Raw genomic sequence first — 72,089 nt, forward strand, 5'->3', positions numbered from 1 at the left:
TCTAACCTAAAAAATTAAAAAAAAAAATAAAAAAAATCTGTTGCCTCCGCCACTTTCACCCTAACTTAACCTACTTTTTTATTTATTTTTTCATTATTTTTTTTTAAATAATATATAAAGGAACTGAATAAATCTTCTTGCCGTGACAATCTGTCCAATACCCGTGAAACAGAAGAACACAAAATCAATCAAGCACTTCTGATTTGTTTTATGTTACGGCTTCTGGCAAAATTAGTTTTCCTGAGGCACTTTCACCTGCTGTACTATAAAAATTAATAAATAAATAAATGTCAACTTAATTATAATGAAGCACAAGTAGTATCAACTCGCTGTAGTGTTGTGCACCAACTCAAAAAAAAAATACTGCTTCATTACGGCAAAGTGTGAAGTAAGAAATTTTGAAACAAAGCTTTGTATTTCCGACTCGTTTTAAGGTAGTGGTGCTCCTCCATTATATACTGTATGTACTCGTCTATACTCGCATGTGTATTCGTAACTGCAAAATATGCAAACTGGCCGATAATCCAAGCATTGAATTGTGGTTTGTTGCAGGAAAGTAGTGCCAGTCTGGTTGAAGTACATCTTTAAGTGTTATAGCAGAGTCTGTGGTTCTAGTAATTATTGCGAGTTTTTTTCTAGACCAGTTCCATATGTGGTATTGGTCGCGGCAGATGAGAATGTGTGCCAAGGTATCTACAGTATGGCAACGATCGCAGTACGGACTCTGCTTCATTTTGATATTGTGCAACTTTTCACCTGTGGGGACCTTCTCGTTCACAATGTCATACCACGTGGACACTACTTTGGAGTGGAGGATGGGATTGTTAATGTTTTTCCAGACGTTACTCCAGTTGACCGCTGGATATTTCGCTTCAATTGGGTTTTGACCATTACACCACTGCACCATAACATTCACATGTAATACATCACTTCCCCATTATGTCCAATGCTGGGGTACTAGTCCAATGTCAGAGACCCCTGTTAATAAGGGGAGATGTGAATTGGAGTTTGTGTTGGGGAGGATATTTGACTTCGGTAGTTCATGCACATTCCATTAGAACTACGGATGGCCTTGGGAGAGCCAGTCATGACAAAACTCTACCATCTGGTGAGCAAGATGTATGAGACAAACGAAATACCCTCAGACTTCAAGAAGAATATAATAATTCCAATCCCAAAGAAAGCAGGTGTTGACAGATGTGAAAATTACCGAACTATCAGTTTAATAAGTCACAGCTGCAAAATATTAACGCGAATTCTTTACAGACGAATGGAAAAACTGGTAGAAGCGGACCTCGGGGAAGATCAGTTTGGATTCCGTAGAAATGTTGGAACACGTGAGGCAATACTGACCTTACGGCTTATCTTAGAAGAAAGATTAAGAAAAGGCAAATCTACGTTTCTAGCATTTGTAGACTTAGAGAAAGCTTTTGACAATGTTAACTGGAATACTCTCTTTCAAATTCTGAAGGTGGCAGGGGTAAAATACAGGGAGCGACAAGCTATTTACAATTTGTACAGAAATCAGATGGCAGTTATAAGAGTCGAGGGGCATGAAAGGGAAGCAGTGGTTGGGAAAGGAGTGAGACAGGGTTGTAGCCTGTCCCCGATGTTATTCAATCTGTATATTCAGCAAGCAGTAAAGGAAACAAAAGAAAAATTCGGAGTAGGTATTAAAATTCATGGAGAAGAAGTAAAAACTTTGAGGTTCGCCGATGACATTGTAATTCTGTCAGAGACAGCAAAGGACTTGGAAGAGCAGTTGAATGGAATGGACAGTGTCTTGAAAGGAGGATATAAGATGAACATCAACAAAAGCAAAACAAGGATAATGGAATGTAGTCAAATTAAATCGGGTGATGCTGAGTATTGATTTAAGTGTCAGGAAGTCGTTTCTGAAAGTATTTGTATGGAGTGTGGCCTTGTATGGAAGTGAAACATGGACGATAACTAGTTTGGACAAGAAGAGAATAGAAGCTTTCGAAATGTGGTGCTACAGAAGAATGCTGAAGATAAGGTGGGTAGATCACGTAACTAATGAGGAGGTATTGAATAGGATTGGGGAGAAGTTTGTGGCACAACTTGACTAGAAGAAGGGATCGGTTGGTAGGACATGTTTTGAGGCATCAAGGGATCACAAATTTAGCATTGGAGGGCAGCGTGGAGGGTAAAAATTGTAGAGGGTGACCAAGAGATGACTACACTAAGCAGATTCAGAAGGATGTAGGTTGCAGTAGGTACTGGGAGATGAAGAAGCTTGCACAGGATAGAGTAGCATGAAGAGCTGCATCAAACCAGTCTCAGGACTGAAGACCACAACAACAACAACAGTTCATGCAGCTCTCTTGACCATAATGCTGCGGTAGTGTAATGGTCAGCATGATTGCCCAGTAAGCAAGAAGACCTGGGTTCGAGTCCCAACTGCAGTACAAATTTTAATTTTCTATAGCTTCCAGCCTTATCGTGATCTGATTATGTCCAATAAACGTTCGGGGATTCATGTTGGGCGATTCGGGTGGCCAGATAATTCCCTCGAAAAGTCCAGAATGTTCTTCAAACCAATCACGAACGATTGTGGCGCAGTTAGATGGCGCATCGCCATCCATAATAAGTCTTTCGTTGTTTGGGAACATCAAGTCCATGAACAGCTGCTAATGGCCTGCAAGTAGCTGAACGTAGCAGTTTCCAGTCAATGATCGGTTCACTTGGACCAGAGAACTCAGTCAGCATGTAAAAACAGCCCACACTTCAAGCTGGAATCCAAAATTTTCGGGACTGGTGCTGCCATCTGGAAAGTAGGAGTAGTATATCTTTGCACCGCTAAGTGGCGAGAGCTGCATATCTGATGAGTCAGTGTGCGGAGTGGCATTCAGTTGGGAGGACGTGTTGCGTGTCCACAGTGATTTCCACAATGCTCTGTGTTTGGTGCATAGCGATTTTACGACGGATCCGCGAACATAACAGCGCATGTGTATCAAATTCTGTGCGAATCTCGGAAAAAGTGCTACGGAGATCCTTGCAATGATTCAACAAGTGTTTGGGGGACAGTGTATGCGTGTGTTTGAGTGGCATGCTCGGTTCAGGGCCGGCTGTACAGAGGTATAAGATGATGCTCACACCCGAAGGCCCGTGAGCTGCACAAAGCCAGACATTGTTGCCAAACTTCAACAATTGGTTCGTGCGGATTGATGTCGAATCATTCAAGACCGTGTGGATGAAGTGGGTATTGGTTATGGGACATGTCAACAAATGTTGTCTGATGAATTGGGCATGCATCTTGTCCATGAAAAATTTGTGCCAAGGATCCTGACTGCTGATCAAAAGGCACAGTGTATTGAAGTGTGCACGGGCCTTCGTCAGACTGCATCTGATGATCCAACCTTCTTGTCACGGTTTATCACCGGCGATGAGAGCTGGTTTATAGTTATGACCCTGAGAGAAAGCAACAATCGTCCCAGTGGAAGAGCCCAGGCTCTCCAAGACCCAAAAAAGCGAGACAGGTGGAGAGCGAAGTGAAGAGCATGATCATCGTTTTCCTTGATACCAAGGGAATTGTGCACAAAGAATTTGTCCCACCCAACCAGACAGTGAATTCCGCGTACTACTGTGACGTTTTGCGACGGCTCTGTGAAAACGTGCGGCGACGACAGCTGGAACGTTGGTGTCAAGGAAACTAGCTGCTGCATCACGACAACGCACAGTGTCACACGTCCTTGCTCACCAGGACCTTTTTGGAAAAAAACAACATGGCGGTTGTACCCCACCCAGCCGGCCGGAGTGGCCGACCGGTTCTAGGAGCTACACTCTGGAACCGCGCGACCGCTACGGTCGCAGTATCGAATCCTGCTTCGTGCATGTATGTGTGTGAAGTCCTTAGGTTACTTAGGTTTAAGTAGTTCTTAGTTCTAGGGGACTGATGACCTCAGATGTTAAGTCCCATAGTGCTCAGAGCCATTTTTGAATACATCCAGCAAATAATTGAGGACTTAGGTTGCAAGTGCTACTCTGAGATGAAGAGGCTGCCACAGGAGAGGAATTCGTGGCGATGAAACCAGTCAGAAGACTGTTGACAAAAAAAAAAAATAAAGCGATATTACTCCTATATGTAAATATGAACATATCGCTAATCCACGATTTATGTCAGCTCAGTGTATCTTCAAGAACGAAGTCCGCGTCGATATCCGCATCCAGTGACTTCCATCAGCTAAGGATGACACGGCGGTCGGTCGGTGCCTTTTGGCTTTCCGGGAGGATGACACGGCGGTCGGTGGGAACCTTTTGGCTTTCCGGGACACAGAGGGAGAGTGTTTCTTCACGAACGCATTTCTCTAAGTGTTTCCATATTTCTGTGCAACTACTGTGGCTACATGTATGATGTACGCGGCTCGGGGTTAGTCCAACCTCGCAGGCCAGAGAACTGGAAGCAGATGTTCGGCCGATTACCGCAGGGCGGTCAGTCGTGTACACAGCGCAGCTCGCGGTCGATGGCTGGAGCTGTTTGCCCTCAAAGTCTGCCGGGAGATGCAGACGCGGCGGGCCGGAACATTTGTTTGGCCTGCGGTCCGCCGCGAGTGAAAGTCAACATTATCATCAGTCTCCGGTCCTGCGGGGCGATTCGCGAACCGGCCAGCCCTCACCCGCGCACCGGCCGCGATTAACTTCCCCCGGGAAAAACGGCAGGAGCACCGAAACAAGAACAACACAAAGCCGATGCGACCTCACATCTCTGCATCGCGCTGTTACGTTAAAATTGCTACACCACGAAGGTGACGTACTACAGACGCGAAATTTAACCGCCAGGAAGAAGGTGCTGTGATATACAAATGATTAGCTTTCCAGAGCATTAACACAAGGTTGGCGCCGGTGGCGACACTTACAACGTGCTCACATGAGGAAAGTTTCCAACCGATTTCTCAAACACAAACAGCAGTTGACCGGCGTTGCCTGGTGAACGTTGTTGTGATGTCTCGTGTAAGGAGGAGAAATGCGTACCGTCACGTTTCCGGCTTTGATAAAGGTCGGATTGTAGCCTATCGCAATTGCGGTTTATCGTATCGCGACATTGCTACTCGCGTTGGTCGATTTCCAATGACTGTTAGCAGAATATGGAGTTGGTGGGTTCAGGAGGGTAATACGGAACGCCGTGCTGGATCCCAACGGCCTCGTAACACTAGCAGTCGAGACGACAGCCATCTTATCTACTCGGCTGTAACGGATCGCGCAGCCACGTCTCGATCCCTGAGTCAACAAATGGGGACATTTGCAAGACGACAACCATCTGCACGAACACTTCGACGACGTTTGCAGCAGCACGGACTATCAGCTTGGAGACCGTGGCTGCGGTTACCCTTGACGCTGCATCACAGAGACGAGCGCCTGCGATGGTGTACTCGACGACGAACCTGGGTGCACGAATGGCAAAACGTCATTTTTTCGGCTGAATCCAGGTTCTGTTTACATCAACGTCATGGTCGCATCCATGTTTGGCGACATTGTGGTGAACACACATTGGATGCGTGTATTCGTCATCATCATACTGGCGTATCACCCGGCGTGATCGTATTGGGTGCCACTGGCTACACGTCTCGATCACCTCTTCTTCGCATTGACGGCACTTTGAACAGTGGACGTTACATTTGAGATGTGTTACGACCCGTGGCTCTACCCTTCATTCGATCCCTGCGATACCCTACATTTCAACATGATGATGCACGACCGCATGTTGTAGGTCCTGTTCGGGCCTTTCTGGATACAGAAAATGTTCGACTGCTGCCCTGGCCAGCATATTCTCCAGATCTCTCACCAATTGAAAACCTCTGGTGAATGGTGGCCGAGCAACTGGCTCGTCACAATACCCCAGTCGCTACTCTTGATGAACTGTGGTATCGTGTTGAAGCTGCATGGGCAGCTGTTCCTGTACACGCGATCCAAGCTCTCTTTGACTCAATGCCTAGGCGTATGAAGGCCGTTATTATGTCCAGAGGTGGTTGTTCTGGGTACTCATTTCTCAGGATCTATGCACCCAAACTGCGTGAAAATGTAATCACATCTCAGTTCTAGTATATAATATATTTGTCCTATGAATACCCGTTTATCATCTGCATTTCTTCTTGGTGTAGTAATTTTAATGACCAGTAGTGTGTACTGTTGACTACACTGATGTCCAAAACTAAAGTGGGTGTTAAGCCCCTGTTACACGATGCGCGTAAACCGTATATTTATGCACCAGCGCCCCAAGCGTGAGTATCTGTAACCAGAGGCTGGTCCTCGTAGATCTATTACACCAACCACGCGGCATATACCAGGGTGAGTCAAATGGAAACCTTAAATATTTTTTTAAGTATTATTTATTGTGCAGAAGTGGTACAAAGCCGTATCACTTTTCAACATCATTCCCCCACGCTCAATACAAGTCCTCCAGCGCTTACAAAGTTCATAAATTCGTCTAGAAAAGAATTCTTTTGGTAGTCCGCGCAACCACTGATGCACTGCGTGGCGTACCTCTTCATCAGAAAGGAATTTCTTTCCTCCCATTGCGTCTTTGTGTGGTCCAAACATATGGAAATCACTTGGGCCAAGGTCTGGTGAGTATGGTGGATGAGGAAGACACTCAAAATGCAGATCTGTGTTGCAACTGTTGTACGGGCAGTGTGGGGCCTTGCATTGTCATGTTGCAAAAGGACACCTGCTGACAGCAATCCACGTCGCTTTGATTTGATTGCAGGCCGCAGATGATTTTTTAGGAGATCTGTGTATGATGCACTGGTGACAGTGGTCCCTCTAGGCATGTAATGCTCCAAAATGACGCCTTTTTCGCCCCAAAAAGAGATTCAGCACAACCTTCCCTGCTGATGGTTCTGTTCGAAACTTCTTTGGTTTTGGTGATGAGGAATGGCGCCATTCCTTGCTCGCTCTCTTCGTTTCCCGTTGTTGGAAGTGAACCCAGGTTTCGTCCCCAGTAACGATTCTTGCAAGGAAGCCATCACCTTCTCGTTCAAAGCGCCGAAGAAGTTCTTCACAAGCATCAACACGTCGTTCTCTCATTTCAGGAGTCAGCTGCCGTGGCACCCATCTTGCAGACAGTGTGTGTCAATGGAGCACATCATGCACAGTGTGCTGTGCTGACCCATGGCTAATCTGTAAACATGCTGCAATGTCATTCAGTGTCACTCGGCGGTTTTCCTTCACTATGGCTTCAACTGCTGCAATGTTCTGTGGAGTCACAACTCGTTGTGCCTGATCTGGACGAGGAGCATCTTCCACTGAAGTCACACCATTTGCGAACTTCCTACTCCATTCGTAGACTTGCTGCTGTGACAAACATGCATCACCGTACTGAACCATCATTCGTCGATGAGTTTCAATAGGTTTCACACCTAAACTACGCAAAAACCGAACAACAGAACGCTGTTCTTCCCTGGTGCAAGTCGCAAGTGGGGCGGCCATCTTTATACTGATACTGCGACGGTATGTGTGCATCTGCACTATGCTGCCACCTACAGGCCATTCTGCACGCTGTTTTCAGCACGCTTACCAACATACAGGATAATGGCGCGAAATTTCGTTTTGTTATTACAAATTTAAGGTTTTCATTTGACTCACCCTCGTACCTGGCGCACATGCGCAGTAAACGGAAACGACTGGCGGAGCGCAAATAGAACCATCTGATATTTTGTAAAGTCGCTCGTTCTACCGCGCGAAACACAAGGGGGAACGTGTGACGTACTCGAACGTCATTCGTTAAAATTATTTTTGCGAGCTCGAGGTTCCTATATAATAACTAATTGTTGTTTATCAATATTTATTCGTTGTTATTCCGCTGTGTAGATTACTATTGTTCTGAATTACAGAGTCAACAGTTAGTTTTAAATTACGACACTTGATCATGCAGGTATATGTATATCTAAATTCAAATTTGCACACCATTTTGCACATGAAGGATCAACTTGTTTTTGGAGCAGTGACAGAACGACGATGAAAACAAAAAGCCAGACGTTGTTTGAGTTCCAATCTGGCTGAAAAGAAGGGACAAAGGCAGCGGACTATATTCATTGCTTATGAAAGAACTAAGCCTCGAAGATCCGCTAGAATTTCAGAGTTTCGTGAGGACAGACATGGCCTGTTTCTTGACTTCCGCAAGGCGTTTGATACAGTTTCCCACAGTCGTTTAATGAAGAAAGTAAGAGAATATGGGTTATCTCACCAATTGTGTGATTGGATTGAAGAGTTTCTAGATAACAGAACGCAACATGTCATTCTCAATGGAGAGAAGTCTTCCGAAGTAAAAGTGATTTCATTCAGGTGTGCCGCAGGGGAGTGTCGTACGACCGTTGCCATTCACAATATATATAAAGTACCTTGTGGATAGCATCGGAAGTTCATTGAGGCTTCTTGCAGATGATGCTGTAGTATATCGAGAGGTTGTAACAATGGAAAATTGTACTGAAATGCAGGAGGGTCTGCAACGAATTGACGCATGGTGCAGGGAATGGCAATTGAATCTCAATGTAGACAAGTGTAATGTGCTGCGAGTACATAGAAAGAAAGATCCTTTATAATTTAGCTACAATATAGCAGGTCAGCAACTGGAAGCAGTTAATTCCATAGAATATCTGGGAGTACGCATTAGGAGTGATTTGAAATGTAATGATCATATAAAGTTGATCGTCGGTAAAGCAGATGCCAGACTGAGATTCATTGGAAGAATCCTAAGGAAATGCAATCCGAAAACAAAGGAAGTAGGTTTCATTATACTTGTTCGCCCACTGCTTGAATATTGCTCACTGGTGTGGGATCCGTACCAGATAGGGTTGATAGAAGAGATAGAGAAGATCCGACGGAGAGCAGCGCGCTTCGTTACAGGATCATTTAGTAATCGCGATAACGTTACGGAGATGATAGATAAACTCCAGTGGAAGACTCTGCAAGAGAGACGCTCAGTAGCTCGGTACGGGCTTTTGTTGACGTTTCGAGAACATACCTTCACCGAGGAGTCAAGCAGTATATTGCTGCCACCTACGTATATCTCGCGAAGAAACCATAAGGATAAAATCAGAGAGATTAGAGCCCACACAAAGACATACCGACAATCTTTATTTCTACGAACAATACGAGACTGTAATAGAAAGGAGAACCAATAGGGGTACTCAAAGTACCCTCCTCCACACACCCTCAGGTGGCTTGGGGAGTATGGATGTAGATGTAGATGCAGAAGGTGCTATCTAAGGTAGAAGATGGAATTAACAAGTGTGACACAGTCATGAGGGAGGCCGTATCACATTCTCGAAAGTAACAACTAAGTATACAGGGTGAGTCACCTAACGTTACCGCTGGATATATTTCGTAAACCACATCAAATACTGACGAACCGATTCCACAGACCGAACGTGAGGAGAGGGGCTAGTATAATTGGTTAATACAAACCATAAAAAAATGCACGGAAGTATGTTTTTTAACACCAACCTACGTTTTTTTAAATGGAACCCCGTTAGTTTTGTTAGCACGTCTGAACATATAAACAAATACGTAATCAGTGCCGTTTGTTGCATTGCAAAATGTTAATTACATCCGGAGATGTTGTAACCTAAAGTTGACGCTTGAGTACCACTCCTCCGCTGTTCGATCGTGTGTATCGGAGAGCACCGAATTACGTAGGGATCCAAATGGAACGGTGATGGACCTTAGGTACAGAAGAGACTGGAACAGCACACTACGTCCACAAGCTAACACCTTCTTATTGGTCTTTTTCACTGACGCACATGTACATTACCATGAGGGGTGAGGTACACGTACACACGTGGTTTCCGTTTTCAATTACGTTCGACGTACTGAAAAAATGCGAAAAATCACCAACACGTAAATATGATCATCGGAACTGGGCGTATGCCACGTGACTGTGAGAGCTGATCCCTTTGCTGCGAGTTACCAGTAGGATACGAGTCGTGATATGCATAAGGCATACGTCCACATGCCCATACAGGGCCTCTCAATTACGGGGCAATCTTGTGTCACACAGCTGGTACGAGGAGGTTTCATAAAGTAAATTACACGTTATTATGGAAGGCTAAGTAATGTTTATTGAATACTGCACTACACTTCGAAGTGAGACGGGTGCTCGACACTATTTTTCAACATGCAGGGTGTTTTGTTTTAACCTGAGTCAACTAAGTATCTCGAAATCGACGTATCTTTCGAAAAAATGTTCCAGGTGGAAAGTTAAGATTAGTGAAGGCGACATCTGCCTTTGCTACTACCGGCCACCTCGTAACAATCCCTCCCGCATGGACGGGGTCAACTTTGTATTTGTGTCTACTGCATCCTCTAAACGACAAATATCAAGTGGGCCTGTTTTTGTAATTAAAAACTGACACATTTGATTCTGCACTTCATTTACGATGTAAACCTTCGTGTTCTGACATCCATGTTCAAAATTTACTTTACTGTTTAGAGTAAACAGATTTGTTCCCGCATGATAAGACCAGTATTGTGCGAAATATGTAATGCGTCACTATCACAAGGCATATTTAAAGACAGACTACAATATGCCGTTGTTAAACCCCGCTTTCAGAAATGTGATAAGTGAGACGTCAGTAAATACTGACCTATTTCACTGGTGACATCATTTTCCAAAATTTTTAGAAGGTGATGTATTCTAGAAGAGTATCTCACCTAGGCAACAAAAACATCCACAGCAAATCACAGTTTGGGTTTCAGAAGCGTTGCTCTACTGAGAATGCCGTTTACATGTTCACACACCAAGCATTAAATAACAAAATAGCACTGGTAGGTATTTTCTCTGACCTATCCAAGGTATTTGATTGTGTGAATCATAGTATACTCCTACATACATTGAAGTTTTATGGGATTGATGGCATATCTAACCAAAAGAATGCAGAAAGTTGTACATAGTAGTAATTCAACGAGGAGATTCCAGAGATATAATTCTGACTAGGGAGAAACCACGCATGGGGTTCCCCAAGGCTCAATCTTAGGTCCACTACTGTTTCTCATATATGTAAAGATCTACCGTTTAATGTACAACAAGCAGAATTAGTTGTTTTTGCAGATGACGCTAGTATTGCAATCACCTTCAGCATACATACAGAAATGGGAGAAATTGTGAACAAAATTCTCAGAAGTATCATTGACTGGCTTTCTGCGAATAGTCTCACCCTGAATTTCACAAAGACACATCATATTCAATTCTGCACCTCTAGGGGCACTGCACCAGTGATAGGTGATGAAATAATTCAAAATTCTTAGGTGTCCATATTGATGAGAATTCAAACCGGAAAGAATACATTTTGGAACTCCTAAAACAATTTAGTTCAACCACATTTGCACTTAGAATCATAGCAAATTTTGTGGAGAGAGAAATCAGTAATAGTTTGTTTATTTTCATTCAGTAATGTCATAAGGAATAATGACCTGGGGTAACTCATTCTTAAGAAAGAAGGTGTTCATTGCCCAAAAACGTGCTGTAAGAATATGTGGTGCTCATTGCCCTTGCGCCTCCGATCTCTGCACAAACCATGCCATCCTAACGCAATACTACTAGAGAACATGGCGCCACCTATATAACGCGCAACGGTTCACGAAACTTTCCGATTCATAATCAGGGGTTTTTGTCTTTTTGCCTCGAGGAAATTTACTTTATTTGAACTCGGAATAAGTTCAAGCATTCCGCAGGAAACCGCTGTTAGGGATATTGGTCTGAAGTCTCGCGGGTGCATTCTTTTACCCTTATTATACACAAAAGTCGCTTTCGCTTTTTTCCAGTCGCTTGGGATTTTGCGCCGGCCGAGAGATAAAAGCGAGCTAAGTAAGGGCCCGGGATTCCATATGGACCTGGCCGCTTATATCTTTTCAACTCCTCCAGTTGCTTCTCTACACCAGGGTTGGCTATTGCTACACTGATCAGCCAGGACATCACAACCACCTACCTAATAGACTGCATGTTCACCCTAGGCTCGGGTAACAACTGTGACGCGTCATGGCATAGAAACAATGATGCCTCGGTAGATCTCTGGAGGGATTTGGCCCCACATCTACACACACACACACACACACACACACACACACACACACATTACCTAACTGACGTAATTTCTGTGAGGGGGCAAAGAGCTCTAATGCCACGTTCAGTCGCATCCCAGATGCATTCGGTTCGGTTCAGATCTGGCGAGTTTGAGGGCTACGACATCGGCTGGCACACAGCACTATGTTCCTCAAACCACTCCATCAAACTCCTGGCCTTATGACATGGCGCAGCGTGGTGCCTCGCACGAGCTACACTGGACCTATAGATTCCCACATGAATGTTCTGCAGAGCATCCTGGAACTGCTGCCAGCTTGTCTCTGCCCCACAGTACACGTGTCAAGGAGCTGCTAAAGGAAGATCGATTCGCGCCCTCGCATCGGCATGATGAAGAAGGTACCGGGATTCGTCAGGTCATGCAACACTCTTCCACTGCACCAACATCGAGTGCCGATGGTCACATGCCTGTTTTAGTCATAGTAGCCGATGTCGTGGTGTTGAACATTGGCACATGCATGGGTCGTCGGCTGCGGAGGCCCGTCGTTACGCTACGGTCGCAGGTTCGAATCCTGCCTCGGGCATTGATGTGTGTGATGTCCTTAGGTTAGTTAGGTTTAAGTAGTTCTAAGTTCTAGAGGACTGATGACCTCAGAAGTTAAGTCCCATAGTGCTCAGAGCCATTTCAACCACTTTTTTGAGCCCGTCGTTAGGGAGGTTTGGTGCACTGTGTGTTGTGACCTCCCCTTCTCTCTTTGCTCCGTTCCTTTCACTGATCTTTCCTCTTCTTTCTTCCATCTTCGTACCGCGGATATATCTCAGGGTTTTCAACGCAGAAATGTAGTGAGAAGGGATCACATGTGTGTGTGGTGGTTCAGGATGTCGTAGTGCTGTGAGGGAGCGGCACTCGTGCCTCTGGTTTGAGAAGACTGATGACTGAAGTACGAACATTTCTCAAAAGAAAAACAGGTATGTGCTGTCTTTTCTTTTAAAACTATCAATAGTAGCGTGGCTAGAACTATCTATCGTTCTACTAAACTGAATGACCGTGACACCATTGATGAAGTTTCAACCTCGAAAGAAGTTTATTAATACCTGTTGTGACTTGGCAAGGCAGCCAAGCCACTAGGAGAGGAAGCCGAAAGGCACGCGTTTAAGCTCACGCAGGCTGGCGTGAGATCTGGAACAGTTTAGGGAATTTATAGTAGCAAAGAACGTAAGTAACGACTGGAATACTTAACTTTAATCCATAATTGGTGAACATCGGTCTGACGGTACATGCATCACAAGATAAATAGCAAATGATAATGGCGCCTTGCTAGGTCGTAGCAAATGACGTAGGCTATGCTAACTATCGCCTCGGCAAATGAGAGCGTAATTTGTCAGTGAACCATCGCTAGCAAAGTCGGCTGTACAACTGGGCGAGTGCTAGGAAGTCTCTCTAGACCTGCCGTGTGGCGGCGCTCGGTCTGCAATCACTGACAGTGGCGACACGCGGGTCCGTTGTATACTAGCGGACCGCGGCCGATTTAAAGGCTACCACCTAGCAAAGTGTGGTGTCTGGCGGTGACACCACAATACTAATTAGCTGAAATAAAAAAAACCCCACCAATCCAAAAGTCACTCACAGAGTAATTAGTTTCTGATGTGTGTGTAGTGGTCATTGATACTTAAAAGATCGTTCCAGTAATTCTATCGTCCGTTTATAAGGAACGTATCAACAAGCTGACTATGCAGGGACTAATATTTATCGTATCCCGACAGTAAATCGCTTCTCGTTTGCTTTAAGCATCAAGATGATTACTATGCCGCTCATATAAGTCTTTGATAGTTATTATCAAGTTAATGCCCGTAAATTGGGTTCAAAATGGCTCTGAGCACTATGGGACTTAACATCTGTGGTCATCAGTCCCCTAGAACTTAGAACTACTTAAACCTAACTAACCTAAGGACATCACACACATCCATGCCCGAGGCAGGATTCGAACCTGCGACCGTAGCTGTCACGCGGTTCCAGACTGAAGCACCTAGAATCGCACGGCCACACCGGCCGGCGTAAATTGCGAAAATGTTACTGAATCTCGCACGCGACGATAACGACCGATATCCAGCCGCGTATCTTAAACTGCGCGCCGATATTTGAGAATTGGAGCGCGATTTGTTTCCAACAAAGTCGTGCCGTGGTTCCCTAGAGTAATTTTTAAGTCAACTGCGGGTTGTAAATTAACAATTCTATGCATATTCATGAAAGCTACAGCAGATCCGCACTCGACGGACTCTTGATCGCGCACTCGAGCAACACGGAAGTTTTTTACTTACAAAGAGAAAACATATCATGCACAATGCAACAAGGTTATGTGCTATGGTTCAAATGGCTCTGAGCACTATGGGACTTAAATCTGTGGTCATCAGTCCCCTAGAACTTAGAACTGCTTAAACCTAACTAACCTAAGGACATCACACACATCCATGCCCGAGGCAGGATTCGAACCTGCGATCTAGCAGTCGCACGGTTCCGGACTGCGCGCCTAGAACCGCTAGACCACCGCGGCCGGTGGTTATGTGTTATGTCAAGACATATTTATATCTATCTCATTAAAATTCATCGCCTATTAAATGTTGTACATAATAAAATTTTTTACTCTGCAAATAATCAATGAAATTTAGAAATGAATTACATGTATAAAAAAAATCCCAAGTTAATATGACGTCATGGGCCACTACCTGTTTCGACTCCCCTACACTCACGTGACGCAAAGTAGATCCGGCTATGTTGGACATATCTATTGTTACAGTGTTCAGACACACTTGTACTCTGCCCGGTATTAAAGTCTGATGTTAGTTCTGCCACAGTTCACCGCCTGCACTGTTTTCTCTGTCGGCCGAGCCTACGACGTCCGATATCTGTAATGAGGGGGTGGCCACCCAACCTCATGTCGTCTGGATGTGGTTCCAACTCGGCTTCATCACCTGTTATGACATTCACATCAGCAATCCTCGAACACCCGACAAGCCGCTTAGTTTCTGGGCCGTCACAATCTGCCGGCGGTCAAATTCATATAGATGGCGTTCCTTCCCCATTCCACACGTGGACAGCACACTCATTGATACTACATTGTAACGTTGTTGCTTTAATTTGCTATGAAAGCGGTACTGATAGACAATAAAAGCGGTTTAAAAGCTGTGAGCTATCTGAGGAAGTTAACCTTGCACTACTGCGCAACTGTTTCATTAGGCATCCAGTCTAGCTTACCAAATTCCCAACCAGACTGACATTAATTATAATCTTTTAAGAGTCATACGATAACCGGTGATATATATATATATATATATATATATATATATATATATATAAAAGAGAATTTAAATAAAAAGAAATAAATCAGTTTATATTTGGAAATTTATTTTAACATTGATCATTGAAATTTCAGCATATTAAATTTGATTCATAACTACCTGGTCCCTTATTTAGGATTGTGAAAATGTGAGATTGTAAACTTACGGAACACATCAAATATGGAGCCAAGATTGGGAGACTGCATACAACACTGCATTCATAAAACAACACACAAAGAACGTTGAAACATATGCAAGAGGAAATTAACCACAACCAACCGATTGAATTTTCACCCAAAGAAGTTACGTTCGTAGCGCAATCCTGTCCGTCATGTAATTACCACACACTGGTATACTAAATACATACTAACTCTCTGTGAAATCTTCCCGAAAAGAATAGCTGAGGGCTACTTTGATGATTACACCACATGCTTCACGTGGTCAACTTGGTTTACACAAAGAGTGTAACTCCACAATAATTTTGATAATTAAAATAAATTAGATCGAAAAGCAATTTACAAAAGAAAAACCTCGAACTGGTTACTATCGTCTTACTGTTAACCTGATGGGACAAACAATTGTATAAGCACGTGGTACTGGTCTCACAAAGTACACCCCACGTGGGTTGAACATAAAGAAAAGTTGCTATATTGAAAAATATTGTCAAGACGAGACGTTATAATCCCACGCACACTCGCACTGAAGATTGATGATCTTAGTTAGAGTTACTGATCAACACGTGGTTCCACTTTACTGACAAAGTAGTGACAAAGCAACTACCGGAAGATATTCTGAACTTCACACGCGAATTACACTGCGTTGCAATTTAAGATAACATTAGATATTTTAGAGCTAAACCTGAAATAAAGGTGATTAAATTTTCAGTTAGGCTGAACTTAAGAAATCCATTGTCCTACGGACTTAGCAGACACGCGGTTAGCCGGAGATCTTACCACTTCAGACGCTCACTGCGGACAGACTGACCTGGTCCCTTCGTGAGGGTGGCTCACAAATACAAACGGTAGTGGCCAGAGGGACAGCTTCCTATACCAACATGACAAGGGACAGACAGGACCATACTAAGGATAGAAACCTCTTTGCTTTTAGAAAGCGTAGCTACCTGTTCCGACGTTGGTCCTACTGTTCTCTAGCAGACAGGCTTGTCTGCTACCCTCAAGCATGCAACTAGAAATACATTTGCTCATTCATCCTCTCACACAGAAGGGAAGGGGGATGACGTTATCTTATCGTATACAGTATATAAAAGAAAGCGGATGTAGGTTCCGTATAAGACTGTGTGACATGAATTACATATAAACTGTGTTTTAAAGTGTAGTGGTGTGACAGATCGTTCTTGTTTATGTGTAAAAGTAACACGTTCCACTACTCAGTCTCCTCCCAGATAGTCAGAAACGCCACAGTAAATTTAGACAAGGAATTTATGCCGTAAATGACAACAGATTTAAGAAATTAACATGAAAGGAATCCAACAGAGACCTTTCAACATGCGCCGTGCGTGTGTCTGACTAGCAACTCATTCCTCGCCAGATGACGCTGCTATCGCGTGGACGAGCTACCGAGCGAGGTGGCGCAGTGGTTAGACACTGGACACGCATTCGGGAGGACGACGGTTCAATCCCGCGTCCGGCCATCCTGATTTAGGTTTTCCGTGATTTCCCTAAATCACTCCAGGCAAATGCCGCGATGGTTCCTGTGAAAGGGCACAGCCGACTTCCTTCCCCGTCCTTCCGTAATCCGATGAGACCGATGACCTCGCTGTTTGGTCTCTTCCCCCAAAAAACCCAACCCTGGACGAGCTTATATGGATAGTGTAGGTTGGTTGTCATAACTGATCAGTGTATGTTCTCCATATAGTAGTCTGTGCGACAGAGTACGATCCTACTGCTAGAATGATTTCCTAACATCTCTTATCGTGTTTGAGATAGTTTAGTATTTAAGACAGTTTAGATGTTTACTTTTAGGGGTGTCTGATTATATACACTTTGTTTTCAGATTTACCACGTTGTATAGCTTTCTAGCACACGTACTGATTGTACAACGGTGGCTTACATCATACTTGACACGGGTTGTAGTTATGGAGATGTGGCTCACTGCTTTATGCATACCATGAGTGGTACTTTACTCGTGCCTAGCAGTACAGCAACCGTAAGTCACTCGTCATGTTACATATAGGTTCTCTTGTTCGGGTCGTCACATTTTTTGTATTTTTTCATACTTATTAATGTTTTTACGGTGTGTTGTGATGCTCTTGTCATCTTTACGTGTGACAACTCTCTTTGTGTCTTAACGCTAACTTTTTAGTATGTACAGGGTGTTTCAAAAATGACCGGTATATTTGAAACGGCAATAAAAACTAAACGAGCAGCGATAGAAATACACCGTTTGTTGCAATATGCTTGGGACAACAGTACATTTTCAGGCGGACAAACTTTCGAAATTACAGTAGTTACAATTTTCAACAACAGATGGCGCTGCAAGTGATGTGAAAGATATAGAAGACAATGCAGTCTGTGGGTGCGCCATTCTGTACGTCGTCTTTCTCCTGTAAGCGTGTGCTGTTCACAATGTGCAAGTGTGCTGTAGACAACATGGTTTATTCCTTAGAACAGAGGATTTTTCTGGTGTTGTAATTCCACCGCCTAGAACACAGTGTTGTTGCAACAAGACGAAGTTTTCAACGGAGGTTTAATGTAACCAAAGGACCGAAAAGCGATACAATAAAGGATCTGTTTGAAAAATTTCAACGGACTGGGAACGTGACGGATGAACGTGCTGGAAAGGTAGGGCGACCGCGTACGGCAACCGCAGAGGGCAACGCGCAGCTAGTGCAGCAGGTGATCCGACAGCGGCCTCGGGTTTCCGTTCGCCGTGTTGCAGCTGCGGTCCAAATGACGCCAACGTCCACGTATCGTCTCATGCGCCAGAGTTTACACCTCTATCCATACAAAATTCAAACGCGGCAACCCCTCAGCGCCGCTACCATTGCTGCACGAGAGACATTCGCTAACGATATAGTGCACAGGATTGATGACGGCGATATGCATGTGGGCAGCATTTGGTTTACTGACGAAGCTTATTTTTACCTGGACAGCTTCGTCAATAAACAGAACTGGCGCATATGGGGAACCGAAAAGCCCCATGTTGCAGTCCCATCGTCCCTGCATCCTCAAAAAGTACTGGTCTGGGCCGCCATTTCTTCCAAAGGAATCATTGGCCCATTTTTCAGATCCGAAACGATTACTGCATCACACTATCTGGACATTCTTCGTGAATTTGTGGCGGTACAAACTGCCTTAGACGACACTGCGAACACCTCGTGGTTTATGCAAGATGGTGCCCGATCGCACGGCCGACGTCTTTAATTTCCTGAATGAATATTTCGATGATCGTGTGATTGCTTTGGGCTATCCGAAACATACAGGAGGCGACGTGGATTGGCCTCCCTATTCGCCAGACATGAACCCCTGTGACTTCTTTCTGTGGGGACACTTGAAAGACCAGGTGTACCGCCAGAATCCAGAAACAATTGAACAGCTGAAGCAGTACATCTCATCTGCATGTGAAGCCATTCCGCCAGACACGTTGTCAAAGGTTTCGGGTAATTTCATTCAGAGACTACGCCATATTATTGCTACGCATGGTGGATATGTGGAAAATATCGTACTATAGAGTTTCCCAGACCGCAGCGCCATCTGTTGTTGAAAATTGTAACTACTGTAATTTCGAAAGTTTGTCTGCCTGAAAATGTACTGTTGTGCCAAGCAAATTGCAATAAACGGTGTATTTCTATCGCTGCTCGTTTAGTTTTTATTGCAATTTCAAATATACCGGTCATTTTTGAAACACCCTGTAGGTTCTCTTGTTCGGGTCGTCACTTTTTGTATTTTTTCATACTTATTAATGTTTTTACAGTGTGTTGTGATGCTCTTGTCATCTTTACGTGTGACTACTCCCTTTGTGTCTCAACGCTAACTTTTTAGTGTGTATGTAGACTATTGGCGATGTTTTCACTGAAGCTGACTTCAATGCGACATCCTTTTCAATAGCTTCCACAGCGAAACTCTGTCTCGAAATCTGACGGAAAATCGAAAGAGTTTCTGCTCGTACGTAAAGCACACCAGCGGCAAGCCACAATCAATACATCCACTGCACGATACCAATGGTAATAGAACCAATCACAGCGCCAATGCTACGGTCGCAGGTTCGAGTCCTGCCTCTGGCATGGATGTGTGTGATGTCCTTAGGTTAGTAAGGTTTAAGTAGTTCTAAGTTCTAGGGGACTGATGACCTCAGAAGTTAAGTCCCGTAGTGCTCAGAGCCACTTGAACCGTTTTGAACAGCGTCAATAACGGCCAGTTGTTAAACGTAATTATCCCCTTTCCTGCACCATATCACAGACGTCGATTTGCAATAGTATTCTGTAACACGTACTGTGTTACAACATTACGAATTGCCGGCCGTTGTGGCCGAGCGGTTCTAGGCGCTACAGTCAGGTACCGCGCTGCTGCTACGGTCGCAGGTTCTAATCCTGCCTCGGGTATGGATGTCAGTGATGTCCTTACGTTAATTTGGTTTAAGTAGTTCAAGTCTAGGGGACTGATAACCTCAGATGTTAAAACCCATAGTGCTTAGAGCCATTTGAACCATTACAAAATGCCTCACAGAAGACGATTTATTGACAAATAGCCAACACGGTTTCAGAAAGTACCGTTATTGTGAAACACAACTAGCTCTTTACTCTCGCGAAGTAATTCAGTGCTATTGACAGGGGACGTAAAATTTGTTCCGTAGTAGCTGTGTGCCCGCGCGCTGCCCGGGTGTGTATTTATTCCAGTCGTCTGTTAGTCCAGCTCCATCCAATACAAGCATTGTGTTCTGAGCGCGATACACACGAGAAGTAGTAATCACAAACACAGTGCGATGAAACCACATCCGGTTTACTACGGAACGAAAACAGATGAGGAAGACTTTAAATAACCTAATAAGGGAACCAAATAATTGAAGATCGATAAACTTGTAGTGCCCCAGGTGGTCTGACAGGAAACTAACGTCGTGTTATCGGAAGTCGATGTATTATTAGTTTCAACCCCGTGAGCAGAACGAATTCAAAAACAATAGCGTAAGCGTGCGAAAAAACGCAGTTCTCCCTACTTGTGTTCCGCTAACTTGGTTTCCGACTTCCAGTGTAATCTATACCTATAGTCCATATTCCAGTGCGCCGAGACTTTCTGAAGGCACTTCATGAACAAATATTATTGCTTTGGAATGATTGCACATTAAAATGACGTCATCTGAAAGCACTTACATGAGTGGAAGGTTGCAGTATCAGTCTTTAATAAGGCTCATTTGCTGTGCCAACATTTATTACAGGAAAAATATTAGCTGCTAATGGCTCACAACTCCACACGCTGAACCCTTACAAATCTCACCAGGCGATGATATCAAGCTGGTTTATGCTTCATGCTAAGACCATCGCCCTATGTCTTGGAACTTGCGCTGTGATTAGTTGCCTCAAGGTCACTCTAGCCGTTCAAGGTTACTGTAGCTGTGCCCTGTTCTCTGGAAACATGTACTGTGATTGGCTGCTTCAAGGTCACTCTAGCTGTGCCCGTTCTCCTGACACTCGAGCTGTGATTGGCTGCTCCAATGTCACTGTAGCCGTGCTGTGTTCTCCTGAAACTTGAGCTGTGATTGGCTCCTTCAAAGTCACTCCAGCCATACCGTATTGTCCTGAAACTTGCACTGCGATTGGCTGTTTCAAGGTTACTCTAGCCGTGCGATTTTCTCCTGAAACTTGCACCGTGATGGGCTGCTTCAAGGTCACTCTAGCCAAGCCGTGTTGTCCTGAAACTTGCACTGTGATTAGCTACCTCAAGGTCACTCTAGCCGTTCAAGGTTACTCTAGCTGTGCCCTGTTCTCTGGAAACATGTACTGTGATTGGCTCCTTCAAGGTCACTCTAGCTGTGCCCATTCTCCTGACACTCGAGCTGTGATTGGCTGCTTCAATGTCACTGTAGCTGTGCTGTGTTCTCCTGAAACTTGAGCTGTGATTGGCTCCTTCAAAGTCACTCCAGCCATACCGTATTGTCCTGAAACTTGCACTGTGATTGGCTGCTTCAAGGTTACTCTAGCCGTGCCATGTTCTCCTGAAACTTGCACCGTGATGGGCTGCTTCAAGGTCACTCTAGCCAAGCTATGTTGTCCTGAAACTTGCACTGTGATTAGCTGCTTCAAGGTCATTCCAGCTGTGCTGTATTTGACTGCTGCCTGCTGCGTGCTATTTCTTGTGGCTATACAGCAAAGTAGTGTTGTGAGCTGAGTGACAATTTTAAACAGACACTTGTTGCAGCCGTTTATGTACTGAAAGCCATCTGGTATCAGAGGCATGCAGAAAATAACAACCACTTTGTACTGGATAAACTGTGGAAAGAAGTTGCAATAAAATGTGGAACATATAACTTGCAGTTTGACATTGTTAATTCATGTGACAATCTTTCACCAGACAATATCTTCTTCATTAAATTAACAAAAAAATGTACAAATGTGTGTGAAATCTTATGGGACTTAATTGCGAAGGTCATCAGCCCCTAAACTTGCACACTACTTAAGCTAAATATCCTAAGGACATACACATACACACACCCATGCCCGAGGGAGGACTCGAACCTCCGCCGGGACCAGCTGGACCGTCCATGACTGCAGTGCCTTAGACCGCTTTTTTTTTTTTACATTTTTTTTAATAAATAATTGTTTAATCAAATTCCAAACAGTACATAAGTTGTAAATTTAATCGTGACAGACCAAAAGACAATTTCTCTATAGAGCACAAACAATTAAAAAGTCGCGGCTTCTCAAAGTTTCTCAATAAAATGTACTCATTTTCAAACTGTGTGGTCTAACAATCTCCTTGTTTTCAAGTAATGCATAAATTACAACTAAGTCACAGGTATTAAAATTCTTGAAGCACAGGCATTTACATTAGGCTTATGTGCTAACATTTAAACAAAACAGTTGTCTCTGCCAAAAGAAACCATTTTCATGCTCTTTTAGGTGCATTTCTTAAACAATATACCATATAAAAACAGCTAACTAAAAGTATGAGGTAGAGGTTAATTTATGAAAAAATTACATTTACCTCACAATAGCACTCAGCTCCCTGATATTTCTATCACAACAACTTGAAATGTGACTTTTTTTCTGGACAAGTGTCAGTCCCATAATGCACATTAGTCTCAGAGTACACAGTTGTAAATTTCTCATTACATCTGCAGATGAACTTCATTCATAATTTTGTTCTTAGAGATACTAATCGATCTTATTCTTTTCTGTTTTAAAGACAAAATACGAGATCTGTTATAGCTTAATAAGTGTTACCTGTTCACAATGAACCTGGAAAAATGCTAACATTTTCAAGATGGAGCTGTAATCTCATTTTGTTACTGCCTGCAGCCAGTGCCTGAGAGTAGTGCTATCTCTAAAACTGAACTAACTGCTTAATGAACTCTATGTGGTACATAAAAATGGTAACTGATCTCATTATAGATAGGAAATTCTTACGTAATTGGAATACTTTCTTATCTGTAGCTGCTGTGTTTCTGGTAAGAAATGGAATTAAGTCCATCATTTACAAAAAAAAAAAAAAAAAATTAATTTAATTGGAGATTCTATCTTCTGCTTTCATATCACCATCTCTCAAACTGTCAAGTGTTTCCTGGAAATGTAGTAGATACGTCACAGAATCTTCAGTAGTGTCACGAATCTTCAGTATTTCTTCCTCAGCTTGACTCAGCTGTGTTGCCATCTGGTATAGTATGTCCAAAAAACTGAGGTCCTTTTGTGGCATGTTATACACAATGTGGTACATTTGGGTTACAGCTGTCGTCATCCCTTTTATCTGATTTTTCAGACTTTCAGATGCAGTAAATGCAAAGGAATTATCATTGTTGAATGGCAAAATATTTAATGCTTCCTTTAATTTCTCCAGCTGTAATAACACGCGTTCAACTCCAGACTTCAAGTGTTTCCTCACTCGACCAGCATCAAAAACTAATCTGTCTGGGGTCATCGATGACTTGTCAAGTTTCCTAGCTTTAGTATTACTTGAGAGAGTTACAGTAGATGGAACAGTCTGTGATTTCACATTAGTTGTGACAGCTCCAGCAGCTGGCATTTTGTTTTCTAATTGGTTCTGGTTCCTGCTCAAAATGTTCATTAGGGCCTCAATAATAGCACTCCTCTTGTAAACATGGTTCTCATTATTTTTCCCAGTACCACTGTGAGAGCAGTCTACTCTCTCATCAGTTATCATGGCATTAGGATTTAGTTCTGACTGTTCTTTTAAAACATCTGGCCTGATCTGAGACACTTTCTCACCTGAGGCCTTATGAGGATACTTACAGCTTCCTTCTTTTATTTGACATTTTTTATCTATATTATCAAATCCACATTCAGGAAGGTTATCTTGTTTGTTTGGAAATGATTTTCCATGTTTATCATTAGTTTGACCAACCACATTTTTGTTATTAATATCTTTGTCTACTAGGTTCGCTGCAGCTGGCACACACTCAGTTGAAACATCACTCACATGCGCTGCACTTTGTTGACCTTGCAGTGCCGTAACACAGTCTGATAAACTTTTCTCTTTTGTATCTTTTACTTCCTTGTTCATCACGAAACTATTATTCCCATTAACAGAACGATCACACACTTTATCCAAAATACTTAATGTGTCTATGTTGAATCTCTTTTCTGACAGAATGCAGTCATCATCAGGTATATCATCTTCAACACCTTTGGTTACCCCCTCTGTGCTAAAATCTTGGTTTTCGTCAGTTTTTGTCAATGAGATTATGCTGCCCATACCTTTTTGATCACCAAATGCTCTGTGTTCTCCGCTTTGCTCTGTATCTCAGGAGACTATAAGGAATCAGCGTTCCCTAGCACCAACAGACCATTCTGTCACAGAAGCAAAAATCACGTGAGTACACAACCAACGGCCAGAGTAGTGTAAGACGTCGCCTGAGGAAGACCACACACGACCGCTCGGCTAATCCCACACGGCTTAAATTAATACTGAAACAAATTCCATATTTATATAGTTTCAGTAGGAGCTGCGTTGCTCCTTCTTGAAGTATGAACTCCAGGAAGTATGTCCCTGTAGTCTGTAATGTTTAGTGTACTTTCTTTGTCTGTAATGACATTATGTAAAATTCAAACAGCTTTTACAAACAATTCCGCTGGCTTCAGTGGGTTTGTTTGGTATTTGCCACTTCGATGCTGCAATTCCAAAAGCGCAGTCAACAGTTTTTTGGGCTCGTGAAAGGGCTTTATTGAACTGTTCTTTCGAGTGGTCTAGACTTTTGCTGGTGTAAGGTTTCATCGGGTGTCTGATCAGAGGGCACAGTTCATCAAGACAAAGACTCCTTTGATACCACTACCTGACAGGAAGTCGTCCTCAGGAATGTCAAGCAAGCGTTTTCCTACTTTGTTGTACAGAAAAGGCGCACTAAAAGTGCCACTGCCGCTATGTTTCCCATATGCTCCAACGTCAATGAAAATGACTGTACAGTTTGCAGCACGCAAACCCTGCAGAGCTAATGCCAAGTAGCTTTTATAATTAAAGAACATGGAGTCGGACCATTTAGTGCTTACAAGGGAACCTCCCCATCGCACCCCCCTCAGATTTAGTTATAAGTTGGCACAGTGGATAGGCCTTGATAAACTGAACACAGATCAATTGAGAAAACAGGAAGAAGTTGTGTGGAACTGTGAAAAAATAAGCAAAATATACAAACTGAGTAGTCCATGCGCAAGATAGGCAACATCAAGGCTAATGGGAGCTCAGGAGCGCCGTCGTTCCGTGGTTAGCGTGAGCAGCTGCGGCAGGAGAGGTCCTTGGTTAAAGTCTTCCTTCGTGTGAAAGACTTACTTTCTTTATTTTCGCAAAGTTATGATATGTCCGTTCGTTCATTGACGTCTCTGTTCACTGTAATAAGTTTAGTGTCTGTGTTTTGCGACCGCACCGCAAAACCGTGCGATTAGTAGACGAGAGGACGTGCCTCTCCAATGGGAACCGAAAACATTTGATCGCAAGGTCATAGGTCAACCGATTCCTCCACAGGAAAACACGACTGATATATTCTATACGACACTGGTGACGGCATGTGCGTCACATGACAGGAATATGTTGTCGATCCACCTAACTTGTACACTTGACGAATGGGTAAAAAGATTCTTCTACCTTGCCCGATTTAGGTTTTCTTGTGGATGTGATAATCACTCCCAAAAAAGTGATGAAAACATAAAAGTTTGTCACTTAAACTGAAAATAAAAAATTAAACTTTTCACTCGATGGAAGATTTGAACCAAAGACCTTTCGTTCCGCAGTTGCTCGCGTTACCACGAGACCACGGCGCTTCTGCATTCCTTAACTCTTTGATGTTGCCTATCTTTCCATGAACTACTCAGTTTGTAAATTTTGCTTATTTTTTCACAGTTCCACACAACTTCTTCATGTTTTCTCAATTGATCTGTGTTCAGTTTTTCAAGGCCTATACACTGTGCCAACTTATAACTAAATCTGAGGGGGGTGCGATGGGGAGGTTCCCTTGTTAGAACTGTTATGTACTTCCCATCGATGGAACGTGTAATATTCGGGAAATCCCCATTTCTTGTAGAACATATCAGCTATTTCTTTCAATTCTTACTCCGATTCTGGTTTCATGTGCAATGGTTGTCAGGTTTGCCATTATGCAGGTAAGACCTGTTTGACAATCACAGAACCAGTAATTGTTCCTACTCTAAATTCTCATCCTAGGCTTGCATACGAGTTCCCTGTTGCCGAGAACATAAAAGTTAAAAAAAATTCGATTTCTTTCCTCTGTCTGTCTATATACTTTTTCTACTTGATAGAATTGCTGTTTCCACAATATTTCTACAGAAATATTTTTCTGCTTATTCCTGCAATATGCGACGTTAACAAAAAAATGGAAAGTCTTTGAGAGCAGTTTATAGAAAGACTGAACAAGCGTCCTAAATTAGCTTCAGCCGACGCCGCTCACACAGATCCACTACAGCGGCCGTATTTCAATTCTATGTTTTTTCTACGAGATAATTTTGAACCCAGAACAACTAGTGGCAAACAGAATCCAGTGATAACACTGAACAAATCAGCGGGTACAACTCAGATTCTGGTCATACCCACAGCCAGTCGACACTACCTGTAGCATTAACAGCTTCTCCACCGTCTTCTGATTGCCCTGAGCCACCATTTACCTCGACAGCAGTCGAACCTTTAGTTTACAGGGAGAGACAACGAGTTAATAGGAATAGAAAAGAAGAAGTTGGATATGTAAAAAGAAAGAGTCACAGTTATTGAACTAAAAATGATGAATATCCAGAATGAGATTTTCACTCTGCAGCGGAGTGTGCGCTGATATGAAACTTCCTGGCAGATTAAAACTGTGTGCCCGACCGAGACTCGAACTCGGGACCTTTCTTTCAGGAGTGCTAGTTCTGCAAGGTTCGCAGGAGAGCTTCTGTAAAGTTTGGAAGATAGGAGAGGAGATACTGGCAGAAGTAAAGCTGTGAGGACCGGGCGTGAGTCGTGCTTCGGTAGCTCAGATGGTAGAGCACTTGCCCGCGAAAGGCAAAGGTCCCGAGTTCGAGTCTCGGTCGGGCACACAATAATGAATATGTTGCTTTTTTCATGACTCTTCTTCCTCACGTGTCATGCATGACTGCTTTAGCCAGAATAGATGTACAGAAGGTTGTTATGGCAAGAGTATATAGGCCATCGACTCGGAACTACAGGAGAAGTGCTGTAGCTACCCATCACTGTGCATTTATCCTTCGACATCTGCGTTAAACATTAGCAGCCACCACGGATCCAGGTGTTTTGCTCCGGAAACAGCACTTCGTGACCAACGCTCTACAGCTTTTGATGAACATACTTTACATTGGATGTCACACATGAAAGACGTGGTAGCAGAGGAAACGATCGCCCACGTGAGACTGAAGCAACTTATGTGACTATCACAGATCCACGTTAGAATTATGAATAGAAAAGGGACCGAACAATTTTTTTTTTACATTTTATTTCATTTTTTAATGTACTTATAACTGATTGAACTCGAACCTCCAGAAAACTATTTAATTTTATTATTATTTGTTGGTAGCATAAAAGTTGTTAGAAACAGAAAAAACATTAACTAGGATCATTAACCATTAGGTGTGACATTTCTGAAGTTAGTACCACACTTTCACCAGAATCAGTGTTTACTTTAAGGACAAAAACTACATGTGACAGATGATAGACATGGTACGGGAGGTGGGTGCAATAAAAAGTGACGAAGAAGTACCTCAGAGCCAGCAACAGTCGCTCCTGCACTCAAGTTCCATTAACACTGTTAGTCCGAATTTTCATATCTTTAGCTATTTCTGGTCAGGCAATATTTAAGATATACTAAAAAGTTTGTTGCGGATTTCGCAACTGCCTGAAGAAGCGCTCTGGGTGCTTTTTCCCGCTTGTGAAAGAACTCCATACCTCTAGCGTTCTGCATTCATGGCACGCATTCCATACTCCCACTTTTTCTCCTTGCCTATAACCACACTTTTTCAATGAATGTGCCACTATCGTTATCGTCAGACGACGCAGGAAGCATGTTTTATGCCCCACACCACTGCAGCTAAGCGCACACTGCTGTAAATATGAAAAGCTGCAGCCTTAACTACTCATGGTTAAGTTGCGAGGTGCAGTGTGCCAGCAGCAAGGGTACAACGTAAGCCCCCCAAGACTCCTGGAAAGCTATGAGGCGCCACGTGCCACTAATGAGGGTACAAAGTAGCCACCCGAGACTCCTGACAAGCTGTGAGGTGTCATGTCAGTGAGGGTACAACGCAAACGCCACAAGACTCCAGGCTAAGCTTCGAGGTGCCATGTGCCAGAAGTGAGGGTAACACATAGAAGCCCTGAGACTCCCAGCAACGTGTGAGGTGCCAGCAGCGAGGGTACAATGTAGATGCCCCAAGCCTCCTGGCAAGCTATGAGGTGCTATGTACCAGCAGGGAGGGTAAAATGTGCCAAGGCTCCTGGCAAGATCTCAGGTGCCATATGCCAACAGTGAGGGTACTACACAGCCCCCTCAAGGCTCCTGGCGGGCTGCAAGGTGCCATGTGGCAGCAGCGAGGGCACAAAGCACATGCATGGGGCTCCCAGCAACCTGCAAAGCGCCATGTGCCAGCAGTGAGGGTACAATGTCGATGCCCCAAGACTCCTGGCAACTCCATGTGCCAACAGCGAGGGTACTATGTAGCCCCCTCAAGCCCCCCAGAAAGCTGTGAGGTGCCATGTCAGTGAGGGTACAACGCAAACGCCACAAGACTCCAGGCTAAGCTTCGAGGTGCCATGTGCCAGAAGTGAGGGTAACACATAGAAGCCCTGAGACTCCCAGCAACGTGTGAGGTGCCAGCAGCGAGGGTACAATGTAGATGCCCCAAGCCTCCTGGCAAGCTATGAGGTGCTATGTACCAGCAGGGAGGGTAAAATGTGCCAAGGCTCCTGGCAAGCTCTCAGGTGCCATATGCCAACAGTGAGGGTACTACACAGCCCCCTCAAGGCTCCTGGCGGGCTGCAAGGTGCCATGTGGCAGCAGCGAGGGCACAAAGCACATGCATGGGGCTCCCAGCAACCTGCAAAGCGCCATGTGCCAGCAGTGAGGGTACAATGTCGATGCCCCAAGACTCCTGGCAACTCCATGTGCCAACAGCGAGGGTACTATGTAGCCCCCTCAAGCCCCCCAGAAAGCTGTGAGGTGCCATGTCAGTGAGGGTACAACGCAAACGCCACAAGACTCCAGGCTAAGCTTCGAGGTGCCATGTGCCAGAAGTGAGGGTAACACATAGAAGCCCTGAGACTCCCAGCAACGTGTGAGGTGCCAGCAGCGAGGGTACAATGTAGATGCCCCAAGCCTCCTGGCAAGCTATGAGGTGCTATGTACCAGCAGGGAGGGTAAAATGTGCCAAGGCTCCTGGCAAGCTCTCAGGTGCCATATGCCAACAGTGAGGGTACTACACAGCCCCCTCAAGGCTCCTGGCGGGCTGCAAGGTGCCATGTGGCAGCAGCGAGGGCACAAAGCACATGCATGGGGCTCCCAGCAACCTGCAAAGCGCCATGTGCCAGCAGTGAGGGTACAATGTCGATGCCCCAAGACTCCTGGCAACTCCATGTGCCAACAGCGAGGGTACTATGTAGCCCCCTCAAGCCCCCCAGAAAGCTGTGAGGTGCCATGTCAGTGAGGGTACAACGCAAACGCCACAAGACTCCAGGCTAAGCTTCGAGGTGCCATGTGCCAGAAGTGAGGGTAACACATAGAAGCCCTGAGACTCCCAGCAACGTGTGAGGTGCCAGCAGCGAGGGTACAATGTAGATGCCCCAAGCCTCCTGGCAAGCTATGAGGTGCTATGTACCAGCAGGGAGGGTAAAATGTGCCAAGGCTCCTGGCAAGCTCTCAGGTGCCATATGCCAACAGTGAGGGTACTACACAGCCCCCTCAAGGCTCCTGGCGGGCTGCAAGGTGCCATGTGGCAGCAGCGAGGGCACAAAGCACATGCATGGGGCTCCCAGCAACCTGCAAAGCGCCATGTGCCAGCAGTGAGGGTACAATGTCGATGCCCCAAGACTCCTGGCAACTCCATGTGCCAACAGCGAGGGTACTATGTAGCCCCCTCAAGCCCCCCAGAAAGCTGTGAGGTGCTATGTCAGTGAGGGTACAACGCAAACGCCACAAGACTCCAGGCTAAGCTTCGAGGTGCCATGTGCCAGAAGTGAGGGTAACACATAGAAGCCCTGAGACTCCCAGCAACGTGTGAGGTGCCAGCAGCGAGGGTACAATGTAGATGCCCCAAGCCTCCTGGCAAGCTATGAGGTGCTATGTACCAGCAGGGAGGGTAAAATGTGCCAAGGCTCCTGGCAAGCTCTCAGGTGCCATATGCCAACAGTGAGGGTACTACACAGCCCCCTCAAGGCTCCTGGCGGGCTGCAAGGTGCCATGTGGCAGCAGCGAGGGCACAAAGCACATGCATGGGGCTCCCAGCAACCTGCAAAGCGCCATGTGCCAGCAGTGAGGGTACAATGTCGATGCCCCAAGACTCCTGGCAACTCCATGTGCCAACAGCGAGGGTACTATGTAGCCCCCTCAAGCCCCCCAGAAAGCTGTGAGGTGCCATGTCAGTGAGGGTACAACGCAAACGCCACAAGACTCCAGGCTAAGCTTCGAGGTGCCATGTGCCAGAAGTGAGGGTAACACATAGAAGCCCTGAGACTCCCAGCAACGTGTGAGGTGCCAGCAGCGAGGGTACAATGTAGATGCCCCAAGCCTCCTGGCAAGCTATGAGGTGCTATGTACCAGCAGGGAGGGTAAAATGTGCCAAGGCTCCTGGCAAGCTCTCAGGTGCCATATGCCAACAGTGAGGGTACTACACAGCCCCCTCAAGGCTCCTGGCGGGCTGCAAGGTGCCATGTGGCAGCAGCGAGGGCACAAAGCACATGCATGGGGCTCCCAGCAACCTGCAAAGCGCCATGTGCCAGCAGTGAGGGTACAATGTCGATGCCCCAAGACTCCTGGCAACTCCATGTGCCAACAGCGAGGGTACTATGTAGCCCCCTCAAGCCCCCCAGAAAGCTGTGAGGTGCCATGTCAGTGAGGGTACAACGCAAACGCCACAAGACTCCAGGCTAAGCTTCGAGGTGCCATGTGCCAGAAGTGAGGGTAACACATAGAAGCCCTGAGACTCCCAGCAACGTGTGAGGTGCCAGCAGCGAGGGTACAATGTAGATGCCCCAAGCCTCCTGGCAAGCTATGAGGTGCTATGTACCAGCAGGGAGGGTAAAATGTGCCAAGGCTCCTGGCAAGCTCTCAGGTGCCATATGCCAACAGTGAGGGTACTACACAGCCCCCTCAAGGCTCCTGGCGGGCTGCAAGGTGCCATGTGGCAGCAGCGAGGGCACAAAGCACATGCATGGAGCTCCCAGCAACCTGCAAAGCGCCATGTGCCAGCAGTGAGGGTACAATGTCGATGCCCCAAGACTCCTGGCAACTCCATGTGCCAACAGCGAGGGTACTATGTAGCCCCCTCAAGCCCCCCAGAAAGCTGTGAGGTGCTATGTCAGTGAGGGTACAACGCAAACGCCACAAGACTCCAGGCTAAGCTTCGAGGTGCCATGTGCCAGAAGTGAGGGTAACACATAGAAGCCCTGAGACTCCCAGCAACGTGTGAGGTGCCAGCAGCGAGGGTACAATGTAGATGCCCCAAGCCTCCTGGCAAGCTATGAGGTGCTATGTATCAGCTGGGAGGGTAAAATGTGCCAAGGCTCCTGGCAAGCTCTCAGGTGCCATATGCCAACAGTGAGGGTACTACATAGCCCCTCAAGGCTCCTGGCGGGCTGCAAGGTGCCATGTGGCAGCAGCGCGGGTACAAGGCACATGCAGGGGACTCCCAGCAACCTGCAAAGCGCCATATGCCAGCAGTGAGGGTACAATGTCGATGCCCCAAGACTCCTGGCAACTCCATGTGCCAACAGCGAGGGTACTATGTAGCCCCCTCAAGCCCCCCAGAAAGCTGTGAGGTGCCATGTCAGTGAGGGTACAACGCAAACGCCACAAGACTCCAGGCTAAGCTTCGAGGTGCCATGTGCCAGAAGTGAGGGTAACACATAGAAGCCCTGAGACTCCCAGCAACGTGTGAGGTGCCAGCAGCGAGGGTACAATGTAGATGCCCCAAGCCTCCTGGCAAGCTATGAGGTGCTATGTACCAGCAGGGAGGGTAAAATGTGCCAAGGCTCCTGGCAAGCTCTCAGGTGCCATATGCCAACAGTGAGGGTACTACACAGCCCCCTCAAGGCTCCTGGCGGGCTGCAAGGTGCCATGTGGCAGCAGCGAGGGCACAAAGCACATGCATGGGGCTCCCAGCAACCTGCAAAGCGCCATGTGCCAGCAGTGAGGGTACAATGTCGATGCCCCAAGACTCCTGGCAACTCCATGTCCCAACAGCGAGGGTACTATGTAGCCCCCTCAAGCCCCCCAGAAAGCTGTGAGGTGCTATGTCAGTGAGGGTACAACGCAAACGCCACAAGACTCCAGGCTAAGCTTCGAGGTGCCATGTGCCAGAAGTGAGGGTAACACATAGAAGCCCTGAGACTCCCAGCAACGTGTGAGGTGCCAGCAGCGAGGGTACAATGTAGATGCCCCAAGCCTCCTGGCAAGCTATGAGGTGCTATGTACCAGCAGGGAGGGTAAAATGTGCCAAGGCTCCTGGCAAGCTCACAGGTGCCATATGCCAACAGTGAGGGTACTACATAGCCCCTCAAGGCTCCTGGCGGGCTGCAAGGTGCCATGTGGCAGCAGCGCGGGTACAAGGCACATGCAGGGGACTCCCAGCAACCTGCAAAGCGCCATATGCCAGCAGTGAGGGTACAATGTCGATGCCCCAAGACTCCTGGCAACTCCATGTGCCAACAGCGAGGGTACTATGTAGCCCCCTCAAGCCCCCCAGAAAGCTGTGAGGTGCTATGTCAGTGAGGGTACAACGCAAACGCCACAAGACTCCAGGCTAAGCTTCGAGGTGCCATGTGCCAGAAGTGAGGGTAACACATAGAAGCCCTGAGACTCCCAGCAACGTGTGAGGTGCCAGCAGCGAGGGTACAATGTAGATGCCCCAAGCCTCCTGGCAAGCTATGAGGTGCTATGTACCAGCAGGGAGGGTAAAATGTGCCAAGGCTCCTGGCAAGCTCTCAGGTGCCATATGCCAACAGTGAGGGTACTACACAGCCCCCTCAAGGCTCCTGGCGGGCTGCAAGGTGCCATGTGGCAGCAGCGAGGGCACAAAGCACATGCATGGGGCTCCCAGCAACCTGCAAAGCGCCATGTGCCAGCAGTGAGGGTACAATGTCGATGCCCCAAGACTCCTGGCAACTCCATGTGCCAACAGCGAGGGTACTATGTAGCCCCCTCAAGCCCCCCAGAAAGCTGTGAGGTGCTATGTCAGTGAGGGTACAACGCAAACGCCACAAGACTCCAGGCTAAGCTTCGAGGTGCCATGTGCCAGAAGTGAGGGTAACACATAGAAGCCCTGAGACTCCCAGCAACGTGTGAGGTGCCAGCAGCGAGGGTACAATGTAGATGCCCCAAGCCTCCTGGCAAGCTATGAGGTGCTATGTACCAGCAGGGAGGGTAAAATGTGCCAAGGCTCCTGGCAAGCTCTCAGGTGCCATATGCCAACAGTGAGGGTACTACATAGCCCCCTCAAGGCTCCTGGCGGGCTGCAAGGTGCCATGTGGCAGCAGCGATGGTGCAACACACATGCAGGAAGACTCCCAGCAAGCTGCAAGGTGCCATGGGCCAGCAGTGAGGGTACAATGTAGATGCCCCAAGACTCCTGGCAACTCCATGTGCCAACAGCGAGGGTACTATGTAGCCCCCTCAAGCCCTCCAGAAAGCTGTGAGGTGCCATGTCAGTGAGGGTACAACGCAAACGCCACAAGACTCCAGGCTAAGCTTCGAGGTGCCATGTGCCAGAAGTGAGGGTAACACATAGAAGCCCTGAGACTCCCAGCAACGTGTGAGGTGCCAGCAGCGAGGGTACAATGTAGATGCCCCAAGCCTCCTGGCAAGCTATGAGGTGCTATGTACCAGCAGGGAGGGTAAAATGTGCCAAGGCTCCTGGCAAGCTCTCAGGTGCCATATGCCAACAGTGAGGGTACTACACAGCCCCCTCAAGGCTCCTGGCGGGCTGCAAGGTGCCATGTGGCAGCTGCGAGGGCACAAAGCACATGCATGGGGCTCCCAGCAACCTGCAAAGCGCCATGTGCCAGCAGTGAGGGTACAATGTCGATGCCCCAAGACTCCTGGCAACTCCATGTGCCAACAGCGAGGGTACTATGTAGCCCCCTCAAGCCCCCCAGAAAGCTGTGAGGTGCCATGTCAGTGAGGGTACAACGCAAACGCCACAAGACTCCAGGCTAAGCTTCGAGGTGCCATGTGCCAGAAGTGAGGGTAACACATAGAAGCCCTGAGACTCCCAGCAACGTGTGAGGTGCCAGCAGCGAGGGTACAATGTAGATGCCCCAAGCCTCCTGGCAAGCTATGAGGTGCTATGTACCAGCAGGGAGGGTACAATGTGCCAAGGCTCCTGGCAAGCTCTCAGGTGCCATATGCCAACAGTGAGGGTACTACATAGCCCCCTCAAGGCTCCTGGCGGGCTGCAAGGTGCCATGTGGCAGCAGCGATGGTGCAACACACATGCAGGAAGACTCCCAGCAAGCTGCAAGGTGCCATGGGCCAGCAGTGAGGGTACAATGTAGATGCCCCAAGACTCCTGGCAACTCCATGTGCCAACAGCGAGGGTACTATGTAGCCCCCTCAAGCCCCCCAGAAAGCTGTGAGGTGCCATGTGCCAGCAGAGAGGGTACAACATAGACGCCCCAACACTCCCGACAAGCTGCAGGGTGCCATGTGCCAGCAGTGAGGGTACAATGTAGACACCCCAAGACTACCAGCAAGCTGTCATGTGCCATGTGCCAACAGCAGGGGTACCACATAGCCCCTTTAAGGCTCCCACCATCTGCCAGCAGCAATGGTGTAATGTAGACGCCCCAAATCTCCCGGCAAGCTGCACAGTGTCGTGTGCCAGCAGTGAGGGTACAACGTAGTCTCCTGAGACTCCAAGCAAGCTGCGAGGTACCATGTGGCAACATTGAGGGTACAACATAGAAGCCCCAAGACTCCCGGCAAGCTGTGAGGTGCCGTGTGGTAGCAGCACACAGCGAGGTGATGGCTGCGACGATGCAGCATAGACAATGTGCTTAGTGGTCGTTGAAACTTTTTTAGACATCAGAGTGTGGCGGTAAAAGAGAAAGGCAACTGGTTGGAGACAGAAGCAGTGGAGGCAAGGAGAGGGGTGACTAAATACGAAAATACAGATCGGTGAAGACCAAACGTAGGCTTAGGGGACAGGGGTAGTCGGATCCCCGCTGAATGGTCTACTTTAATCTGAAAACATTTGCTCAATGCGCCCCTCCCCCATAGCCACGCATGCAAATTTCCTGGTATAGGCATCAAAAACCCGAGCAAACAATCCCGAAGGACAAGTGTGGAGAGGAGAGAAAGGTGCTTAAGGAGAGCAGACTAAGCGGAAAAGAAAGAGACAGTGACAATGGGACAGAAAAATAAAGGGACAAAGACAGTGGCAAAGGATCAGACAGTTGTGGTAAGGAAGAGCCGAGAGGAAGGGATGAAGACAGGAGAGTAACAGAGAAAGGGAGACGCAGGGTAGGAAGGCTTCACTACAGGTTGGAACGGGGTAAATGGGTTTGGAATATTTTTGTGTTAAAAGAGTAAGAAAAAAAAATGGCTCTGAGCACTATGGGACTTAACATCGATGGTAATCAGTCCCCTAGAACTTAGAACTACTTAAACATAACTAACCTAAGGACAGCACACAACACCCAGCCATCACGAGGCAGAGAAAATCCCTGACCCCGCCGGGAATCGAACCCGGGAACCCGGTCGTGGGAAGCGAGAACGCTACCGCACGACCACGAGATGCGGGCAAAGAGTAAGAGTACAGGGTGTTATGGGAGCAGATATTTTTATTGGTGACTAAAGACAGTGTACTGAACAACAGTAAGCACTTAATTTGCAGTCTGATAATTGCAGCTATTGGGAGCACATTTTTAGGTCGGTTAGCATACCGAAGTATTTGTTCAAATGTTCGAATGTGTGTGAAATATTATGAGACTTAACTGCTAAGGTCACCAGTCCCTAAGCTTACACACTACTTAACCTACATTATGCTAAGGACAAACACACACACTCATGCCCGAGGGAGGACTCGAATCTCCGCCGGGACCAGACGCACAGTCCATGACTGCAGCGCCTGAGACCGCTCGGCTAACCCCGCGCGGCGAAGTACTTGTGGCAAGGGCAAGCGACTAATGGTTACTTTGCTCTGGGCAGCAGGTAAGGTGTTGAAGTGTGGACACGTGTTCGCAAAACGGTTAGTCTATACTGAAAGACACTTTCCACCGTTGAACTAAACTAAACCCCTATACTGTACCGAAAGACACTTTCCACCATTGAACTAAACTAAACGCCTGTCCGAATAGGCCTCGGAAGGCGCAACAGTACCGATCGGCCGCCGTGTCATCCTAAACCCACAGGCGTCACCGGATGCGGATATGGAGGGGCACGTGGTGAGCACACCGCTCTCCCTGTCATTTGTCAGTTTACGAGACTGGAACTGCTACTTCTCAAACAAGTAGCTCCCCAGTTTGCCTCACAAGGGCTGAATGCACCCCTCTTGCCAACAGCGCTCGGCAGACCAGATGGTCACCCATCCCAGTGCTAACCCAGCCCGATACCGCTTAACTTCAGTGGTCTGACGGGAACCAGTGTTACCACTGTGGCAAGGCCGTTGGCCAGGAAGACGGTTAGATGCAGCAAAGAAACAACCAACACACTGGAGTGGGTACACATTAAGGTGCAAATGATCACAAAGCTTGCTCTTGTACCCCTCAAACTCTGTATGTTAGCGTGCCTTACTTTTGGTGACGATGTTTGAGGCAGGTGCTTCGCCAATTTTCTGTCAGAGTCTTTTAAAATGGGGCACTTTCGCCGTTTTGAGCTGGTTGTCTAGAACACTATTAATTGCTGACCGGACGGAGTGCTATCGTTGTGAGCTTATTTGTCCGTCGCTGACAATAGAAGACCGCAAACCTTCTTTCCTTCCCGTCTGGGCAAGCTGTACAGTGACTTGAGTACATGTAAAGCTCCACGATAAAGGATGACAGCCAAAAACAGTTGCAGGATAAAAATTTATTAAAATTTCTTGACCAAGGTTTCGGTACATATAAATGTACCTTCATCAGAAGTAAAAAATCTGAAATTACATCATGTAATGGAGATTAATAAAACAATTGTGCCAAAGGCGTCGTCAATAATTGAGACATATTTATATGTACCGAAACCTTGGTCAAGAAATTTTAATAAATTTTTATCCTGCAACTGTTTTTGGCTGTCATCCTTTACCGTGAAGAATTTCAACAGTTGCTGTTGCAGCCATGTTTAAAATTTTGGTACATGTAAAGCTTACTGGGACAGGGTAAATGCTAGCTACAATGAAGTCGATAATTCGATTGTAATACTGGCAGCCGCGCGGGATTAGCCGAGCGGTCTGGGGCGCTGCAGTCATGGACTGTGCGGCTGTTCCCGGCGGAGGTTCGAGTCCTCCCTCGGGCATGGGTGTGTGTGTTTGTCCTTAGGATAATTTAGGTTGAGTAGTGTGTAAGCTTAGGTACTGATGACCTTAGCAGCTAAGTCCCTTACGATTTCACACACATTTGAATACTGGCATTTTAATTTGATATTCCCCTCAACTAACAAAATTTCCAAAAAAATGTGACTTTCTTTGCCCACCCACACACTCCTGAGAATGGCACATTAACACCTTGCAATTACGCGCTCCTATTACCGGCCGCTACGTTGATAAATACTCGGCACCTCGCAAGGATAACTACCAGATCAAGAATATTAGGTAAGTTGTTGGAAGTGGTCAAGCGTTAATGAAAATCTCGCTTCTGAGCAAACAAAGAGCTCTAACCGCAGATCTCTGCACGGAACACGGGTTGGTGCAGTGCTGCGATACAGACCGTGTATCTCCCTTCGAAGACGCCGTCTCCAAGTCCGTACCGCTCGATGGCTGAAGGCGAAGTCCACAATTCTTCCGTCTCCCACGCGCAGTGTGCGATTTGCAGGGGGGGGTGGGGGGTGGGAGGGGGGGGGGGGGGAATTCCCCCTCCCCCCCCCTCTGCATCAGACCATCCCCTCATCTGGCTTTAGTTTATGCATCCCAACCTGGGATGTTTATTTCCCACGCACTGGAGTAAAACCTTACATATAATTTAAATTTGTGGAGCCGAACACTGAAAGTTTTTAATACAGTCTTACTATTAATACTATTAATACGTTTGCTTATTAATTTTGAAAAAGTGTTATGTAGTAGTTAAGCATTTCAAAACATTTAGAACTAAATCATCATTCTCATGTTGTCATTGTTGCTTTCGCCTAAGGTGCGTCATCCGTTTACTTGCGAGCTTGCGAGGGAAGTAGTGTGGTAGTCATACCGCACCAGTCGTACCGCAGAGTTGGGTGAGCTGGGGGCTGAAAGTCCCACCCCGGGCCCTGACACAGGGTGGCGACCGGCCCGGTACCTGTGCGAACATTCACCGTTAGGCCGCCTTTGGGCAGCGGTATGGCGCAGACCAACGCGCCTGGGACAAAAGCACACATTACTTAATAACGCATCATCGTCTGCTTCTAGTTCCTAGGATACTATTTTGTGGACCATCTTTAAATACTCTTCTCTTCCACCATCGTTTTATTTTCCTTTGGTTTTCATTTCCGTTGTTAGCTGCATGTGCAAGTACCAAGTAGGCCGGCGCTGCGATACTTTATCATCATTTATACTGCAGGACCGACACACGTGTGGCACAAATTCTGTTGCTTTGGTATAAATTAACCTACCACATGCAACATACGACGCAAGATGTTGCCTGTTGTAGCATACTACAAGACAACGCACGCCACATTTCCGTGGCATGCCACAATGTGGCAAGACGTCGCCCCAGCGTAAACGAGGCTTTAGAGCCAGGTCTGTATTGTATGGTGGATGTGATGTGTTGCGTACGAAACTAAAACCTGCAATCAGATCCAAACGTCGTGGAAAACTGTGAAGAGGTGTCATCCTGCAGCAAGATAACGCTCGCCCACATTCTGTCAAACGGACAGCCGACGCAATAAAGGAGTTGAGATTCGAGGTGCTGGAACATCCCCCATACAATACAGACCTGGCTCCAAGTGATTTTCACATGTTTGGGCCCTTAACGGAAGCACCACAGGGAAGAAGATTTGAAAGTGATGAAGACGTCATTGCTGCAGTGCATAATTGGTTACAGATGCAACCGAAGACGTATTTTCTGATGAAATAAAAAAAAAAGAAAACCTCGTAAAACGTCGAGAAAACTGTATTGAAGTCTAGGGAGGTTACGTAGAAAAATAACGCATGTTTCAGTTTTCTATCATCAGAATAAGTACAGCTTTTCACAAATGTGCCTTTACTTTTTGAATTCCCCTCGTATACCTGTATGTAGATGATTTTGTAAATAAGCTTTACCTATAATGTACTTTTAAAGATATAACAAGGGAAGGCTTTTCTGATAGGGCATACGCGTGAATAGTGAGTTTCGGCATTAACATCTGTTTATAAATAACTGTTTAACCATGGGTAACGCCACGGTCCAAGCTAGTAACATAGGTAATTATACTAACCCCCTAAGACATCCCCCCCCCCCCCCCCCCCCCACTGGTAAAAGCACAAATCGTACACTGCCCACGCGTACGAAAAAGCGGCGGAAGAATACTCAGTTTCGGCCAATAACGAACGCTCTATCATCGCCGAAATCCTCCAACGGTATTTCTGAGATCTGCCCAATGATCGAGTAGGTCATAACGCCCCTAGGCAAACGATATTCCCGCCTTCGCCACGTGCTGCCCAGCACAAGTGGCTCCGGACGCCAGGCTATCCCCAAAAGCGCCGTATTGTCCCGCGTTTCCGGTGACCGCTACCTGCCGCACACGGCGACCCGGCGAGCTTAGCAGCCATCTGCAGACTTTATGTTCCAAAATTCTCAACTTCCGACACTTTTCACCAACGCTTTAAGTTAGTGGCACAATCATGCAGACATGCAGGGAGTACTGCTCGAGAGAGCCTCATATTTATCATAATTCAACAGAGCCGTAATCTGATGCCTTTGCCAGTCCCTTTATTACACTACTGGCCATTAAAGTTGCTATACCACGAAGATGACGTGCTACAGACGCGAAATTTAACCGACAGTAAAAAGATGCTGTGATATGCAAATGATTAGCTTTTCGGAGCATTCACACAAGGCTGGCGCCGGTGGCGACACCTACAACGTGCTGACATGAGGATAGTTTTCAACCGATTTCTCATACACAAACAGCAGTTGACCGGCGTTGCCTGGTGAAACGTTGCTGTGATGCCTCGTGAAAGAAGGAGAAATGCGTACCATCACATTTCCGACTTTGATAAAGGTCGGATTGTAGCCTATAGCGACATTGCTGCTCGCGTTGGTCAAGATCCAATGACTGTTAGCATAATATGGAATCGGTGGGTTCAGTAGGGTAGTACGGAATGCTGAATCCCAACGACCTCGTATCACTAGCAGTCGAGATGACAGGCATCTTATCCCCATGGCTGTAACGGAGCGTGCAGCCACGTCTCGATCCCTGAGTCAACAGATGGGGACGTTTGAAAGACAACAACCATTTGCACGAACAGTTCGACGACGTTTTCAGCAGGATGGACTATCAGCTCGGAGACCATGGCTGTGGTTACCCTTGACGCTGCATCATAGACAGCAGCGCCTGCGATGGTGTACTCAACGACGAACGTGGGTGCACGAATGACAAAACGTCATTTTTCGGATGAATCGAGGTTCTGTTTACAGCATCACGATGGTCGCATCGCCGGCCGGAGTGGTCTAGCGGATCTAGACGCTTCTCTCCGGAAACGCGCGACTGCTACGGTCGCAGATTCAAATCCTGCCTCGGGCATGGATGTGTGTGATGTCTTTAGGTTAGTTAGGTTTAAGTAGTTCTAAGTTCTAGGGGACTGATGACCTCAGATGTTAAGTCCCACAGCGCTCGGAGCGATTTGAACCATTTTTGATGGTCGCATCGCGGTGAACGCACATCGGAAGCGAGTATTCGTCATCGCCATACTGGCGTATCACCCGGCGTGATGGTATGGGGTGCCATTCGTTACACGTTTCGATCACCTCTTGTTCGCACTGACGGCACTTTGAACAGTGGACGTTACATTTCAGATGTGTTACGACCCGTGGCTCTACCCTTCATTCGATCCCTGCGAAAGCCTACATTTCAGCAGGATAATGCACGACCGCATGTTACAGCTCCTGTACGGGCCGTTCTGGATACAGAAAACGTTCGAGTGCTGCCCTGGCCAGCATATTCTGCAGATCTCTCACCAACGGAAAACGTCTGGCCAATGGTGGCCGAGCAACTGGCTCATCACAATACGCCAGGCAGTATTCTCGATGAACTGTGTTATCGTGTTGAAGCTGGACGGGCAGGTGTACCTGTACACGCCATCCAAGCTCTGTTTGAGTCAATGGACAGGCGTATCGAGGCCGTTTTTACGGCAGAGGTGGTTGTTCTGGGTACTGATTTCTCAGGATCTATGCACCCAAACTGCGTGAAAATGTAATCACTTGTGAGTTGTAGTATAATATACACTCCTGGAAATTGAAATAAGAACACCGTGAATTCATTGTCCCAGGAAGGGGAAACTTTATTGACACATTCCTGGGGTCAGATACATCACATGATCACACTGACAGAACCACAGGCACATAGACACAGGCAACAGAGCATGCACAGTGTCGGCACTAGTACAGTGTATATCCACCTTTCGCAGCAATGCAGGCTGCTATTCTCCCATGGAGACGATCGTAGAGATGCTGGATGTAGTCCTATGGAACGGCTTGCCATGCCATTTCCACCTGGCGCCTCAGTTGGACCAGCGTTCGTGCTGGACGTGCAGACCGCGTGAGACGACGCTTCATCCAGTCCCAAACATGCTCAATGGGGGACAGATCCGGAGATCTTGCTGGCCAGGGTAGTTGACTTACACCTTCTAGAGCACGTTGGGTGGGACGGGATACATGCGGACGTGCATTGTCCTGTTGGAACAGCAAGTTCCCTTGCCGGTCTAGGAATGGTAGAACGATGGGTTCGATGACGGTTTGGATGTACCGTGCACTATTCAGTGTCCCCTCGACGATCACCAGTGGTGTACGGCCAGTGTAGGAGATCGCTCCCCACACCATGATGCCGGGTGTTGGCCCTGTGTGCCTCGGTCGTATGCAGTCCTGATTGTGGCGCTCACCTGCACGGCGCTAAACACGCATACGACCATCATTGGCACCAAGGCAGAAGCGACTCTCATCGCTGAAGACGACACGTCTCCATTCGTCCCTCCATTCACGACTGTCGCGACACCACTGGAGGCGGGCAGCACGATGTTGGGGCGTGAGCGGAAGACGGCCTAACGGTGTGCGGGACCGTAGCCCAGCTTCATGGAGACGGTTGCGAATGGTCCTCGCCGATACCCCAGGAGCAACAGTGTCCCTAATTTGCTGGGAAGTGGCGGTGCGGTCCCCTACGGCACTGCGTAGGATCCTACGGTCTTGGCGTGCATCCGTGCGTCGCTGCGGTCCGGTCCCAGGTCGACGGGCACGTGCACCTTCCGCCGACCACTGGCGACAACATCGATGTACTGTGGAGACCTCACGCCCCACGTGTTGAGCAATTCGGCGGTACGTCCACCCGGCCTCCCGCATGCCCACTATACGCCCTCGCTCAAAGTCCGTCAACTGCACATACGGTTCACGTCCACGCTGTCGCAGCATGCTACCAGTGTTAAAGACTGCGATGGAGCTCCGTATGCCACGGCCAACTGGCTGACACTGACGGCGGCGGTGCACAAATGCTGCGCAGCTAGCGCCATTCGACGGCCAACACCGCGGTTCCTGGTGTGTCCGCTGTGCCGTGCGTGTGATCATTGCTTGTACAGCCCTCTCGCAGTGTCCGGAGCAAGTATGGTGGGTCTGACACACCGGTGTCAATGTGTTCTTTTTTCCATTTCCAGGAGTGTATTTGTCCAATGAGTACCCGTTTATCATCTGCATTTCTTCTTGGTGTAGCAATTTTAATGGTCAGTAGTGTATTAATTCTAATGGTGGTAAGCTATCGTGTAAGTGCTCCTGTCCTGGCGCCTTACACCGTTTCCAAGTCACCTGTGCAGCTGCTCCTTCGAGACAAACCGGACCGTGCGAGTGAAGGGGTGGAATCGCGGCACACGTGGGCGCCGCTCCGTCAGCTCCTCGCAGTAGCGGCGACGACGACGCGGCGTCGACGGCGCCCGGAGTCCCCCGGGGCGCCGTAATAGGCTTAGCAGACACTTGGCGGGCCTCCGAAGCGACCGGTCGATACGTCACTCGCCTCTGGCCACTGGCCCTCACAGCGACACACGCTGAGCCCGCGGGCTCTGCGTATTCTTAGGCGGCGCTGCGGGCTATGTCAGCAGGTTCTCCACCTCAGGACGTCTGGCTGCTGCGTGCAGAGGGGGGCGCTCGGCTCCGAAAACGGTGCCCGCGTCTCGCCCTGTATCCGAGGACCGAGTGGAACAACTCCACTTTACTGCACTTCCTAGAGGGTACATCCCCTACTACCGTGCCAACTACACTACTGGCCATTAAAATTGCTACACCAAGAAGACATACAGATGATAAACGGGTACTCATTGGACAAATATATTATACTAGAACTGACATGTGATTACATTTTCACGCAATCAAGGTGCATAGATCCTGAGAAATCAGTACCCAGAACAACCACCTCTGGCCGTAATAACGGCCTTGATACGCCTGGGCATTGAGTCAAACAGAGCTTGGATGGCGTGTACAGGTACAGCTGCCCGTGCAGCTTCAACACGATACCACAGTTCATCAAGAGTAGTGACTGGCGTGTTGTGACGAGCCAGTTGCTCGGCCACCATTGACCAGACGTTCCTGCTGGAATGTAGGGTTTCGCAGGGATCGAATGAAGGATAGAGCCACGTGTCGTAACACATCTGAAATGTAACGTCCACTGTTCAAAGTGCCGTGAATGTGAACAAGAGGTGACCGAGACGTGTAACCACTGTCACCCCATACCGTCACGCCGGGTGATACGCCAGTATGGCGATGACGAATACACGCTTCCAATGTGCGTTCATCGCGATTTCGCCAAACAAGGATGCGACCATCACCAGAACCTCGATTCATCCGAAAAAATGACGTTTTGCCATTCGTGCACACAGGTTCGTCGTCGAGTACACAATCGCAGTCGCTCCTGTCTGTCATGCAGCGTCAAGGGTAACCGCAGCCACGGTCTCCGACCTGATAGTCCATGCAGCTGCAAACGTCGTCGAACTGTTCGTGCAGATGGCTGTTGTCTTGCAAACGTCCCCATCTGTTGACTCAGGGATCGAGACGTGGCTGCACGATCCGTTACAGCCACGCGGATAAGATGCCTGGCATCTCGACTGAAAGTGATACGAGGCCGTTGGGATCCAGCACGGTGTTCCGCATTACCCTCCTGAACCCACCGATTCCATATTCTGCTAACAGTCATTGGATCTCGACCAACGCGAGCAGCAATGTGGCGATACGATAAACTGCGATCGTGATAGGCTACAATCCGACCTTTATCAAAGTCGGAAAGGTGATGGTACGCATTTCTCCTCCTTACACGAGGCATCACAACAACGTTTCACCAGGTAACGCCGGTCAACTGCTGTTTGTGTATGAGAAATCGGTTGGAAACTTTCCTCATGTCAGCACGTCGTAGGTGTCGCCTCTGGCGCCAGCCTCGTGTGAATGCTCTGAAAAGCTAATCATTTGCATATCACAGCATCTTCTTCCTGTCGGTTAAATTTCGTGTCTGTAGCAAGTCATCTTCGTGGTGTAGCTATTTTAATGGCCAGTAATGTATTTCCACTTTCGTTGCAATCACGATCGGAGCGCGGGATCCTCAACCGCCGGGAAATTATCGTCTAACCCGAATCGAACTGTCGTGGGCAGGGATACGGCATCGAACGAAAATTACTGACCCCTTACATCTGTAATAATAAAAATACCGTATACATAAAAAAATGGAAAGAAAAGCTTATACCAGGTGATTCACGAAGATATGGAAATATTTTAAGATGTTATTCTACAAGTGAGACTAAAGAAAGTTCATGTAAACATAGGTCCGCAAATGTTTAGTTGCGGATTTACGTCTAATGAAAGATTTTGTCTGTAATTTAGCAACTTCGCTAACATGAAGCCAGTCGCAAAAATGTACGAGGTTAAAGTAAAGCACGATTTCCGAATATTTTGTGTTTTTTAAATTCCAGACAATTGCAGAAAGTTTTCAGTAGAAGCTGTAGAGAATTTAATTTTGTAAAAATGTTGGTAATAGCGTTAACTGAAGCTGTATGAATGTGTCAGATAATATGCTTTTATTAATACCATAGGGCATGTGAATTCATGTGAAACCGGACAAAACAAAACTCAGTGTTAAAGAAGTTGTTCAGTGTACATACAATTTCACAATAAATTCACAATAAATGTTAAAAATGTGTCCGCCGATTTCATCGCATTTAGCTGCATGTGTATGAAGAGAGTTTGTTGCTCGTTTCAGTTACACAGCGTTGTTCTTAGTTTCGTCTATTCCATTCATAATGCGAGCAAGTAATGCCTCGCGTGTATTGACTTTCTTGGATAACGTACGCGATATTCTTTAACTGCAGCCGCAACATTACCACCACATTTGCCAGAAATAAACACCATATCGGCGTATTCCTCTGTCGTAAATTTGAAAGGCATCCCTATTTCGTAAATGATCTACAAACTAAAACAGTTACTATGAGGTTTCACTTAAATACACCGTTGTTATTATGTTCTTTCACTGAACACTACAGAAAACTAACTCGTTTGAAGGTAAGGAAACGACTGAAACAACTCACTAACGGTTGCCAACAATGGCATAAACGTTTCTACATTGTTAATGGAAAGTAAACAAGTCTGCTTGTATAATAATCTTCGCTTCTCTGGATGTTCTGCAAAACTACTGCAGATACACGTCTGGGACATGTTTTATTAGATTCGCCAGACCAATAACAACAAAATAAATAGAAATCGTGCTTTACTTTTAACCTCGCTCACTTTTGCGATGGATTCATATTAGCGAAGTTGCTAAATTTCTGGCAAAATCTTTTATTAGCCGTAACTCCGTAATTTAAAAATTTGCGGACCTATGATAATATGAACTTTTTTCTTTAGTTTTGTTTATACACTCATGCTCTTAAATTAAGGATATTGCTGATACATGGTGAAACACCGATCTGGTGGGCGGTTTGCGGGTTTAAATCACCTCGGGGTATGACCATGCGGTGCACTTGACCTGTGGTCGTCGCACGGTGGCGCTGGCAGCAGTCCACATACGCAGGGGTGTGTTGGTGCATGTCAGAGTACGGTGCAGCGAGTAAGTGTGCAGACGTTTTCAGACGTGCTAATGGTGACTGTGTTGCAAATGGCTCAAAGAACACATATTGATGACGTTATGAATGATAGAATACTAGGGCGACTGGAGGCTGGTCAAACACAGCAGGTCGTAGCACGGGCCCTCCGTGTGCCACAAAGTGTGATCTCAAGATTACGGCAACGATTCCAGCAGACAATAAACGTGTCCAGGCTCTACAGTACGGGACGTCCACAGTGTACAACAGCACAAGAAGACCGATATCCATCATCAGTGCCCTCAGACGGCCACGGAGTACTGCAGATAGCCTTGCTCGGGACCTTACTGCAGCCACTGGAACAGTTGTCCCGAGACATGCAGTCTACAGACGACTGAACAGACATGGTTTATTCGCTCGGACACCTGCAAGGTGCATTCCATTGAACCTTGGTCACAGGAGAGCCCGTAAAGCCTGGTGTCAAGAACACACTACATGGTTATTGGAACAGTGGTCCTAGGTTATGTTAACGGACGAGTCCAGGTATAATCAGAACAGTGATTCTCGCTGGGTTTTCATCTGACGTGAACCAGGAACCAGATACCTACTTCCTTGAAAGAGACCTGTAATGAGGTCGTGGTTTGATGGTGTGTGTTGGGATTGGTGCACGTACACCCCTGCATGTCTTTGACAGAGGAACTGTAACAGGTCAGGTGTATCGGGATGTCATTTTGCACCAGTATGTCCGCCTTTTCAGGAGTACAGTGGGTCCCACCTTCCTCCTGATGGATGATAATGCACGGCCCCACCGAGCTGCCATCGTGGTGGAGTAACTTGGAACAGAAGATATCAGGAGAATGGAGTGGCCTGCCTGTTCTCCAGACCTAAACCCCATGGAGCACGTCTGGAACGCTCTCGGTTGACGTATCTTCAAACCCCTACGACACTTCAAGAGCTCTGACAGGCACTGGTGCAAGAATGGGAGGCATATACCCCAGCAGCTGCTCGACCACCTGATCCAGAGTATGCCAACCCGTTGTGCGGCCCGTGTACGTGAGCATGGTGATCATTTCGCATATAGATGTCTGGGTACATGCGCTGGAAACAGTGGCGTTTTGTAGCACAATTGTTGCGGGATGGTTTTCTCAACTTATCACCAATACCGAGGGCTTGCAGACCTGTGCCGTGTGTGTTCCCTATGTACCTATGCTATTAGCACTAGTTTTATCCTTAATTTATGAGCATGAGTGTAGAATAACATATTATAATATTTGCGTATCTTTGTTAATCACGCTGTAGTCTTTGATAAAAGCATCACTCTGTTTCGGCCCCAATATCTGTATCTCTGCTTTTAAAATGTCCGCCCACGGCAGCTGAGTGGTCAGCGTGACAGAATGTTAATCCTAAGGGCCCGGGTTTGGTTCCCGGCAGGGTCGGAGATTTTCTCCGCTCAGGCACTGGGTGTTGTGCTGTCCTAATCATCATCATTTCATCGCCATCGACGCGCAAGTCGCCGAAGTGGCGCCGAATCGAAAGACCTGCACCAGGCGAACGGTCTGCCCTAGTCACGCGACGTTATTATTATGTGCTTTTAAAATGTTTCCTTGTTCGATGAATTGTAGGTGGTGTCTTGAGGAAGAAAGCCGGGGATGGAAACCCGTGTCCGGGAACATCATCCAGCAACGCTACAGAGCGTCGAAGCTATACGTACTGGCGCCTGCCACCCACGCAGCTACCACATCACCAGCAACCGTGACTTTGTACACCGGCGGGCAGTTGGTGGGATGATTCGCAATGATGTTCGTTAATCAGTGACCGCGCGCTAGTGGAGGAGATGGGGCTAGCTGCTGCGTACAAAGGCTTTGCCTCCTGTGATGGATGATGGTTTGAGACACGGGTTTCCATCTAGAGTTTACTTTCCTCCTGGCACCCAAGAAGATCTCCAGTGTTTTCCGGTGTTCAGGAGAATAATAAACAGTAGATGGCAGTCTGGCTCCGGAACCTTTATCCACCGAGGCAACAGGGCATCGCGTCCATGGGAGACGAGGCTTTTCCATCAGGCAACAGCCAGCTGTGTCTTCTCTTCTGGCAACTACCACACCCTGTCGCGTTCACTGAACAACAAACAACAACACGAGATGTTCCACCCACGCCCCCCTCAGCGTATAAAGTAATGTTTTCTCTTGAAGGAGTGGCCTGGTGGTAGCTACCAGCGCGTTTCACGCTCTGTAGCATCATCTACATCTACATCTATATCCATACTTCGCAAGCCACCTGACGGTTCTCCCTTCCATTCCAGTCTCGTATTGTTCGTGGAAAGAAGGATTGTCGGTATGCCTGTGTGTGGGCTCTAATCTCTCTGATTTTATCCTTATGGTCTCTTCGCGAGATATACGTAGGAGGGAGCAATATACTGTTTGACTCCTCGGTGAAGGTATGTTCTCGAAACGTCAACAAAAGCCCGTACCGAGCTACTGAGCGTCTCTCCCGCAGAGTCTTCCACTGGAGTTTATCTATAATCTCCGTAACGCTTTCGCGATTACTAAAAGATCCTGTAACGAAGCGCGCTGCTCTCCGTTGGATCTTCTCTATCTCTCCTATCAACACTATCTGATACGGACCCCACACTCCCGAGCAGTATTCGAGCAGTGGACGAACAAGCGTACTGTAACCTACTTCCTTTGTTTTCGGATTGCATTTCCTTAGGATTTTCCAATGAATCTCAGTCTCGCATCTGCTTTACTGACGATCAACTTTATATGATCATTCCATTTTAAATCTCTCCTAATGCGTACTCCCAGATAATTTATGGAATCAGCTGCTTCCAGTTGCTGACCTGCTATATTGTAGCTAAATGATAGGGATCTTTCTTTCTATGTAGTCGCAGCACATTACACTTGTCTACATTGAGATTCAATTGCCATTCCCTGCACCATGCGTCAATTCGCTGCAGATCCTCCTGCATTTCAGTACAATTTTCCATTGCTACAACCTCTCGATATACCACAGCATCATCCGCGAAAAGCCTCAGTGAACTTACGATGTTACCCACAAGGTCATTTATATATATTGTGGATAGCAACCGTCCTACGACACACCCCTGCAGCACACCTGAAATCACTCTTACTTCGGAAGACTTCTCTCCATTGAGAATGACATGCTGCATTCTGTTATGTAGGAACTCTTCAATCCAATCACACAATTGGTCTGATAGTCCATATGCTCTTACTTTGTTTATTAAACGACTGTGAGGAACTGTATCGAACGCCTTGCGGAAGTCAAGAAACACGGCATCTACCTGGGAACCCGTGTCTATGGCCCTCTGAGTCTCCTGGACGAATAGCGCGAGCTGGGTTTCACACGATCGTCTTTTTCGAAACCCATGCTCATTCCTACAGAGTAGATTTCTAGTCTCCAGAAAAGTCATTATACTCGAACGTAATACGTGTTCCAAAATTCTATAACTGATCGACGTTAGATATAGGTCTATTGGCTGATGTTTCTGGACACGGTCTCATAATCTTGATTTGCTCCTAAATGCACCCTCTAAAACCTTTCAAAGTTTGTCGTAACTTTTTAGGGATACTGTTGTGGTCTTCAGCCCTGAGACTGGTTTGATGCAGCTCTCCATGCTACACTATCCTCTGCAAGCTTCATCATCTCCCAGTACCTACTGCAGCCTACATCCTTCTGAATCTGCTTAGTGTATTCATCTCTTGGTCTCCCTCTACGATTTTTACCCTCCGTGCTGCCCTCCAATGCTAAGCTGGTGATCCCTTGATGCCTCAGAACTTGTCCTACCAATTTATCCCTTTTTCTAGTCACGTTGTGCCATAAATTTCTAGTTTCCCCAATTGTATTGAATACCACCTCATTAATCAAACGATGGAAAATCCAGGATGGAATGTGACAATACGAGAGAAGGAAAGTTGCTACTCACCATATAGCGGAGATGCTGAGCCGCGATAGGCACAATAAGAAGTTCACACAATCATAGCCTTCGGCCATTAAGGGCTTTGTCAGCAGTAGACACAGAAACATACACACACACACACACACACACACACACACACACGCAAGCGCAACATGCACACGCATCTGCAGTCTCAAAGAGCTGAAACTACACTGTGTGTGTATGTTTGTGCTGACAAAGGCCTTAATGGCCGAAAGCTATGATTGTGTAAACTTTTGTAATGTATTACTATGTTTACGACGTCGCTCATCGGGCCATATACGTTATCTCGCCTTTCTTGCTGCATCTCTCACACAAATAATGATAAAAATTCAGAAATTCAGGGTCGCCACCAGCCCAAGCCCTTCCGAACCATTTAGAAAAAAACGGAGCTGGAAAATTATTAGTTTAATTACTTTAATAATTTAATTACAAGTACGAAAATTTCTTTAAGCAGCCAGAGAAATAGCACTCCATGTCGTGCATGAAGCAACTTGATTAATTCAGGAATGGAAATCAGAGTAAGGGGGTAAGGTCGACACCAAAGAATTTTTCTTTCACGTAAATTATTTATTGTAACTAAATATTTGGTTGCACATCCTAACTACACATAACTGGTGCCTGACTCGAAATATTTAAGTAAGAACTACGTGAGAAAGAGCACAATTTAACAACAGCAAGAAGAAACACAAAAGACGGGGGTGGGAGACAATTATACTATCATCTCCTTTGCATTAATACTATAAAAATATCTAAGTGAGATTTGCATTAGGATTCCACGCATGCACTATTCTGGACAGAGGTTTAACCAATACACGAGGCTGTGCGATAATAATTTAACATACTAACTGCGTCTGCTGCTTGCAAACGGCCGAACTAGAGCACGTGGTGCATTCTGACTCAAACTGTTGTGCTGCTTTGTAGAAAGCGCACGAAAGAACAGATGTTCTTGCGGAAATTATAGCTCATTAAACAAGCAAACTGTTAAAATAAAGCCTATTGCGGTGCCGTGGTGGACGAGAAGAGTAATTGATTACCAAACACGTGGCACAAAATCGACACACAAAGACAAAAGCAACTCCCACAAAATATAACATGAAAATCATTAAAAATCATACTCGCTTCACACGCTTCAGTTAAGCTGAAGTTCTTAAGTGTTTCAACAGTTAAACATAACGAAGTCCAAACTCAACCTGCTTCCTATCACCTGAAACCCCCCTTAAGAGCTACGATCCGTACTCACCAAGCGTTCACCGAAGAGTGCCCCTTTCTCTTTCCAGATTACCTAGCTCCCCGTGCAGCGGAAGCTACCAGAGGGGTATCGCCAACCTCACACACAAAAACAGCCCTCGACGCAGCCTTCGACTAAGATGGGTAAACCTCTCGGTTCAAGTATTTGACACATAAGTTGGTCATCCTGTGCTCTCCTTTGAACGAGAAGCAACATCGTCTGCTCCCAGCATACGATGACCTACTCAGCGTTTCCCCTCAAAACAAAACCGAAACCCACATTTAAACCCACATATAATAATCAATAGGCCTTATTTGAGTGCTTCGTCTTTCTGGAAGAGTTCATGAATTGAGCCAAAATCAGGTAGTAAAATGAATAGGTTGTACCGAATTCGACAAGCGTCTTATGAAACGACTTCACAGATACGTTTCACTTTTTATTGTGCTTATTGCGGCTCAGCATCTCCGCTATATTGTGAATACCACCTCATTAGTTGCGTGATCTATACATCTAATTTTCGGAATTCTTCTGTAGCAACACATTTCAAAAGCTTCTCTTCTTGTCTAAACTATTTACCGCCCACACGTGTCTACACTCCCGTCAAATACCTTCAGAAAAGACTTCCTAACAATTACATCTATATTCCATGTTAACAAAATTCTCATTTTCAGAAATTCCTTTCTTGCCATTGCCAGTCTACATTTTATATCTTCTCTGCTTCTGAGCTTATCAATTATTCTGCCGCCCAAATAGCAAAACTTATCTACTACAGTGTCTCCTTTCCTACTCTTATTCCCTCAGCATCATCTGATTTAATTCGACTACGTTCCACTATCCTGGTTTTGCTTTTGTTGATCATCTTATATCCTGCTTCCAAAACCCTGTTCATTCCTTTCAAATACATTTCAAAGTCCTTTGCGGTCTCTGACAGACTTACGATGTCATCGGCAAACCTTACAGTTTTTATTTCTTTTCCATGAACTCTTCACGTTTTTCTTCGGTTTCCTTTATTGCTTGTTCAATGTACAGATTGAATTACATCGACGATAGACTAAAAGCCTGTCTCACTCCCTTCTCAACCACTGCTTTCCTATCATGCCCCTTGACTCTTGTTGTCGTCTGGTTTCTGTATCGCTGAGGCACGCAACCCACCCCACCGATGGCAAGCTCCGTAGTTCATGGAGGGTGCATTGTCCTAGCAGCTTAAACTTTTTATGGCCACTGGTCACAAAATTGCTACACCACGAAGATGAAGTGCTACAGACGGGAAATTTAACCGACAGGAAGAAGATGCTGTGATATGCAAATGATTAGCTTTTCAGAGCATTCACGCAAGGTGCCGCCGGTGGCGACACCTACAACGTGCTGACATGAGGAAAGTTTCCAGCCGATTTCTCATACACAAACAGCAGTTGACCGGTGTTGCCTGGTGAAACGTTGTTGTGATGCCTCGTGTAAGGAGGAGAAATGCGTACCATCACGTTTCCGACTTTGATAAAGGTCTCGATTGCGGTTTATCGTATCGCGACATTGCTGCTCGCGTTGAACGAGATCCAATGACTGTTATCAGAATATGGAATCGGTGGGTTCAGAAGGGTAATACGGAACGCCGTGCTGGACCCCAATGGCCTCGTATCACTAGCAGTCGAGATGACTGGCATCTTATCCGCACGGCTGTAACGGATCGTGCAGCCACGTCTCGATCCCTGAGTCAATAGATCGGGACGTTTGCAAGACAACAACCATCTGCACCAACAGTTCGATGACGTTTGCAGCAGCATGGACTATCAGCTCGGAGACCGTGGCTGCGGTTAACCTTGACGCTGCATCACAGACAGGAGCGCCTGCGATGGTGTACTCAACGACGAACCTGGGTGCAAGAATGACAAAACCTCATTTTTTCGGATGAATCCAGGTTTACAGCATCATTGTGGTCGCATCCGTGTTTGGCGACATCGCGGTGAACTCACAATGGAAGCGTATATTCGTCGTCGCCATACTGGCGTATCACCCGGCGTGATGGTATGGGGTGCCATTGGTTACACGTCTCGGTCACCTCTTGTTCGCATTGACGGCACTTTGAACGGTGGACGTTACATTTCAGATGTGTGACGACCCGTGGCTCTACCCTTCATTCGATCCCTGCGAAACCCTACATTTCAGCTGGATAATTCACGAGCCCCTGTTGCAGGTCCTGTACGGGCGTTTTTGGATACAGAAAATGTTCGACTGCTCCCCTGGCCAGCACATTCTCCAGATCTCTCACCAATTGAAAACGTCCGGTCAATGGTGGCCGAGCAACTGGCTCGTCACAATATGCCAGTCACTACTCTTGATGAACTGTGGTACCGTGTTGAAGCTGCATGGGCAGCTGTACCTGTGCAAGCCATCCAAGCTGTGTTTGACATAATGCCCAGGCGTATCAAGGCCGTTATTACGGCCAGAGGTAGTTGTTCTGGGTACTAATTTCTCAGGATCTATGCACACAAATTGCCTGAAAATGTAATCACATGTCAGTTCTAGTATAATATATTTGTCCAACGAATACCCGTTTACCATCTGCATTTGTTCTTGGTGTAGCAATTTTAATGGCCAGTAGTGTAGATTGATACGTCTATTAGGTACTGAGAAGAGTTTTTAAATGTCGGATAGAGAGACAGACAGACAGCTAGAAACACGGAGAACAAACCCGTCCTACAAGGGTTCCACTTTTACAGACTGAAGCACGGAATCCTAAGTAGAGAAATAAAAAAAAAAAAAAAATTCGTCAGTGATGCTGATAGTAGAACGCTCTATATTTGCTAGAGAGGTCTCTGCCGAAGCAAACAGATGACGACGTTAGCGTGTAGCAGATATGGCGTTTGCCGTCGCTAACACGCTATTAACAATGTTCCATTTAGAGATTCAATTTGGGGGGGCTTTTAGCCCTGGTCTGTGTGAGGGAGGAATGGGGCGCGCTAGTTGCGAGAAAATTCGATAAATGTGCGTATTAATGCACCGGAGCGATACCAACTCGATTATTCAATTTACTGGTCGGCGAAATGAAGTCGACAGGTTTTATGTGGAGAGGACCCGCTGAAAGCTGACTGGGGGGATTTTGTTACCCCGGTGCGTAGCGCTCTCTGCGATCGTGAATCAGATTCCGGCAGTTCGCATTGAATTGTGCGCCGAGTGTAGTTGGCACTGGGACATTCATTTCTGAGTTATTGTTCTTCCTGTTCACGTCCTTTAATGAACGTCATTGGAAAATTGTATGAAGCTGCTCGGCCTTTTTTACCCGTGTAGCATCCTACCCACTCGTCTAATATAGGGTGCCTAGGAAGCTGTTTTCTCGGATCGCTAGAAGACAACCCAAGCGTATCGCATTAATGGAGTTTATTACAGTAAGTTAAATAGACTGAAACCTCCCCTTAGAAAAATTATAAATGACTGTGCTTAAACTGACACACAATATTTTTTAGCGCAACGCAATCTGGCTTTCAATAATCCCTACAAAAGAATGGCCCTGACTAACATTAACCTATACCTTTCACAAATCACTTACCTCACAAAAATCATCGTTACTTGAACTACTGCAATACAGCGAGCGCCACTACTGCCAGCTAAATAAAAGATTCAAACTACTGAAGGCACTAACTACTGATAGGCACAGTTACAAAAGAAAGATTTTGATAGAGAATAAACAATGTATTTACCTTAATAGTGTTCAAAAGTCATAATATATATAGCAGTTCATGACACCCATTCTTACATACGGCTCTGAGCACTATGGGACTCAACTGCTGTGGTCATAAGTCCCCTAGAACTTAGAACTACTTAAACTTAACTAACCTAAGGACAGCACACAACACCCAGCCATCACGAGGCAGAGAAAATCCCTGACCCCGCCGGGAATCGAACCCGGGAACCCGGGCGTGGGAAGCGAGAACGCTACCGCACGACCACGAGATGCGGGCCCCATTCTTACAAATGTACTGTTTCTGATGGACACACGTTCAGATCATCCGCTCTCAAAACTCCGCCATCTCTCTCCCCACATCCACCACTGCTGGCGGCTCACCTCCAACTGCGCAACGCTACACGCTGTTAACAGCCAACTGTCCGACACTACAATAGCAAATTCCAACAACGCCACCAGCCACAGACTGCGCACATCACAGCCAGTGATTTTCATACAGAGCGCTACGTGGCAGTGGCGTTACCAATATAAGAACCTAAGCAGCCTACTTACATAGCCCCCATGCTCCCCACAAAAAATTTTACAAATTGTTTTGGGCAGTGGCCAACACAGATTTGAAAAAAAAATTTCATAAATGCAATAACAAAGAAATCAAATGCACACACTTATTGATACACTGTTCGTCAAAAGCAAAAATTGTTCTCATAAAGACAGTCCTGATCATTCATCACAGTATATTTTCATTGCATAAAGTCTGATCAGTAAAAGAAAATGCACACGGAAGTAGTGGATTTCCATGCAGTCTTGAAGAGGTAGTGTTGTCCTTCCAACGAAAAGACAGTGCTGACTCTCGACATGCAGACAGGTAATGGGCCACAACAGAGCAAATCCACAGCAGAGTCATTCGATGTTTTGAAGAATATTGGTAGGTAGGTCATCACAGAGCAGACCCACTGTAGTCCTGGTAGAGAGTATGGTATTGGTGGGCTACCAGAGGTGCAGACCCACTCCAGTCCTTGTAGAGATGGCCCAACTACAGCCTTCACACAGCACAGTCAGTGATTTTCATATAGAGCGTTACGTGGCGTTACCAACATAAAAACCTAAACAGCCTACTACAGTAAGTTAAATAGACTATACTTAACTTTGCGTATTCACAAAAGTATGTCGCAAGCAAATGGCAACATGCAGATAATCTATGTCCTCCGGTTCCAAGATCCTACTCCAGGCGGGTGTAAAAATGAAAGTGCGCAACGGAAAACACTGAACGCGGAAATGAAGATTTGGCCCTGTCTGATTAACACCTGAAGTAGATCTTAGGATCTCTTAGTGATGATATTATCTCCTCCTTCTTGCTCTTTAACATATAAATTACAACATAAACATAAATGAATGATTAAGGGAACTAGTAACTACAAAATGATAGATGCTGTTCCTGCTTATACATTCATTGTAGATTAAACGCCTTTATACATTACAAATGTTTATATATAAATGTCCAATGGACATAAACAGATAGAAATGAATTTCCTAACTAATATGATTAATCACTTGCCCACCTCTGCCCCTTTTTTTATGGATAAGCGATCTAATACAAATAACGTGAGATGACTGACATCATCTACAGTGATGTGCAACCTCAGTGGAAATAAAAGTTACATGATCACAGCTGTCAGGCTTATAGCCATAATAAGCCGAAGCAATTAGCTTATCGCCGTATGTACTGCGTCCGGTGAGTTGGACTGATGGTTCTCGTACACGTCTGCAACGACGTAAGAACTCTAGCCACAAAATAAAAAAAATAAAAAAAAACTCATTGAAACACTAGGACGGCAGAAGACGGTCCTCTGACTAGTGTAATCTAATACTGTCTTCTCCTCTCTGTGTTCTACAGACGAGAAACGCGAACTTCCAGCCATAAGGACGTAGTTCATATAACGCCTCTATGTGAGTATAGACAGAAGAAGTGCTCTCAATCACTGAACGCTGCATATTCAACGACGACTCCCTACCCGCAGGCGAACTCCAGAATGGTATAAGTTCGCAACAGTACAGTGCCTAACCGTCCAAACTATAAAATCTCCAGAGAGCAAAGACAGCAAGTCCGTCTGTACCGACAGAAGCTGATAGTGAGCGACCGTCAAACTCGGGCTCCCTAAACGGAAGACTTCTTTGTCACCACCGCTGGCTTCCCAGCAAAGCTCGCCTCTCCTCCCTTGTAACTCAGAAGGCGAATCACATTCTCGAAACCACAGAATATTCTCCCTCTCTGCAGATTGTTCTGAACAGCGACCAACCATATTTTAGTCTTTTGCCGTCCAGCGCGGAAAGCTTGCGAGGAAATACCTATCCCCATTAATTAGGAATTCAGACAATGGCATGCTTCTCAGGGAAAAAATCCTCGGAAATAACCCAGCCTGTGCGATTTCTGAAGTAATGCAACCTTGTTCGTCTTTACTGCGTCGGAGATTTTCAGGGTTTTGGAATTATTATCCAGTTATCCTTCCAGCCACGCTACAATTCCGCCCCCGCTACAACCGGCCGGCCGCTGCTGTATTGTGCTTCAGTGCTCGGATGCCCCGACTGTCCTTCTTCGCTATTTCCAATGTCAAGCACCTGTGCAGGCTTTTCCAGCCAGGGATTGAGTTACGCATGTCTTTTCATTTCCAATGGCGTTCCAACCTCAACTACATGGTTCAAATGGCTCTGAGCACTAGGGGCCTTAACAATTGAGGTCATCAGTTCCCTAGAACTTAGAACTACTTAAGGGGGGTAGGACGTCAAACGGGCCGACTTGGAGCAGGAGAGGCAGCACAGGACATTTTAATTTCCACTGTCTATACTTTTACAAATAAATACATAAAACATTAACAGCATGACTAGGAAGTGTTCAGGATTCATACCCATAGCAGTGGAAGCTCAAAAACGTAACAAAACACATTTTTTTTACATGTGAAATTTCATCATTTTTTCACTTACTACTGGCTGCATTTGTTGCTATAGGCACACTTTCCTTCCTAAGTAAGAGAGATTCTTCGATGACTTTTGTACAGCATACAGACCAAAGTTACAGGTGTATGAAATTCTACAAGTTATTTAATTTATGAAAAAATGAATGAACTGTTACGTTTTAAACTTCATGTTTAGAAAAAACTCAAGTTTTATAGTTAATTATCTCAATTTTTCCACAGTTTTTTAATAGATTTGGTAAATTCTAGAGTTTCACACACCTGTAACTACTGTTTGTATGCTATGAAAAATTCATCGAAGAACCTCTCTTACTTAGGAAGAAAAGTGTACCTACAGCAACAAAAGCTGCCAGCAATAAGTGAAAAAATGATGAAATTTCACATGTAAAAAAAAGGTATTTTGCTACGTTTTTGAACTTCCACTGCAATGAAGGTGAGTCCTCAATCCTTCCTGGTCATGGTGACAAAGTTTTATGAATTTATTTGTAAAAGTATAGACAGTAGAAATTAAAATGTCCTGTGGTGCCTCTCCTATTCCAAGTTGGCCCGTTTGACGTCCTACCCACCTTACATGAAAGGTGACGGAGTGTCTTTATTAGCAAACCGGCGTAGTGAATGATTGCCTACACTAGTAGAGGTTGGCCGGCCAGTGTGGCCAAGCGGTTCTAGGCACTTCAGTCTGGAACATCACACACATCCACGCCCCAGGCAGGATTCGAACCTGCGACCGTGCCAGACCGGCGGTTCCAGACTGAAGTGCCTAGAACCGCTTGGCCACACTGGCCGGCCAACCTCTACTAGTGTAGGCAATCATTCACTACGCCGGTTTGCTAATAAAGACACTCCGTCACCTTTCATGCAATAAGCGTTAACAACTATTTACAAGGTGTACATGACAATGTCAGTCTTCTTTAAATATTCGTATATAGGATGTGCAACCTATCAAATTATACCTAATTCTGGTTGTAAATCACGGCAAAGTATGTACATGCGTGCTATTAAATTGCGAAATTATAGCCACCTTACACGGTATATACAATTTCAATGCAAGCAAAACAATTCAGTTCACAAGGCACTCCGCCGGGGCTAGCCGCACAGTCCAAGCTTCCAGCGCCCTAGACCGCTCGGCTAATCCCGCGCGCCCAGACGTTTTCAGACGTGCTAATGATGAATATGTGTTGAAAATGGCTCAAAGAACACATATGGGTGGCGTTATGAGAGGTAGAATACTAGGGCGACTGGAGGCTGGTCAAACACAGCAGGTCGTAGCTCGGGCCCTCCGTGTGCCACAAAGTGTGGTCTCAAGATTATGGCAACGATTCCAGCAGACAGGAAACGTGTCCAAGCGCTACAGTACGGGACGTCCACAGTGTAAAACACCACAAGAAGACCGATAGCTCACCATCAGTGCCCGCAGACGGCCACGGAGTACTGCAGGTAGCATTGCTCGGGGCCTTAACGCAGCCACTGGAACAGTTGTCTCCAGACACACAGTCTACAGACGACTGAACAGACACGATTTATTCGCCCGGAGACCTGCAAGGTGCATTCCACTGCCCCCTGGTCACAGGCGAGCCCGTAAAGGCTGGTGTCAAGAACACTGTACACGGTCATTGGAACAGTGGTCCCGGGTTATGTTCACGGACGAGTCCAGATATAGTCTGAACAGTGATTCTCGCCGGGTTTTCATCTGACGTGAAAACCAGATACCAACGTCCTTGAAAGGGACCTGTATGGAGGTCGTGGTTTGATGGTGTGGAGTGGGATTATGATTGCTGCACGTACACCCCTGCATGTCTTTGACAGAGGAACTGTAACAGATCAGGTGTATCGGGACGTCATTTTGCACCAGTATGTCCGCCTTTCCAGGGGTGCAGTGGGTCCCACCTTCCTCCTGATGGATGATACCGCACGGCCCCACCGAGCTGCCATCGTGGTGGAGTACCTTGAAGCAGAAGATATCAGGCGAAATGGGTGACGTGCCTGTTCTCCAGAGCTGAACCCCAAGTCTGGGATGCTCTCGGTCGACGTATCGCTGCACGTCTTCAAACCCCTGCGACACTTCAGGAGCTCCGACAGGCACTGGTGCAAGAATGGGAGGCTATACCCCAGCAGCTGCTCGACCACCTGATCCAGAGTATGCCAACCCGTTGTGCGGCCTGTGTACGTGTGCATGGTGGTCATATCCCATATTGATGTCGGGGTACATGCGCAGGAAACAGTGGCGTTTTGTAGCACATGTGTTTCGGGACGGTTGTCTCAACTTATCACCAATACTTACAGATCTGTGTCGTATGTGTTCCCTATGTGCCTATGCTATTGGTACCAGTTTTGTGTAGTGCCACGTTGTGTGGCACCACATTCTGCAGTTATCCTTAATTTATGAGCATGAATGTGTTCCTCCAAAAACATTACCTTTGGCAGCTTCGTCTGTGAGAGTGCTACGACGATTGCGTTGTCGTGGGTTGAAACTTCCCGTTTCCTGAAGCGTCGCAACAAGACGAGAAAACATCCGCAGGGAAGGTGGGTTCTTGTCAGGATATCGCTCTCTGTACAGTTCCGCTGCCTGCTTAGCATTTCGCCTACCTTCAACAACAAAAACAATAAAAGAAACATTATGTCGATGCAGTTTGTAGGAAGTACAGTCTTTACTGTATGCCTACTCTACACAACAGTATTTAAAAGGACTAAACTACTGTATTAAATGTACCTGCACATAAGTATTGCAATTACTGTTCTGCTAACTTACATTCCCCATAGAAGAGTAGCATTTCTACCTTCTCTTCGTTGGTGTACATTCTACTCACACAACTCTTCAACCGACGATGGTTGACGGAATGACGGGTGCGCATTCTACTTGTGTTTACGCTTGTCCTCTGTTAACGTCAGCACGTGGATGCGTTCCATTACCTGCACTAACCACTGGCAGCGTCAACGTCACTGTTGTGTTATGTAATTAATAACGTTGTGTTTCAGTGAATGGTACGTTGTGACACATTTTTGAATAAGTCTTTAGGAGAGTAACTGAATTACCGAATAAAAAATACAGGGTGCCATTTAAAAAAGTCATACCGCTGTTCATATTTTTGTAAAATGAAGCTACAACGAAGGCAATCTTGCTGATTTATGTCCCCCTGACGGCTAAAGAATATTTGCTTGAAACATTTAGTAATTTGCATCTGGAGAAATAGTCATTTAGAGTGGTCAAGATAAATGGGACATCCTGTATATACAGAGCAACAGCGCTCCTATCACACTTCCCTGGGGAATTCCTGACGATACCATTGTCTCTGATGAACACTCGCCGTCGAGGACAACATACTGGGTTCAGTTACTTAAGAAGTCTTCGAGCCACTCACCTAACTGTGAACTTGTTCCATGTGCTCGTACCTTCGTTAACAGCATGCAGTGGGCACTCTGTCAAACGCTTTCTAGAAATCTAAAAATATGGAATCTGCGTGTTGGCCTTCATCCGCGATTCTCAGTGTATCATGTGAGAAAAGGGCAAGCTGAGTTCCGAAGTAGCGATGCTTCCTAAAACCGTGCTGACTAGTGGGCATGAGCTTCTCAGTCTCAAGAAAGTTTATTACCGGGTGATCAAAAAGTTAGTATAAATTTGAAAACTGAATAAATCACGGAATAATGTAGATAGAGAGGTACAAACTGACACACATGCTTGGAATGACATGGGGTTTTATTAGAACCAACAAAATACAAACGTTCAAAAAATGTCCGACAGATGGCGCTTCATCTGATCAGAATAGAAATAAGTAGCATAACAAAGTAAGACAAAGCAAAGATGATGTTCTTTACAGGAAATGCTCAATATGTCCACCATCATTCCTCAACAATAGCAGTAGTCGAGGAATGATGCTGTGAACAGCACTGTTAAGCATGTCCGGAGTTACGGTGAGGCATTGGCGTCGGATGTTGTCTTTCAGCATCCCTAGAGATGCCGGTCGATCACGATACACATGCGACTTCAGGTAACCCCAAAGCCAATAATCGCACGGACTGAGGTCTGGGGACCTGGGAGGCCAAGCATGACGAAAGTGGCGGCTGAGCACACGATCATCACCAAACGACGCGCACAAGAGATCTTTCACACGTCTAGCAATATAGGGTGTTTTTTTTAGTTCTAATAAAACCCCATGTCATTCCAAGCATGTATGTCAATTTTTACCTCTCTATCTACATTATTCCGTAGTTCAGTAAGTTTTCAAATTTATACTGACTTTTTGACCAACCGGTGTATTCGAACTGAGAATATGTTCAAGGATTCTGCAGCAAACAGATGAAGGAGTATTGGTCTGTAATTTTGCAGTTGCGCTCTTTCACCTTTCTTATACGTTGGAGTCACCTACACTTTTGTCACTCGCTTGAGGCTTTGCGCTGGGCGACAGATTCACTGTAAATGCAACCTAGGTAAGATGCCACTGCCGCGGAATAGTCTTTGTAAAATCGAGCTGCGACCTGGTGATTTATTTGCTTTCAATTCTTTCAAACGTTTCTCTACGCTAGGTATGCTTCTTACTGGAAATGAGCGTCTGACGTCATTGGCCGGGAGGCCCCTTACGGGGCAGGTCCAGCCGCCTTGGTGCAGCTCTTATTAGATTAGACGCCACATTGAGCGAACTGCGCGCCGTATGGGGATGAAATGATGATGAAGACGACTCAACACCCTGTCCCTGAGCGGGGAAAATCCCCGACACAGCCGGGAATCGAACCCGGGCCCCTTAGAACGGCAGTCCGTCACGCTGACCATTTTTGTGTGTGTGTTTGGTCGTTGCGGAAGTCACATGACATCCGTTGAACTTCGTTTGTTGATCTGTCCACTCGGTTTTTTATTACAGAAGTTCAAATGGCTCTGAGCACTATGGGACTTAACTGCTGACGTCATCAGTCCCCTTGAACTTAGAACTACTTAAACCTAACTAACCTAAGGAGATCACACACATGCATGCCCGAGGCAGAATTCTAACCTGCGACCGTAGCGGTCGCGCCGTTCCAGACTGTAGCGCCTAGAACCGCTCGGCCACTCCGGCCGGCATTACAGAGGCGAACCAGCTGTCTGATCGAACACGCTGAGCTACCGTGCCGGCACCATTCAGGTATCGGGACGGACTGCTTGTTACTACGTCATCCATACGGGATTATGTCCGATGGTCAAATGACGCTATGTTTGTACGATTCTGCTGAGTGAACGATTTCCGGAACGTGAAATTTAATACTTCGGCCTTCGTTTTGCTGTATTTAGCAGGTACTCCGACTGGTCAATAAGGGACTGAATGGAAGCCCTACACCCGCTTAGCGATTTTACGTAAGACCAGAGTTTTCTCGGATTTTCTGCCTAATCTTTTGCTAAGGTGTGACGATGGTAGTGGTTATATGCTTCACGCGTATGTCTTTTCACAGATGCACGAATATGTACTTGTCATTTACGCGTTCCCTTTTGGGCCGAGAGTGCAACTTCCTCAGCACGCGCCGAATTTCTTTATTAAACGTGCTGGGTCTCCTCTATCCTTTATCCACTGAGTAGGCACGTAACACTTCAGACCGCGATTTACAGTCTACTTAAACTTTGCCCATAATTCCTCTACATCCATCTTACTGGCACTACACTCATGCTCATAAATTGAGGATAATTGCAGAATGTGGTGCCACATCATGTGGCACTACACAAAACTGGCACTAATATCTTAGGCACATAGGAAACACACACGACACAGACCTCTAAGTCCACGGTATTGGTGATAAGTTGAGAAAACCGTCCCGAAACACATGTGCTACAAAACGCCACTCGGCCGGCCGGAGTGGCTGAGCTGTTCTAGGCGCTTCAGTCTGGAACTGCGCGGCGGCTACGGTCGCAGGTTCGATCCTGCCTCGGGCATGGATGTGTGTGATGTCAACTAGCGCCATCTAGCGGGCCAACCGCAGCGCCATCTGGTTTCCCCCTTCAAGCTAGAGAAGTTTCGTTCTTAGTATGTTTTTCGTTTGACGCTCATTTAGTGAGATATTTGGCCCGGTCACGATCAATGGACTACCCTGTATAGATGAATGAGCCAACAGTTTTGTATTTTCTAGGCAGTGCTCCGCTATGTCCGACTTGTCAAGCTCCCTTCGTTTTACATGGCGCTTGTGCCCACAAGGGAACCTCCCCATCGCACCCCCCTCAGATTTAGTTATAAGTTGGCACAGTGGATAGGCCTTGAAAAACTGAACACAGATCAATCGAGAAAACAGGAAGAAGTTGTGTGGAACTATGAAAAAAATTAGTAAAATATACAAACTGAGTAGTCCATGCGAAGATAGGCAACATCAGGGACAATGGGAGTCTGGGAGCGCCGTGGTCCTGTGATTAGCGAGAGCAGCTAGGGAACGAGTCTTCCTCGAGTGAAAAGTTTGATTTTTTATTTTCAGTTTATGTGACAAACTCTTATGTTTTCATCACTTTTTAGGAGTGATTATCACATCCACAATAAAACCTAAATCAGGCAAGGTAGAAGAATCTTTTCACCCATTCGCCAAGTGTACTAGTTAGGTGGGTCGACAACATATTCCTGTCATGTGACGCACGTGCCGTCACCAGTGTCGCATAGAATATATCAGATGTGTTTTCCTGTGAAGGAATCGGTTGACCTATGACCTTGACATCAAATGTTTTCAGTTCCCGTTGGAGAGGCACGTCCTTTTATCGCACGGTTTTGCGGTGCGGTCGCAAAACACAGACACTAAACTTATTACAGTGAACAGAGACGTCAATGAACGAACGGACAGATCATAACTTTGCGAAAATAAAGAAAGTAAAATTTTCAGTCGAGGGAATACTTGGACCAACGACCTCTCGCTCCGCACCTATTCACGCTAACCACGGGACCACGGCTCTCCTGAGTGTATGTACTCCTTGATGTTGCCTATCTTGCTCATAGACTACTCGGTTTGTATATTTTATTAATTTTTTTCATAGTTCCACACAACTTGTTCCTATTTTCTCGATTGATCTGTGTTCAGTTTTTCGAGGCCTATCCACTGTGCTAACTTATAACTAAATCTGAGGGGGGGTGCGATGGGGAGGTTACCTTGGCAGTACAACGCTCTGCAACCGTGCGAATTGTTTGTCCGATATACATGCTGCCACATTCACAGGGTACACCACACACGCCAGTGAACTCCTGACGACCATGACGGAGATGGTCGTCGAAAGCTCGAGAATTTTATTCGAATTCACGCGGCTTGAAAACTGGGAACGTTTTATTCGTGTATGCCGTCGCTAAGGACACATGGTAACATTTGTCAGTCTCGTTCCAGAAGGGATACCATACCACAGTTGTTGGCGGCACTCTTGTAACGGTGGAATCAAATGTTGAAATGTGTGTGAAACCTTATGGGACTTAACTGCTAAGGTCACCAGTCCCTAAGCTTACACACTACTTAACCTAAATTATCCTAAGGACAAACACGCACACCCATGCCCGAAAGAGGACTCGAATCTCCGCCAGGACCAGCCGCACAGTCCATGACTGCAGATCCCTAGACTGTAACGGTGGAACACGGAACGTTCATCTGTCGTGACACAGCTGGTGAGCTGCTTCAAGATCGCCCATTCCGTCCAGTATTCTCAATCATATATATATATACAGGGTGAGTCACCTAACATTACCGCTGTATATATTTCGTAAACCACATCAAATACTGACGAATCGATTCCACAGACCGAACGTGAGGAGAGGGGCTAGCGTAATCGGTTAATACAAACCATAAAAAAAATGCGCGGAAGTATGATTTTTAACACAAACCTATGTTTTTTTAAATGGAACCCCGTTAGTTTTGTTAGCACATCTGAACATATAAACAAATACGTAATCAGTGCCGTTTGTTGCATTGTAAAATGTTAATTACATCCGGAGATATTGTAACCTAAAGTTGACGCTTGAGTACCACTCCTCCGCTGTTCGATCGTGTGTATCGGAGAGCACCTAATTACGTAGGGATCCAAAGGGAACGGTGATGGGCCTTAGGTGCAGAAGAGACTGGAACAGCACATTACGTCCACATGTTATCACCTTTTTATTGGTCATTTTCACTGACGCACATGTACATTACCATGGGGGGTGAGGTACACGTTCGACGGGCGTTTCATAGGACGTGGAGGACGCATAAATTGGCCAGCCCGTTCTCCTGATCTTACACCTCTGGACTTCTTTCTGTGGGGTACGTTGAAGGAGAATGTGTACCGTGATGTGGCTACAACCCCAGAGGATATGAAACAACGTATTGTGGCTGCCTGCGGCGACATTACACCAGATGTACTGCGGCGTGTACGACATTCATTACGCCAGAGACTGCAATTGTGTGCAGCAAATGATGGCCACCACATTGAACATCTATTGGTCTGATATGTCGGGACACACTCTATTCCACTCCGTAATTGAAAACGGAAACCACGTGTGTACGTGTACCTCACCCCTTATGGTAATGTGCATGTGCGTCAGTGAAAAAGACCAATAAAAATGTTTTAGCATGTGGACGTTGTTGTGGATTGGCAAGACAGCCAACCCACTATGAGAGAAAGCCGAAAGGCACGCGTTTTAGCTCACGCAGGCTGGCGTGAGGTCTGGAACAGGTCAAGGAAATGAGACTAACAAAAAACGTACGTAGCTGCTGGAATACGTAACTTTAATCCATAATTGGTGAACATCGCTCTTGACGCTACATGTTTTACAGCATCAATAGTAACTGGTAATGGCGCCTTGCTAGGTCGTAGCAAATGACGTAGCTGAAGGCTATGCTAACTATCGTCTCGGCAAATGAGAGCGTATTTTGTCAGTGAACCATCGCTAGCAAAGTCGGCTGTACAACTGGGGCGAGTGCTAGGGAGTCTCTCTAGACGTGCCGTGTGGCGGCGCTCGGTCTGCAATCACTGATAGTGGCGACACGCGGGTCCGACGTATACTACCGGACCGCGGCCGATTTAAAGGCTACCACCTAGCAAGTGTGGTGTCTGGCGGTGACACCACAGACGTAATGTGCTGTTCCAGTCTCTTCTGTACCGTTCCCTTTGGATCCCTACGTAACTCGGTGCTCTCCGATACACACGATCGAAAAGCAGAGGAGTGGTACTCAAGCGTCAACTTTAAGTTACAATATCTCCGGATGCAATTAACATTTTACAATGCAACAAACGGCACTGATTACGTATTTGTTTATATGTTAAGATGTGCTAACAAAACTAACGGGGTTCCATTTAAAAAAAAAACGTAGCTTTGTGTTAAAAAACATACTTCCGTGCATTTTTTTATGGTTTGTATTAACCACTTACACTAGCCCCTCTCCTCACGTTCGGTCTGTGGAATCGATTCGTCAATATTTAATGTGGTTTATGTGGTTTACGAAATATATCCAGCGGTAATGTTTGGTGACTCACCGTATATATATATATATATATATATATATATATGAAGATGGAATGGAAAACCTGGTAGAAGCCGACGTCGGGGAAGATCAGTTTGGATTCCGTAGAAATAACGGAACACGTGAGGCAATACTGACCTTACGACTTATCTTAGAAGAAAGATTAAGGAAAGGCAAAACTACGTTTCTAGCATTTGTAGACTTAGAGAAAGCTTTTGACAATGATGACTGGAATACTCTCTTTCAAATTCTAAAGGTGGCAGGGGTAAAATACGGGGAGCGAAAGGCTATTTACAATTTGTACAGAAACCAGATGGCAGTTATAAGAGTCGAGGGACATGAAAGGGAAGCAGTGGTTGGGAAGGAAGTGAGACAGGGTTGCAGCCTCTCCCCGATGTATATTGAGCAAGCAATAAAGGAAACAAAAGAAAAATTTGGAGTAAGTATTAAAATCCATGGAGAAGAAATAAAAACTTTGAGGTTCGCCGACGACATTGTAATTCTGTCAGAGATAGCAAAGGGCCTGGAAGAGCAGTTGAACGGAATGGACAGTGTCTTGAAAGGAGGATATAAGATGAACATCAACAAAAGCAAAACGAGGACAATGGAATGTAGTCGAATTAAGTCGGGCGATCCTGAGGGAATTAGATTAGGAAATGGGAGACTTAAAGTAGAAAAGGAGTTCTGCTATTTCGGGAGCAAAATAACTGATGATGGTCGAACAACAGAGGATATAAAATGTAGACTGGCAATGGTAAAGTAAGCGTTTCTGAAGATGAAAAATTTGTTAACATCGAGTATAGATTTAAATGTCAGGAAGTTATTTCTGAAAGTATTTGTATGGAGTGTAGCCATGTATGGAAGTGAAACATGGACGATAATTAGTTTGGACAAGAAGAGAATAGAAGCTTTCGGAATGTGGTGCTACAGAAGAATGCTGAAGATTAGATGGGTAGATCACATAACAAATGAGGAGGTATTGAATAGAATTGGGGAGAAGAGGAGTTTGTGGCACAACTTGACAAGAAGAAGGGACCGGTTGGTAGGACATGTTCAGAGGCATCAAGGGATCACAAATTTAGTATTGGAGGGCAGTGTGGAGGGTAAAAGTTGTAGAGGGAGACCAAGCAGATTCAGAAGGACGTAGGTTGCAGTAGGTACTGGGAGATGAAGAAGCTTGCACAGGATAGAGTAGCATGGAGAGCTGCATCAAACCAATCTCAGGACTGAAGACAACAACAACCTGTTCTTTCGGACATGTCCGAAAGAATAGCTACCATCTTCATATACAGGGTGAGTCGCGTAATACGTAACACCGCCTTTATTCCGGGGGCGATTGCACGTATCGACAAGCGGTGTTCAGCGAATCATAGCGGACTATGGGGCACATACGTCGGTACATGCACAATAATCACAACGTTTATATTGATGGAGATAATGAGGCAAGTACACGTTTTTTAAATGGGACGCTATACTTTTCTTACCATCATTCGAACGCTCTGGAAAGGACGCGTATGGTGATGTAACGCAAATTGCTATTGTGATTCAAACCATTTCTTAAAAGAGGGCGGATGAGGATGTACCTACGTAGCGGAGGCCGTGCATGCTGCATAGGGCACGGCAACTCGGCCTGAGGGTCGCGCGAGGCGTGTTTACAGTCTGCAGCCGCCCCCGACCACCTCTACCTTCAATCGTACAATATTTCCCAGCGTCTTTTAAGCGAAGTTTGAATCACAATAGCTACATGCGTTACATCACTATACGCGTCTTTTCTAGAGCGTTCGAATGATGGTAAGAAAAGTATAGCGTCCCATTTAAAAAACATGAACTTGCCTCATTATCTCCATCAATATAAACGTTGTGATTATTGTGCATGTACCAACGTATGTGCCCCATAGTCCGCTATGATTCGCTGAACACCGTTTGTCGATACGTGCAGTTGCTCCCGGAATAATGGCGGTGTTACGTCTTATGCGACTCACCCTGTATATTGAGGTTCAAAAAATGCTTCAAATGGCTCTGAGCACTCTGGGACTTAACATCTATGGTCATCAGTCCCCTGGAACTTAGAACTACTTAAACCTACCTAACCTAAGGACAGCACACAACACCCAGTCATCACGAGGCAGAGAAAATCCCTGTCCCCGCCGGGAATCGAACCCGGGAACCCGGGCGTGGGAAGCGAGAACGCTACCGCACGACCACGAGCTGCGGACCTGTGTATTAAGGCTCACCGGCCATTTGACCATCTTCTTCTGTACGGATGCACAAACAGTGCCCTAACTCTTACGGGAATCGGCCTCGAGTAATGAGTATAATGGGTAGGGGCACTATGAATATAGTGCGGGACAGTAAGTTGCGAATGTGGATCCCACGGAAAGCCGCGGTTACGGTAGCTCAGCGTGTTCGGTCAGAGGTCTGCGTGCTCTCTGTAATAAAAAAACAGTCAAGGAATGAACGATCAACTTGAGCGGATGTCTTGTGACGTCCGCCCGGACCAAACGCAACGAACTATATCGAACAAAATAAAAAAAGAAAAGAAAAAAAGAAACATGGGTAGAGCGTCTGCCATGTAAACAGGAGGTCCAGGGTTCGAGTCCCGGTCGGGGCACACATTTTTTACCCTCTTGACTTAAATCAACGCCTCTATGCCACTAAGGGTATTCATTTCATTGTAATTTCATTTTCAGTCATGGCAACAAAAACTTTTGCGGCGGAATTGGCCGCCGGCCTCTCGCAGCAGCAGTTCCCGAATAGCCAGTTCATCTCAACTTCTGAATTGCGCCCTCCAACCCCAATGCGGGAAGAGGACCTCTCCGTATTTCTTCAACGCGTCGGTACTCCAAAGAGCGGCAGCACTTTTGCTGCTATTGCTATGAAACAGCGTTACGAGCAAAGCTCTGCTTGCCTCGTCCAGAGCAGTGTTGATTGCCTGCAGCTGTAAAGCATGCTGACACTCGTGTTTCAATTGAAGTTAAAATCTTCTGGGTTATTAGGCCGCGCCATATTTCTTCTAAAATGTTTGACGTTTCGACCCCTCTGCTGGGATCGTCCTCAGGATCTTTTGGTGTCGCGTCCACTTACAAAGGGAGAGTTTTCTGGCGTTCGTGCTGGAGAAGTGATAGTATTGGTTGAAATTCATATGGTTACCATTGGTGGGCCATAGTCATAGGGTAATATTCCCGCTCTGATGCAGAAGAAGGGGCGTTGGTAGGTCGTGTTTCAACTCTGTGTCGCCGCACCACCACTGGACCCTAACGCATTTCTTTTTTTTTTTTTGGGGGGGGGGGGGGGGAGGGGGCGGTGATGTCTGATCAACTTCGTTGATTTTTACTTCTATAGGGAATGGAAAGGGTAAAATTTTTCGCTTTGTTTATTTATTCTTCTATCAGCTTTAGTTTGGGCAGACAGAGGGGTCCTTTAACTCGCTGCTTTTGGTGTGTTTGAAAACAGTGTGTAGAAGTGCTAAAGGAATTTATGTCCGTAAATTATGTACAATTACGTAGGGATAACATTTACGGGAGCTCAAATACTATCGCCTTCGGTGCTTTATATTTGTGGTTGCGTGAGGGTTCTACCGTATCTACTATGGTGCGTTGTGGTGTACTGTCGCGTATCATGTCCAACTTCCGAAGTAAGGTTCGTGCCTTTTCCCCGACCTTGTCTGAGAGGTAAGATTCGCTTAAGGCTCGTTGAATACATGATTCCAGATCCACCATTGGGTTCAGCGCTCAGGTGCCCCGACCGTCCGGCTAGGGCTACTTCCTGTGTTTAAGCAGGACCAGCACACCTGTGCGGGCTTTTCCACCCAGGGCCTGAGTTACGCCTGTCGTTTCATTCCCACTGGCGTTCCAACCTCTACTAGTATAGGCAATCATTCATTATGCCGTTCTGATAATAAAGAGACTTCATCACCTTTCATGCAATAAGCGTTAACAACTATTTACAAGGTGTACGTCACAATGTAAGTTTTCTTTAAATATTCATATGTACGATGTAAAACGTATCAAATGATACCTAATTCCGGCTGTAAATCAGGCCAAAGTATGTAGATGAGTGCTTGTAAGGTGCGAAATTATAGGCACCTTAGAAGCTTTCTTGCGTGAGAAGGAGTTGTGGGTACTGTCTAAACGAGTAGATCACGTCACCATTTTGAATTTTTAAAGCTGAGTCACTTATAGGAAATAGTAGCTTACCACCAGCGCTTTGCTGGCGTAGACTGTATGGTTTGCACATACTGTTTATGTTCTTCTTT

At 46.2% G+C, this 72,089-nt stretch overlaps 1 non-coding gene and 1 pseudogene across 1 annotated transcript; one reads left to right on the forward strand and one right to left on the reverse strand.

Moving 5' to 3' along the window:
- The first annotated feature begins 2,356 nt into the window (after positions 1-2,356).
- Trnat-agu (transfer RNA threonine (anticodon AGU)) lies at positions 2,357-2,429 on the forward strand. The gene has a single exon. It is a non-coding gene; the product is annotated as a tRNA-Thr (tRNA).
- Positions 2,430-36,747: 34,318 nt separating this feature from the next.
- Positions 36,748-36,865, reverse strand: LOC126428620 (5S ribosomal RNA; annotated as a pseudogene).
- Positions 36,866-72,089: the final 35,224 nt, after the last annotated feature.

The sequence above is a fragment of the Schistocerca serialis genome, chromosome 12, assembly GCF_023864345.2.
Source record: "Schistocerca serialis cubense isolate TAMUIC-IGC-003099 chromosome 12, iqSchSeri2.2, whole genome shotgun sequence".
NCBI classification, from domain to species: Eukaryota; Metazoa; Arthropoda; class Insecta; order Orthoptera; family Acrididae; genus Schistocerca; species Schistocerca serialis.